Source organism: Alosa sapidissima, chromosome 7, assembly GCF_018492685.1.
Source record: "Alosa sapidissima isolate fAloSap1 chromosome 7, fAloSap1.pri, whole genome shotgun sequence".
NCBI lineage: Eukaryota > Metazoa > Chordata > Actinopteri > Clupeiformes > Clupeidae > Alosa > Alosa sapidissima.
Genome location: NC_055963.1, coordinates 5,811,158 through 5,883,246, shown reverse-complemented (window position 1 = coordinate 5,883,246; position 72,089 = coordinate 5,811,158). Strand labels below are relative to the sequence as shown.

Below are 72,089 nucleotides of genomic sequence, written 5' to 3'. Positions count from 1 at the left end.
GACAGGGAGGAGCTGATTGACCTTTTGGACCGTTTGGACGTTTGGAAGAGAAAGCAAAAGCATCCTGCTAAAAGTTGCGCACAAACAGTTAATCCAAAAGCCAAGATATGCATCTGAAAAGATATCCTCAATTGCTGGTTCCTCTCTAAAAGAAGCTTTCGCAAGCCCACAAGATGTCTTGCACATGTATGAGGACAAAAAGCCTTTAAAAAAGCTTTTAAAGTTACTCGATGCCTCTCCTTCAACTCAAGCAGAGAACCAGAGCTTTCGTTTCCTGCAACAGTATATTAGAGGATTGGATGATGCAGGTCTCAGAAGGATGTTAAGATTTGTCACAGGGTCAGATATTATCTGTGTTAACAAGATTGAGATCATGTTCACCGCAGTAGATGGACTGGCACGACGACCTGTAGCGCATACAGTACATGTGGTGCAGTTTTGGAACTATCATGGACATATGCTTCCTATCCTGAACTACGCATAATTTGACAGTATTACTGATCGAGCACCTATACATTCACCATAGCATAGGTTTATTATGGTATGTATCTCATCTGAATGTAACAGAAGCAGAGGCTAACTTCAATATAGATGGTTAAGTATAAGCATGGTTCGAATTACGGGGGGATTGGGGGGGTCCGACCCCCCTAGATGAGAATTGGACCCTCCCAAAGAAGATGAAAATAATAGTTTTGGGGGTACTGAAAAAAAAATAATGAAATATATAATGTGAGACTTTCCAAAATTGTATTTAAATGCAGTGTTACCATCACATCAATTCAGGAAATAATCTAATGAAATACGATTTTCAAATCCTCACCCCCATTGGGATGTACCATTTCTCAGGCTGCGTGTGCGTGCACAGTGACTGCTGCACTAGCTAGGTTAGTCTATCTGTATTTAGGTGCGAGATAGGTCTTCATCCCGTCTCAAACAACATAGCCTACAGTGGCGCGCGATTTCTCACGAACATTCACCACTACAGCAAGTGAAACAATCATTTAAAAAATCGTTATGGATTTTAATGTTCACGTCACATTACGTCCCGTCACGTTAACACACGAATCAACGCAATTCATTTCAAAACATTGGTGTGAGGGAAGTCACTTACAGTCAACCTACTAAAACTTGAAATTAATGTAATTTACAGAGCAACTAGTAGGCCTAAGAGAAAAGGGACAGTGGCAGACATCAAGGTTTTTTTTGGTGGTAAAAGAACAGTAAGTAGGAAATATCATTTGATAATAATTAAGAGACAGGTCATTAAGGTATGAGTGCTGATGTATTTAACAAAATGTGAATCTGTATGAAGAAAACAGGTCCTCTGTAGGAGCAGGACAATGAACAGGCAGCAGGAAGAAGCAGGACAATGAGCAGGCAGCAGGAAGAAGCAGGCAGGAGCAGGACAATGAGCAGGCAGCAGGAAGAAGCAGGCAGGAGCAAGACAATGAGCAGGCAGGAGCAGGCAAGAGCAGGATAATGAACAGGCAGGAGGAAATAGTGGACAAACACAAGCATCAGGAAGTAGTGAACATGAGCAGGCAAGAGGAGGACAGGAGCAAAGCGATGAGCAGGCAGGACATGACCAAGAGGTAAGTTTGTTAGACATAGAGATCTGCACAGTATGCCACCAAACCACATCCTAATAGCCTTTTTTTCTTTAGTTTATTAGAGGGATTGACCATGAGGAGAGAGGGATAACGCCATTCTGCTGGACACAAGAACAGTGGCAGGGGTGGAAAGATAGAAACCCGTGGTTATATTCAAGACAAAACGGAATGCTAGGTTGTGCCACTTGCAGAGACGCAAAGACATTGCTCTTGTCTGACAAATATATCGGGATGCACTTTTCACAGCAATGGACGAATGGACTAGTTGGCAGCTGTTCTAAAAAAAACTCTGGCAAAGAAAATCTACAAGCACCGTGACAGTGCAGCACACCAGAGAGCTATAGAGATTGAACATCAGAGGGAAAAAGATGTATTACCCAGAAACATCTTGGAAATTAGTGCTAATTTAATTCGTGAAACCACCAGCTCCTTCAGAACAGCTTATACTGTTGCTAAAGAGAGATTGGCATTCAGAAAGATGCCATCCCTTATGACACGCTAAAAACTTAATGGTGCTGTAGTGGGGGAGGTGCACCGATCAGACCACTCTTGCGCAGAAATCATAGACCACATTGCACATGAAATTAAAAAAAGCTAGTCAGAACAATAGAAAAGTACTCTCGCATCGCTGTTACAATAGATGAGAGCACTGTGTTTGGGCGAGCATACCTGATTATTTTTATCCGATGTGATGTTAATGGAGATGGCGATATTGACAATGTCTTCCTAGATCTAGTTGAGTTGAAGGAGGGCAAACTTCTATTTATAATTCGTTGAGAGGAAGTCTGAGGGAAGCTGGCTTTGATGATGTTTTTTTACAACATAATCTTATCAGTGTTGCTTCAGATGAGGCCTCAGTTTTAACTGGTAGTAAATCTGGTGTAATTACTAAACTTAAAGGAATTATCCGGAGTAAAATGCACTTTAGATGATTGGGAGTACATACGTTGAGTTGACATCAAAATCATGTCATTCGGATGTGTTTTGAGAAAGTTCGATTTTACCGTTTTTAGTCAAAACTCGTTAGGTGCCAATCTTATGGCCTCCTTACACCAAACAACTTTGACAAGATTTGGGAAAAATTCTTGAAAGATTGGAGTCTTTTGAGTAAAGTTTGAATGGGGGGCATTAGTTGAAAGACTACAATCTTTAAAGAATCTTTCCCAAATCTTGTCAAAGTTGTTTGGTGTAAGGTGGCCATTAGCGGTTTTAAAGGGGTGACTTGCGCTAGCCTAGCACCTGCGAACTCTGCAATTAGAAGGACTGGATGAAACGTGTTGAAAACGGTCTCCACTGATAAATATCACACTTGCTTACTTGGAAATGAGGTCCTATGTCCAAAATCCTGAACCACCCCTTTAAGTCAGTCGGAGTCAGTCCTTTTCTAGTTTTGCCGTTACGACAATATCAAACATGTTTGATATTATCGCAAGTCTTTCTAGTCGTGGCTCATGCAAATAGTGATGTGAACTATAAAAACCAATAGTGACCTCTCTCCAACACCAAACAGGAAGGGGCAAAGTAGGGGACAGCTGTAGCCTATATAATTATTTGTTATTCTTATAATATTTGTCATTTCTTATACATATTTAATCGGCTCTTTCACGTGACAGAACAACTCTATATCGGTTAGGGATGTCACGCATGAAACAATGCTGCAGAAACTCGAAAATACGACTTTGAGTTTAGTATGCTATCATTTCAGTTCCTGTTTATCTATTGCACAATGGGTAATAATTTAAAGGAATCTAGTTGCAGTCTTGTAAATAGTGACCCTGCAAGATCCCTAGTCATTGCAAAATCATAGTCTGTGACTTAAAACTCTACTACTTGTCTTTAGATGTGGGTCTGAGACTGTAGTTTTTCAAAAATCTTTTCCAAATCTTTGCAAATCTTTCCAAAGTCTGTCAGTGTAAGGAGGGCTTTAAGTGCATTTTACTCCGGATAATTTCTTTAAGCAAGACTTCACAAGGATAAAATGTATTCACTGTCTAGCTCACTGATTGGAACTGGCTGTAGCAGACTCCCTGAAATCTGTCTCTGGCTGTAACCATTTTGAGATTTTTATTTCCAAATTGTATAGTTTATACAGTTTTTTCTATGTGCAACAGACTGTCAAAATCCTCTCAGCAATGAAAACAAGGGGTGGGAAGTCCATCTCCAAGGCTGAGCAGTGTGTGTCAGTTGGCCATTTCAAAGGTGTCACCCTTGTTGGTGACCGTGCAGGAAAGATTGATAGACACAGACAGTTTTTTCAGGCAGTTGTGGACAACTTGAATGCTAGAATGCCAACCGATGATCTGGTGCAACTGATCCAGCCCCTCGACAAATCTACCTGGCCAGAAAAGCAGGAAGACCTCATTTTATATGGGGAAGCCGAGGTCAACTTGTTTGCCAAGTTGCTTGGAGAGCGAAGCAGAGAGGCTGTAGAGGATTTCAGAGACTTCAAATATGGCAGGAAGGAAGGAGACACACTTAAACTGCTCCTAATTGCTAGCAAGACCTACCTGGCAACCTCTGCAGAATGTGAGAGAGGGTTTTCTGCTTTAAATGACACTGACAGGAAAGCACATAATAAACTGTGTGTCGACAGTCTCACCTCTCTCCTGTTTTTGGATTTGAATGGGCCACCATTAGCTAGCTTTGACCCCACTCCATTTGTAGAGTCTTGGGTGAAATCTGGCCATCGCCTTTCAACATCATGGGTTCCAGGGCGAAAGGGCAAAGATTGCCAGCCAAGACCAGTGTGGTCAGTTTTTTCAAGATAATTAAATGAATGAGTCTTAGCTTTTCAATGTAACATAATTGATACCCTTAACTTGTAAAGATACATAATTGGTTGATTGACTTAACTTTTCATTGTAGTTTGATTGATAAAAATAACTGCTGAGGTTAACATGTTGGATTGATACGTTCATAATCTTGAACGTATCAACTTGTCAAGGCAACATATTTGATTGAGTCTTTTAAAGCTCTCAAATGTGATGGGGGTTGCTTGACTTTTCATTGTAAAATGATTGACTGATTGATAGATAAATACTCTTAAATGAATATATACATAATTGGTTGATTGTCTTAACTTGACTTTGTTGTTCAATGTAACATGATTGATACCCTTAACTTGTAAAGATACATAATTGGTTGATTGACTTAACTTTTCATTGTAGTTTAATTGATAATAATAATAACTGTTGAGGTTTACATGTATTTATCTATCAATCAGTCAATCATGTTACAATGAAAAGTCATTGTAATGATAAACAAAGTCGTTCTCATATTAAATGCTACACTATCGTGGTTGCACTCTGCATGTTAAATGCGCTATAAAATAGCGACACCGGTCAGGACTTGGAAGAGAGTTTGTATAACTCGTCTGCTGGCTGGCCATAGCATTAGATCGGTATAAATAGCTATATATAACACTTGGGTAAAGTTCAAAAATGTAATGCACTGAAATTCTCATAGACCCCCATTCAAATATTTCCGGGTAGTTTCACCTAAAAATGCCCGGATGTGTCAAAAAAACCGGAAAGTACCCGGATTGTTGGAGCCATCAATGCGCTTGCAGGCACACACGCACCACTCCTCTCTCTCTCCCTCTCCGTTGTGTGCGCGTTAAACTTAGATGCACACGCGATTTGAAGTCCGGTTCTGGCTTGCGTGCTCTTGTTCGCTCTAGGTTCCGGGAGATTTTATGTAATTTGCGGGCGTCAGGATATCAATATGTCGGAGACTCCCAAAACTTCGGGAGACTTGGGATGTCTAGCTAGACAGCACTTTGTTGCCAGCACAGAATGTACAACGTACCTTAATGTTGTCATGTTTAGCTGACACAAACTCAAAATAATGACTGTATAGATAAAACGTGCATCTCTCTCCTCCCTCCATTGTTGTTTACGTTTGTGTCGCTGCGTGATTTTACACGTGAGTTGTCCTCATGCTGAAAAGGTTGGCATAGCCTACATGACGTTAATCCCCGAGACAAGAAAAAAGCAAAGAATATATCTTTTTACTAAGGAAAATGACAAAAATAGTAACGCACAGTGATTTAGATAAGTAACTTTAATCTGATTACTGGTTTGTAAATAGTAGCGCGTTAGATTACTCGTTACCGAAAAAAGTGGTCAAAATGGCATCAATGACTAACATCCATGCAGAACAAAATGCAGTCAGGGGGTATAAACATGCATCAATTTCTGAGATTGAAGCCCTTGTTGGTCTACATTTGGCAATTGGGGCATTGGGTATGCCAAGAGTGCGAATGTACTGGTCTTCCAGTATCAATATCGGCCTTTTCCGGGATACTCTGTCTCGTGACCGATTTTTCCAGCTTCGCTCCAACCTGCATGTGGTGAACAACAATGAGAGGCCTTCTGAAAACACTGATTTGTTCTACAAGGTCAGACCACTCTATGATTCCATAAGGAAACGCTGTCTAGAGCTGTAAATGGAGGAACATCTCGCTATTGATGAGCAGATTGTGCCTTTCAGGGGGAAACTTTCTGTGCTTCAGTATATCAGACCCCGTTTACACGAGCATGTGTATTTTTATAAACGAAGACATTTCCCTGCGTTTGAGCCTTTCATTTAGACGCAAACGGAGAATTCGCCCCATAAAACGGTTATCCAAAAAAACTCCGGCCAAAGTGATTTTTTTTGGAAAACTTTGTTTATGCGTTTGGTTGTAAACTGTGGTAAACAGAGTTTTGGGCAGCCAACGTTACAGTATGCGACAGAAGTACACCAAATGTGCGACCAATGTTTACATTTACATGTTCTCACGTGCGACTTTTCAGGGTTCTGATTGGTTAATGTGAGCTTGAGCTTATCGTTAGACTGCCACTGTGGTTTGGCGTGCTCATGACAGCATGTATGTACACGGTCTCGTGTAAATGCAGTTTTATTCGCAAACGTAGATGGCTAGATATCCGTTTAGGAAAATACCCTGCTTCGTGTAAACGTAGTCTCAGTCAAAATATATTTCCTCTGCGGCAAAAGTGGGGCAGAGAAATGCAGAGACCAAATTTCCCTCACGGGATCAAAAGAGTATATATACTTATATATACTTAATGTACTCCGAGTCTCTGGCCCTCTCTTAGAGCCAGGCATAGTGAGCTGGCCCTCGGAAAGAAAAAGTTTGGGGACCACTGCTGTAGACCTTTAATTAGAATGTGTGCTTTGGCCATTCAATCAGAAGTAAAATCCATAAGGGTGGGGGAGGGGGGCACTAAGATGTTCTGTGGTGATTTGAACTAAGACCTATTAATGAATTTGTAGATAATGTGTCCATGGGGCAAGTGTTCAAGTGTGTGTACCTCAACAAGCTGAAAATACGTAACTGAGGTAGTTCCTATACGTATTTCATTGCCAGTTATTCTCTGTGAACTATATAATTTATGCATTTTAGTCTGGAATCACTCAGTTGCTCCTTTGTATTATGTTTCCTCTTGTGCTGCCTTCTTGCTTGCCACTGCTCAAATAGAAACCCTGTAATGTGTTTTGTCAAGTAACAGAATCATTTCCATTTGCTCTCCAGCTCAGAGTAGATAAACAGAGGTTGTTTTCATTCCATTTGTTTAGACTAAAGGCACGATGATCTTAAGATGCAAACACTATTGTATCCATTGTAATGTAATACAGCTTTTTCCAAATGGACTGTCCACAAACACACACACACACACACACACACACAATATACTGAAGTGTAATACCCTTACAAGGTCCAAATGTCCTCACAAAGCAACACACCAAGACTTCAAAATGCTACTACATTGTCAAGTATTATAATGCCTTATGTGAAATGTAGTGTCTCTAAGCTCCTTCTCATCTGATAATAGCTTAGCCAGCATGCCAGTTTTTGTATTTTGGCAGAGCCCAGACTATCTACTGGGCTTGCTTTCATTTTATCATAATACCTTCACTATTCATCCTCCTTAGTAATGGAGAAGTTAATAGTTATTGCAGGGATGTCGAAAAATAATGGGCAACATTATGGGCCTGAGTAGAGAGAAAGTAGAGATGACAGAAAAAGGGCCAAAAACAGTCGGCCAGAAAGGCCTGTAAGGAATCTCTGGGGGTGAAAGTAAACCAGAGGAACGCAAACACAGAGGTTTTCGCTTTCCTTCTCAACATATTATTTGCGGTCAAACCTCACAAAAATCAGGCCCCCTTAGACCTCTGGCTCCAATGGGATGGGTGAAGAGCCTGGCTTGTGGCTGGAATGGAATGATAGTCTTTGGATGGGGGTTTATGCAGAGGGATGAAGGACGGTTGGCATAGTGCAGGAAAGCAGAAGGAAAGCAAACATCCCCAGAAATCCTATTTGTGGCAGAAGTGATCTGACTTTGGATACACTTATATACAGTACATTTATATGTACCTTAGGGATCTTGGTCAGATTAAACAGAATTTGGGTACCACCAGACACTATCTTTTCATTGTTACTTTTCATAGGGGGCCAACCTCTCCTTCAACTTGCCAACAAGCATAGAGTCGAATTATGCTTTCTTTTGCATTCCATAGGCTCACCCATAACGGCTTTTCTTTATCGTTAAATGACCAGTTCCATAAACAAACTCAATCAGCAAACCAACGTAATTTATACAAGGACACAATTACTGTTTGTATGTCTAGTAAATACATACATTCCTCTCTTTCTTGCAATCATGTGCTCTCCTGTGCTCTGTTTTACAATTATAGGCTTCAATGACATGTTTTGTCTGGTGTCTGCGGGACCTTGTAAAGTGGTCAATCTTATTATGTTATTATGTTAATATTTGAAATCCTAAACCACCTCTTGGGTCACTTTTAGTTTGTGCTTTTAGTTTGCACCGGTATTAAATAGTCTTTGTTGTCCCCGATCATTGAGCACCTGAGATGAAATTTGAATATGTTGTCTGGTACTGTAAGGAGTAAGGAAATAAGACAACGTGCACAGGACCAAAACTAAGAGTGCTGAAATCTTGACTTCTTCCTTCCCCTGTTCCTTTCATTACATTACATTACATTACATTACAGTTTTAAAGCAATTCACTTAAGCTTGTGCCAATTTGCTGCCACTACACAGTGAGCCCTTCACTGACATGCGCAGTGGTATCCGTAGCTGTGAGTAGGCCAGCTTGCCTGTGGAGCAACACACACTGCTGTCCTAGTTCAACCAGCCATTGCCTGCCAACCCACCCCACCATTTGGCCCGTCTCTATAATGTACTCAGCATCTCTAATGAACTGCGCTCTTTTCATAGCCTTTGGCACAAGACTCTTTACAACTACTGAAATTAACTGTAGCACATTAGAGAACCATTTTTACTTGTTCCCTATTGGCTGGTACCACACTATGTTTATTAGACATTCAAGTAGATGTGGTTTAAATTGAATTTATTACGTTTACAGAAACAGATGGAACCAGTAATGATAGATCTGTTTACTATGTTCCAGCACAAGAGCCCTCATTAGTATTTTTGGTTTAAGTAAACTACATACCTGCAGTAACACAAAGAGGTAACTCACACATTAGTGAGCCATCCAGCAGAGAAGCATACAAGTGACCAAATGAAACCAAAGACATTCATCATTCATGTATCACTTCTATTTCAGTGTGCACTTCAGTATAGTTTCTACAGAAATGATCATATTTATGTCATATCACTCAGTCAGTGGGAGATACCACTGGGGGTGACATGCTAGGTTTCAAGACTAGTATGTGGTGGAAGTATTCCCTTTTTCTTGTTACATCATGTCTTTCTTTCATATTGCTGTAGAGGTAGACACTATAGTATTGCCTTTTGTAGTTAATTATCTTATACCAGAGGTAGACTTTTTCTTACACTTTAGTCAGAACTCGACACCAGGACCAAGCTCATGTACTACAACACTAAATCTCAGGATTTACCCTGGTCAAATCATATTTGTAACTGCTTTTCCACCCCATTTTATCACATGAGGCCTGTAGTATGTCATATGGTGCAATTGGGTTTGATTGGATTAAGATTTGAGTAGAGGAACTCAAGAAACCCATGTAATGTTCATGTATTTCTTTAATGTCAATTATGCGTTCTATGAGAATTCAAATATATTCAAAGTTCATAGACTAAATTATCCAGTTTCATTTCTTAAAATGTTTTATTATTAGAGTTATGAATCTTTGATGTCTTCCAAACAATGTTATATACAGTATCTTAAGTAATCAAGTATTCCACACCTACAGTACTAGATCGGCTGAAACTCATTCATTCCCACTATAGTTACTGCTGCAATTTCTCAGCAGTTTTTTTCCATCTGGATACAAAGAGCTTTGTTCTGTTATCACACAAACAGGTGAATGAGATGTGACTTGATCAGTGCCAAGTGTTATGTAACAGTGGTTTGCAATGAAGTTCTTTTGCCAGATAAACACTGTACCATGACAGAGTGAGACTTGAAAGTACAACCATGTGCTTACTGCTACAACCATGCAACCGACTGGACAGAGACCTGCAATCATGAGACTCAAACAGGAAAACCATCCATGAAAACATGAAACCCGTCCATGTATGAACAAATAACACCAATGAATTACACATGATGCTTTACTTATGTCTTTCCTCGATGTGGCCTCTTTACCAATGCAATAGTTCACTAACCCTCTGCTATATGTCAAGTTATTGATGTGATCAAGTAATCGCCTCTGAAAAGAACTCGCATTCTTATTACTCATGGTTCTCTGATGTCGTTACTTCATACGTACTGTATGTCTCCTTAAGACTGACTGACAGCACTCCTTAATTAACAGTAAGATAGTAGATGACTTGCCCAATGTATTTGTTTTATAGATGTGGATGTGAAATCATTCATTAGAATTTATTTCAATTCATTTCTGTTTAAATTTTTTTTTGTGTGCTGCTATCAAGGGCAGTATTCCACTGTTTAATTTAGTTCTGGAAGACTGTGTTTGGTCTGGAAAGCATTTTATAAGCAAAATAACCAAATCATAGATTTAAATCACCAAGTGAAAACAGGGGCTCTTTCAGCTAACGTCCATATTTTGCTTTCGTCACTCCGCTTAAGGCTGACTACAGTAAATGCTGCTCTATGACATCAGTATCAGTTAATCAGTCTCACCGGTCCTGGGTGTTGGCTATGCTACAGATGGACACTGGCATGGCTTCCAGTTGTGAGACCCTGCTGAATGGCTGGCCCCTGTGAACATAGAGAGGGCCCGTGAGGCTGCAAGGATTGAAATGCTACCACATGTGAAACACAGGGCCCTGATAGAGCGCAGATGTGTGAAAGAGAACCCACACCAGTTCCCTTTGGACTTAAGCTTTACCAGAGTGCAATTTTGCTGTCCACCACAGAGTGGAAGGCTATTACTGACTGATTTAAATAGGCAAGATTGCTCAGCAGTTAGTTAGATCCTATGGATTCTGGCTTCATTTCCAAGGTATCCATAGAGCCAAACAGTATAGCAATTTTAAGTGATGCACATGCATAAATATTTCTTTTCATCTGGTCAGATATTTGCATGCAGAAACTCTTCAGAATCACACAATTGGAAGACAAGAGTGAGAGCACGCTCATGGGGACATAATTACAGCTAATCCCAGGCTCTCCAAAGAGCAAGATAATAATCGTTAATCAGGACCGAGGAACATGAAACAGTTTTGTGTACAGATTCTCAGTGAAAGCTGCCAGTAAACGTACAGGCAGCTGGTCTGCATGGTCCAGACTAACACAGACAACACAAAGAACAATGGCTCCCAGAGTGGCTTATGTAATAAGCAGCAGAGAGAGCCAGAAATGTGTGCTGCAAAGCCTGTCATCAGCTTCCACGTCGTGGTTTACGTTTCCTCTCGGAGCTCTGAGTGCTCCCTCCTGTCTTCTCTTCTGTTTGGTGGACGTCAGAGCAATACAGTCTATGCTCTCCGTGGCAGTAACTGACACCACAGCCTGCCTAAATGCCACAGTGAGTCGAGAAAATCAAAAACAGGAACAATCCAGAGGGACAAATAGTCATCTGAAGCTAGCCATGACTCTATGGGGCCTGTTGGAGAGCGTGTTTATTTGATACAGTATTTTGTGTCATTCTCCAGTGTGTCTCACCTGACAGCAACCCATTTGCTCAGTAACATTACTTTCCTCTTGGATTGGTTTGGTTTCTCACAAAATTAGCATGAAGCTTAGTATATAATAATTGCTATAGTAAACATTTATATATTATCAACAACTATCTGTCCTCTGGTATGAGAGTGAGGGGAAATGTCTATGATGGGGCAACATGTAGAAGCAGTCACTTTCAACACTAATATTTCTTTCAAATTGTATTTATTTATCTTCTTCCTCTCACAAGGCAACACATAATACGCAAGTCCTGAAGGGCTAAACATAGATGTTACTCATCAGATGTTGCTCATCAGTTTGATGGCAATGATGAAGGCAGTAATGGAAACCCAATAGGCCCCTCCAGTCTCAGTGCTTGAAATTAAAGCACTTTTAGTTTGATTTAAATTGGTCTGTGTGAGTAATTTAGTTGGTGTGTCTGAATTATTTATCAGCAGAACAAGGCTCTAACATCTGATCCAGTCATTCAGTTTTGGCCCAAATCCTTGTGTCAATTAGTGTGGGAAAAAAGGAGACTTGTATTGCATTGTTTGGTTTAATCTCTCTCTCTCTCTAATCTTGCTTGTAATCTGTGACCCTGTTGTAACAGCTAGATGGGATATTATAGCCTAAGGGTTTTGGCTAGCAAGCTTCGGCATCGCCTGAAAATGAGAAACAGCTCTGCGCTGCTCTCTGCTCATCCCAGCAGATCAAGTCAAGCAAGTATACTTTTCATTTGCCATTGTGAATGAAATCCAGTTTAGTGTGTACATCATGTTTTTTGTCAAACAAACAGATTTTCCAGGGAACAAAGCAATAAAATGGTTCTGGAAGTAATAATGGCTTTCTTACAAATACACACGCTAACTCTTGGATGAAAAGACTCATGGGGTAGCAAAAAAACATGGACTAGTGCCTTGTTGGAACCTTAAACATACATCCTTCAAAACATCAGTGATTACTGTGTCTTAATAACACAAGAAAAGAAAAACTGAAGGACAAGCATGAAAATACAGTTGTATTTGTTAGTTGTATGAAAACCATGCATTGAGGTGAATATCGGACTAGGTTCTATCCAACAGAATAAGGGAATCACAGCACTGCACACTGCAAGAGATATCCTTCAACAATGCAATTCTGAATAAAATTTCAGTAACCAAAAAATATACTTTTTCCTACTGTTTACTGTTTAGTACTTCACTTAAGTTTGCCTTCTTTACCATGCTGTTAGCAATAAACTGTACACAAGTGTGCACTGTACACTGTTTCGATGTTCAGTTCTGTGGAAGTTCGTGCAACATGCCCAGTGCATGTATTATTCATGATACATTTTGTATGTCTATGTGTTTTGCAGGCTTGCCTGTGTGTGCTCACGCCCCTGACAAATGTGTTTGGGTGTGTACACAAATATGCCTAAGGGGACACTATGTAGGCTAAATGTTGCACACATCAGTAGTGGATTCATAGGCACATATAAACAAACAAGAACCTTGGCTGTTCCAGCTATCTATCTCCTTAATCTCCCAGGTCTCTGGAGCCCGAGGCTGGAGCACACGTACTTCCCAAAGGTCTGCTTGTTCCAGGCATGATAATGTTGTTCGTTTTCAGTTTGAGGTTGCAAAGTGCCTGTAAAACATCCATGTCACTCCGTATTCCATGTGCAGTTCATTTGTTTAACTTGTCTTCTTAATCCTCTCCATCATGCACAATTATGCACACAATCAGAGAGCTTCTCAGACACATCACTGAGCCTTACAGTAAGCAGGTCTGCTGCTGATGGACAAAGGAACATGGCTAATGTTTTTCATTTTCCTGATTTGAAATGCCTCAAGAACAGGAACCAATCCATCAGATTTCAGTGGCCATTGCGTGTTCAGTATTTTTTATACCTCAGAGCCGTAAGCATATGAAGCCAAACATGCACATTTAAATATGAGCTTTAAAATGCCTGATATTGTTCCCATATCTCATATGTCACAAAGACCTAAATCAGAGTTTGAATGTCTCTTTCTTTGGACCATTACATTCAGAGAAATGAAAGACAAGGGAAACAAAGAGCGGCTTCATTAGTAATGGAGCAATCCACTTTTTACATCAGGTATCTGTGTGTCTACTAGTCTATGCAGTCCTCATGTGGGTGTGCCACTCTGTGCCTGCGCACCAGTGTTGTGCACAATTCGAATTGCAATTCTGCTTCCTGCTTGATACCTCAAGTGAAATTCAAGAATTGAATTGGAATTTAAGTGCCAGTTTCCAATTCAATTCTGGAATTTTGCACAAGCCTGCTGTGCACATTGCCTCTGGATCAGCAGCGTTCGTTGTGATGGGCAAATACCCTCTCCACTATCTCATCTTAATTTTCTAAATGAGTGTGTAAAGGTGATAGTGCAATGAGACCATTATGCTCTTTCAAGACATTTTAAATTTGTCTCTCAAAATGTGCATGTACAATTTAGTGCCACAATTGGCCCTGCCATCAGAAACAGTACAATGGTCGTTTTTTGGGTTGTCCATACGTAAGTATGTATGTACGTACATGCGTCAATCTCTCTGTCCTCTCTGATCTCACAAATGCCAAAAGTCATGTACTTCAAATTTGGTATTCATCTTCGATTGGACTAATAGATCAACCGGTTAGATTTTGGAGGTCAAAAGTCAAAGTTCAAGGTGAACGTCCCATTTTTGTGAACGCTATATCACACGAATGCCTTGAGGCAAATGCTTCATGCCTGAAATATCCGATTTTGTTTACCACGCTCTGAGTTTAGTGCTGGACTGGTGGGTGCCTATTTCCGCCCTTTCACACGGCACATCAACAGTTAGACCGAGAATTCTTGTTGCAAATCAAAATTCCATTAGAGCTCCAAGCGGATTTGTACACGCAGCCTTACAACACTGTTTACAGCTCTTCGAGTCATGGTAAAATGTCATTTTTGGTACATAGCTAATTTAGATATGGTGCAGATGCTTGTGTTTCTTTAGGAATCCGTGACACATACACAAAATAGGGGACAGGCAGTGATAGGTGATGTTCCGATAGTTATGTGAGGACTAAAACAGATTTTCATCCAGAAAAAATCCAAGTATTACTATGAAACTTTCTATTTCTTTTCCCTGTGAGGTAATAATTTGAGGCAACGATTTTACATTGGAATGAGAATGACTGAACAGCATATCTTTTTTTAACTTCAATAAATGTTCTTGTAAAGCTGTGAATGCCTCTAGTTGCAAATAGAATTTATCTAAATGGTAAATAGCAGTGGTCCTAGAATGGAGCCTTGTGGAACTCCAATGTTAATTTCAGCCTTCCTTGATGTAACATTGAAATCTATTTGTGAGATAGTGCTTGAACCACCCAATAGCATTAGTGGACACCCCAAATTTACACAGATCACTGTAATAAAATATTGAAATCCATCAAAAGCCTTGGCGAGGTCAATAAACAATGCTGCACATGAGTTTTTAAAATAACTCTGACAATGTCATGAATTACTTGGCTGCTGTGATGGTGCTATGCCTCTTCCTGAAACCTGACTGCAAAGGGGGGTGAGAATACAGTTCTAAGTTAAAAACACTTTTAATTTATTGCTAGTGACTAGTGACTCAAATATCTTCACCTTTGAGTTTAGAAAGAAGGTGATGATTGTCCAATAACGTCGGAGGGATGCATGTCTACTGGTTGATTTGGCATTGACTTGAAAAGGAGCCCGGCAGAAGCACGGTGCTGATTAAGAGTCCACTATCTCTTTTCTGTCTGTGATTTATACAGTATCAACACTAATTTGCTTAGGTAGAACAGAAAATGAGGAATTAGATTTCAAACACTTAACAGTTTTCCCAAATTTAGCTGAATTATGCAAATTTTGCTTGTCTCATCTAAGTAAAATTGTGATTTGCTTTACATGTACAGTACATTTGTTTCTTAAGCATCGGGAAATAGACCAATCACTTTCTAAGCCAGATTTCCTTGCCTTTGCCCAGGCTAGATCCCCTCTCATGTATCAGAGAGGATAATGCATCAGGGGCTATCACTTCCTCTAACCTCAAAAAGCCTTAGAGGTGCATGTTTATTTAAAACTCCCATGAATATATCCTTAAAGTAAGTTCATGCCAAATAAACATCAGGAATTAATAATACTTTATTCCAGTCGTAATGATAAAGATCATGAATAAATGCTTGTTGGTCAAAGGTTTCGAATCATCCCAACACCACAGTATTCACTCACATCATTAGAGAAAATACCAATCTGTGTGCCATTTGTCAGGTTTGTTTATAGGATTATATAAATTAAAGTGGACTTATTCGGATTTTTGTGTTTGGGCTGGTTGGAGCATTTATGACGTGTTAAATTTACAGAATCACAGTAAGCCTTTAAGAATAATTTAAATCACCAAGCAGAATAATTTCTTTCTGATTTACAATATCTGTGAGCACAGTTGAGAGTGACGATAAAGCTTCTTTAAGAGCTGACGGAGGCCTATAACAACAAGGAACAATTAGACTGGAATTTCCCAATTTAAGATCAATAGTCAACATTTCAAAACATTTTGTGACATTCATGGCTATCAACAGAGTGGCATGATACTTAGATTTCACATAAAGAACCACACCTCCTCCCTAGCTCTTCCTATCTGCAGGGAACACATTGTATCCTCTAATGGAATGGTATAAATGTTTCCTTGGACTAAACGATCAACAGGTTACATTTCTGAGGTCAGTGGTCAAAGTTCATGATCACTGTGACCATGAAAGTCTCATTCTTGTGAATGCTATATCTTAAAAATGCCTTGAGGGTTTACTATGACTGTTTACTTGAACTCTAAGATGAACTGATTTGATTTTAGAGGTCAAAGGTCACTGTGACCTAGGGAACTATGTATGAACATTCAGTTGGACTAAAATATCAGCTGGTTAGATTCCTTTGAACTCTATGTATTACATGCCTCGCCACACAGTATGTCAATCAGAAATTCACAGCTACGCGGAAACAAACCACTGCAACATGGTAATTTTAGTTGGTTATTTTTCCCAAAATGAGTTCATATTCACCCCTTTCCACCGGGTACTAAAATAGATATTGTGATATTAGGTTTCCTCTTTTTGTCTGGAAGAGGACTAAAACTGAGTATTTCTGCTGTGTAGGGAGAGACTTGGCACAGACAGACAGTAAACTGCGGCGGTCATCAATCAACCACTGTAAAGTTATGTAATATCACTCTCACAGAAAGGGTGGGAGTCATAGTACAATAACAGCTGTTCTATCTCACTTGCAAACTGTAGTTTAAGAAGGCTGGAAAAATCACCCTTTCACATAATATAACAGTTTTAGCTTTACTTTGCAAAACCCTTTTCCTTAGCATTCACAAATTATGCAAAGTTCACATGAGTTATCAGAACATGCATTAACAAATCATGTATTAGCTCATCACATTCAAATAAAGGTCACAGCTCTACATTTACTTTGAGCTGTGACCTTTATTTGAATGAGTTAATTAATGGATGTTGGATGGATGGATGGATGTACACAACTTACAGACTCCTGTGCACTGTTTCTCTTGAAAACAAATAATTTAATAAACAATGTTTCGATCCTTCCACCTTCCTCAGGTTATAGATAGATAGATAGATACTTTATTGATCCCCAGGGGAAATTCAAGAATTCAAGAGGTTATATTACAAAACACAATAAACCACAGTCTTAAATAGGTTAGTTGACCAAGCGGGACCAATCCTACTCCAGTCCAGACAGATGCCATTCATTGAGTAAAAAACTACATTCTCATTGCAGCCATTACACTGTAAAAAAAACAAAACATTATAACAAACATTCATGACAGTACAAAATGAGTGGTATCTCATTAAAATAACAGAAACAACTGACAGTTTATACATTTGGATCATCAGATGTTGGAAAACACTGTGCCGTTTCCAGAACGAGCCTACATATCAGTCAATACCAATACAATATTTATAGTTTCACTGTTGTGATTCATGATATCACTGAGAGAGTATTGTAAGAGCCAGTGGGGCTGGCAGTGGTTGAGGACATTTGAGGGAGTATGGAAACACTGGTAAAAGTGAAAGTAACTGGAGGTTGGAAAAGCTGTTGATAGGCCCACAACAGGTGTTAGCAGTTAGTCAAAGCAAGAGGACTTTTATTTATAGCCTATGTACATTTTCACCCCAGCAACCAGGAATTCCACACTGCTAATGTCAGTGCTTACATAGGAAGAAAGGGAGAAAGTTTTGTATGGATTAATGCATCTCCTCAACAAGTCCTACATTTCTCCATGTGTGCCCTAGTCCAACACAGAAGGTAGTATAGAGTTAAAGTCACTCTTAAGGACAATTTTCTTTCTTTCTTTCTTTATTTCTAACCAGGAATTGGGCCTCTTGGTGGGCGGGTACAGCTACATCATACTCTTCATTCATTTTCAAGTTTGCAAGTAGGCCTAATGTCTTGCCTACAGCACTACTGAGTTTGCCAAACAAATGTTCTTAACCTTCAATGTTCCGATTTAAATTCATAAGTTGCTAAGTAATGCCGTTTACGTCATATCCATGTATTCTTCTGAGTGAAGGTCAAGTGATGTGCAAGACCATCCGAGCTGAGAGAGTGGAAAAACGAGCTCAAACTTGCAGAATAAGCCAAGTCCTCGGTTTCCAAGGCTCGTTATGTTGTAGGCTTTGACGCAATACGAGGGTTCCACCTTGTGGTAAAAATAATAATGTGCTCTGCATCGACAGGCAACTTTCAGAAGACATCCTAATGTAATGCCTACATCAACATGGGTTGGACATCTGTTTAATATGCAACATTATGCCATTTACCATCATGCTACTGCAGTCTAAAAATGTAGGCCTAAGTGCAAAGGCTAGCCTACTACATTAAGTTAAGTAAGTTACTTTGGCTCACATTGGGGTGAAATATAAAGCTTGTGAGATGACCAGATAGATAGATAGATAGATAGATCACAACATGCACTTACAGCAGAAAAAGTAATATAAGTATATACATATAAAATACTCCACTGCTAAATAGAGACAATAGAAGATAAAAAAAATACTAAATATACTAAAAAGGATGATCAAGCATGAGGCGCTTGCAGTGATAGGGCAGGGACTGAGCCTGTAGTTCCTTATGCATGGTAAGGAGCTCTATGACCAGATTAACAAAATAGGCTTCACTACACTTACAGTGATGGCCAAAAGTGTTGGCACCCATGCTAAAGTTGACTGAAAAGAGGTATATAAAACCATCTTTTGGAAATTGATCTTAATGCCTTAAGTGAAAGATTAGAAAATATCTAACCTTTAAGGACACCAATTTTCTTAGTGAATGAATAATGTATCATAAATAAATAAATGTTCTTCCTTAAAATACAGGGGTCATAAGTATTGACACCCCTATGTTAAATTCCCATAGAGACAGGCAGATTTTTATTTTTAAAGGCCAGTTATTTCATGGATCCAGAATACTGTGCATCCTGATAAAGTTACTTTGGCCTTTGGAATTAAAATAGCCCCACATCATCACATACCCTTCACCATACCTAGAGATTGGCATGAGCATCAAACCAGCTAATAGGCTATCTGAAATAACACCCATGCCAATCTCTAGGTATGGTGAAGGGTATGTGATGATGTGGGGCTATTTTATGACCCCTGTATTTTAAGGAAGAATATTTATTTATTTATGATACATTATTCATTCACTAAGAAAATTGGTGTCCTTAAAGGTTAGATATTTCCTCATTTTTCACTTAAGGCATTAAGATCAATTTCCAAAAGATGATTTTATATTCCTCTTTTCAGTCAACTTTAGCATGGGTGCCAACACTTTTGGCCATCACTGTATAGTGGGAATGACAATCAGTTGGTGTGGAAGCACTGCAGTTTCAAAAAATGCATAGGCCTCTTGCCTTTGAGAGACCAGTGAGCTGGTGCGTGTTTGTTGCTGCTGGCAGATGCCGTCAAATACGCTCGTGCCAATCTGCCAACTGAGGTGAAATTTAAGATGACACTTTCTGCCCTACACACTGTCGGGGAGGAGTCCATCTACTTCATACAGCATTTAGACTATTTTTAGGCTAGTTTCAAAAGTTTCCTCCATGTGACGACCTCATTCATAACTGAAACAACATTTAGGGTAAGTATAGGCTAGGTTAAGGCATTTTGGCATAGAGCGTATTAGTAATTTGTCATGTGCATGTGTAGCAATGTCCAACAACCTACAGTATTCTAGGCCTATCGTCTATCCTCCATACATTTTATAGGATAGATAGACTACTACTTCAAAATCTGTTGGAATACAATCTGCAAACTCTTATACATATTTGACAGCCTGACGCTTTATCTTTCTCCAAATTCGCGCTTTAATCCGGCGATTAAACATCCATTAGAATTCAGCATTCTGTTGAGATACAGTGACCAAACGAGTGGGACTCTCGATTTTTTCTCACGGCTCCAACTTTTAAGTTGAAATGGGAAACCTTTTCACGTGTAACGTCATCGGTTGGAATTATGAACATGGCGTCTTGCTCAACGTCGTGACAGTGTAGGTTACACGTTAGAGACCATAGAGATTTATGCTCTGTTATCTTTTGGTCAACATGATCTTCATAGACAAAAATCTCGAATATTGCTTAAGAACGCACTTGGATACATTTTTTAACTCGTCATCCTTTAACAGTCTATCTGGCTGGTGTAGCCTATTTGGAATAACGTTAGACTACTACTTGAACTTTCAAGGGTTTGAATCGCTTCACCCAATTTCATCGATCTGGGCCTCCAGTAATGACACTTTTTGGAAACTGGGTACCTATTTAATGAACCAAAATGTAAAGGTTGGCTCAACTTATCGTTTTGTCGTACCTTGTCCACACGAGATTGTCGTACACTGTAGTCTACTGTAACGTACGCCATCGGTTGATGAATATGTTACGTCCTGTTTATGTATTTATTAATTCCTCTTTTCTGAACTTTACCTGAGACCGCTACATCATTCTCGTTATTCTGGCAATCAGAGTGAAAATGTTGTAATTGATTAGAAGTCCACATCATTGCCAACGAAGCAAAAAACTTGTGCCAAAACAATCACTGATAGGATTTCCTGTCTTCCTAAATCACTTGCCCTTCTGCTGATAATGAGGCTCGATCCTGGTCCACCACCATTATTAGCCTATACACTGCAGCCCAGTATTAAGCATACTATAGGCTATCCTAATTTCTACTGAATTCAGGTGGAAACCTATGATGTGTGCCAGGCTTACTTCAAACTGAAATTTGCTTAAAGGCTACTCAGGATATAGTCAGTCAGTATCACTATTCACATAGCTGTGGGTATAAGACTACAGTGGGCATTAGTGGAATATATCCTAAGTCTCAGCCTTCCTATTTTGTTGTGGTAGACATGTTAACGTAATTGATAATTTGATGATAATCTATGCTGTACTTTTTCTATAGTGGCAGAGGAACTGAGACGCCATCATGCCTGGAGATGAAGTCCGTCAGAGGAAAGGGCGGTCCAAAAAGGCTAAAAAGGGAAGGGGCAAAGGTCAGGGTAGTGCCACCAATGAGAAGTTGGCAGGTTTTGATGCCCAAGATGATACCCAGCTGCTGCCTCCTCCAATACCACCACCCAAAAAGCCTGTGGAAGAGAAGGTCAAGCCAGCACAGGCCAAAGCTGAGGAGGAGTCATCCATATCCATCTGTCTACAGGTGCTCTTCCCCTACCTGCTTGCAGGGATGGGGATGGTGATGGCTGGCATGGTGCTTGACTCTGTACAGGTGAGTAATGATTTATTTCCTTTTCTTTGGTAATGATTTAAGCATTGGCATTCAATAAGTACCAATACGGTTATGAACGACTACATTCTATGAAAACCAGGGGCACTTGTTTGGAATGGGCAGTGGTGATGAGCTCACATTGTTGAGCTCACATGTGAATGATAATGCACACACAGTCCCAGCCATTGCCTTCATTGTACTGTACAACCTGTGCCCTCTCTTTGGTCGAAAAGTGTCATTTGTTGTTTCAGACTTTGTTGTAACAAGAAATGCAGCACACTTAAAACCTCTGATGGTGGTTGTCTGGTGATGTTGATCATTAGTTGATGAATGTGGCTGTTCCTTCTCTCTGTAGAATGCGCCTTCCTAGGCCGGCCACTAATGCCTTCCCTGAAACCTCTTAACATAATATTCCTGTTAATTCTGGCACTCATGTGTGTGGACATGTAGTCCAGAATCTCCACTTAGAACCTCTGATGGTGGTTGTCTGGTGATAATGATCAACATATGGTCTTACTCATGGTGCCCAAAGGGTTGTGCAAGCTCTCAGCGCAACAGCACATCAGTGTCACTGTCAACCCAAAACCAGAATGGGTAGGGGTGGACTGACAGATAAACTCTATGGCAGAGACAAGCAAATGTTTTGAAAGTCAGTATGCTTAATTTAGGCTTTATATTTCACAAACATTGTGTGACTATTCAGCTTTACGCTGAATGTATTGATTGAGCAAAATACTACAGGATTCCAGAGATGTTATGATCTTCCAGAGATGTTACGATCTACTACGAATTTGTTAAACGATCAGTCAAATGCATTATAAACAGCAACTGTATGAATCCTCCAAAGTGATAGGTAGTATGATTGAGCTTATTGTCAGTCATTATCATCATGGCTTTTGATATCATATAATAGTAATATCCATCCCCAGCAGTGGTGAAAATTAATTAGAGCAATGAAATGACCCTGCTTTACATGTTTTTTAGTTCTTCACCCCATTTGTAGAGCAATGAAATGACCCTGCTTTACATGTTTTTAGTTCTTCACACTAATTGTAATTAGAGCAATGAAATGACCCTGCTTTACATGTTTTTTAGTTCTCCACCCAATTTGTAATGAGAGCAATGAAATGACCCTGCTTTACATGTTTTTTAGTTCTCCACCCCATTTGTAATGAGAGCAATGAAATGACCCTGCTTTACATGTTTTTTAGTTCTTCACCCCATTTGTAGAGCAATGAAATGACCCTGCTTTACATGTTTTTAGTTCTTCACACCATTTGTAATTAGAGCAATGAAATTACCCTGCTTTACATGTTTTTTAGTTCTTCACACCATTTGTAATTAGAGCAATGAAATTACCCTGCTTTACATGTTTTTTAGTTCTTCACACCATTTGTGCAGTCTGATTTGACTGTTGAGTAAAGGCATCATGAACAGGGGCTTGTTGGCAGCTAGTCCTATTACACTTATTCATTTATTTAATATACCTCTATTAGTCTTCTTAGTGGTAAAGAACTAAAAGATGCTGTCCTGGTTCTCAAATCAATCCCACCTGTACTGATGATGTGCAGCGAGTGATTTGCTCACCTCAGCTGCTCTCATAATGACATGAGTACAAGTAGTCAATTTCACATCTTTTTAGTATCATGATGAAAATGTTAATGCAGTAAATACTACCACAGAAATGTTATTACATGTTTTGTAAGCCTTGCCCAGTAATCATATTAAAGTCCCAATCAGAACATTTTTCATTAATCAGTGTATAAAGCCTCTTAAGATTAATCTTTCATTCTCATCATAATTCTGATGATTTTTTGGGGGACCTGGAATTATATGTGTACCGGTCCAAGAGGAACTATGTGCAGTGTGCCGTGTAGCTGTAGGGAAGATTGGGGAGGTGAACACTTTAGCTGAATCATCGCTCCGGTGGGGGTGTCCCCTGCCTCTGCTCCTGCTTCCTCACAGCCAGCGTACGCAGCTTTAAAGCCTGCTGTGTGGGTACTGTCTGCTTAAAGCCTGCTGTGTGGGTACTGTCTGCTTAAAGCCTGCTGTGTGGGTACTGTCTGCTTAAAGCCTGCTGTGTGGGTACTGTCTGCTTAAAGCCTGCTGTGTGGGTACTGTCTGCTTAAAGCCTGCTGTGTGGGTACTGTCTGCTTAAAGCCTGCTGTGTGGGTACTGTCTGCTTAAAGCCTGCTGTGTGGGTACTGTCTGCTTAAAGCCTGCTGTGTGGGTACTGTCTGCTTAAAGCCTGCTGTGTGGGTACTGTCTGCTTAAAGCCTGCTGTGTGGGTACTGTCTGCTTAAAGCCTGCTGTGTGGGTACTGTCTGCTTAAAGCCTGCTGTGTGGGTACTGTCTGCTTAAAGCCTGCTGTGTGGGTACTGTCTGCTTAAAGCCTGCTGTGTGGGTACTGTCTGCTTAAAGCCTGCTGTGTGGGTACTGTCTGCTTAAAGCCTGCTGTGTGGGTACTGTCTGCTTAAAGCCTGCTGTGTGGGTACTGTCTGCCTCCTCTCTCTTCTCTTTCATTTCTCTCCCTTTCTTGCACATTCTCTGCAGTATATTTTCAGTCTTTCTTGCTCTCTCTCTTTCTCTCTCTCTCTCTCTCTCTCTCTCTCTCTCTCTCTCTGTCTCTCCTTCCTTCTCTCTGTCCATGACGGTTTCAGGGGAAACACTGGCATGAAGTCTGAAGTCTGCAGCAGGACCTCAGAGAGCTGGGTGGTGGTGGTGGTGGGGAGGGGGGCGGTGTGTGAATGAGGTTCAGAGAATGAGTCAGGACGGAGGGGAAGCAGTGAGAGGGAGAAGCCGGCAGTAGAGGGCTTGCCATTTTGCCATTCACTGGACAAGGGAGGGGCTATAACAGACCACCAGAAAAAAGCGCAGACCTCTGACATGTGTTTCTGTCAGGTTTTACACCTGTTAACCCAGTGAGACCAAAGCAACATGTCTGAGTGGTCATTTTACGCTAGAGAAAGTGGGTGAGACCTTAACAGTGAGAGAGAAAACAGTGCGAGTGAGAGATCAAGCTAATCATGATGCGGTGTTTGTGTGTGTGCTTGTAAGCACAAAAGAGCTCGAGTGAGGTTATCTGTCCCAGAGCACGAGGCTGTGCATGGAAACACTGAGTCACGACGACAGTGACGAAGACACTGGGCTCCTGCTCTCTTCCGGACTGATCAGCCCTCCCCACGTGGAGACCACTTCTCATTTTCAGCCCTCCTGGAGGACAGCCTGGAGCAGGGCATCTTTCTCTCCAAGGGCATCAGGGGCACCTGCACTGGAAGGTGCTCCCCTCTTCTCACCAGTTAGCCTGGACTGACAAGAAACCAATGGGCTTATTTAGAAGAGAAACACAGTTACCTTCATAAAAGAGATACAATACGGAGGAGATTGAGTTGCACACCTGCTGCGGGGGGGGTTCATCTGTGGAGCTCTAAGGATATTTGTACTGTCAGAAGTGACTGAAGGATTTGACTGTTCTGTCAGTCAAGTAGAGATATTTTGGCACCGATTTGATGTCTTCTCAGATTGAATATAAGAACCCATCATTTTTGAAACGTCCACGTTTTTTTTTTAGGACATTTCATTGGGACACAATCACATTTCCATGAATACTTGGCGTGAACCATAAAAAGTAGTTTGGAGACGCTGGCTAGTCACAGGATCAGCAGTGGTCCTCTCCACCCACTCTATTGTGCCCCACTGCTGTTGGGGATGGGGTAACTGGCCATGGTGGTCACACAGCTGGAACTTGAGCTGTGCTATCAGGGCCAGAAGCTGAGGGGCTTCACCTGTAAGCTGACGCGGTCTGCCCATGGAGTCCTGCCCGAGAGCTCCTGCCTCATTGCTCTCCAGGTGGTCGTGCCCTTCCTGGTGGCTGGATTGGGCATGGTGGCAGCTGGTATTGTCATGGACATTGTGCAAGTATGGTTCTCACATAAGATATTTTTTTTACCCATTCTTAATGTTCACAGAAGAGTTAAATGCTGTACAATGATGCAAGGTTCACAAAGACAATTTGTCCAGCAGTAAAAATACTGTCCATATGGTACAATATTTTCACATTGCATGTTGTAAAATTACAGTAAAGTTTGGTTCTGGATTCCATATTGTGATAATAATATAGTGGTCCTTTAAGATAATCCTACTTTAAACTGTATGCCATTTGGTATTTCATAATCATACCCTGTTACCATATTGTGTCTTACCATAGTTTTTAACACTTTGGTTTAGCTCTTCTAACATTGGATAAACAAAGAAAATAATTGCTTAGACATGTTGGCATGTTGGAGTTTTTTTCTGGTGAACTGGTAAACCAATGAGCTAGCAGGCAACACACCTGGTTGAAGTGATATAAACATCACAGTTGGCACTGATAGAAAGGATGCAGGGACTGATTAATTTCAGCAATATATTTGGCTATGGCCTCCTTTTCTCATGTGATCATAGGGTTTCCAACTCAGAGTGCAAAACTCTTGAATTACCATGTTTCATTATCTATCTGCTGTGCATTGGGAAGCCCTCATCTACTTTCATATCAGGAGTGAGCTCCTCATGAATTGGGTTTGTCTTTTGTCATTGAGATTGTTAGTCATTTAATTCCTGAAACCATGAACCACATTTTCATATCCTCTTTATCTGGAAATTACAACAAAAGGGTTTAGCACATTTGTGGTGCAATAAGAGTTTTGGAGCTCTGTGTCTCCGTGGTAAAGGAATGTCTGTAGATCAGTGTTCTGTAGCATAATAGAAGTCTGTGGTGTTGGAAGGGACCTCGCCATGAAGCAGTGCTCTCAGATGTGATCCAGAGGACAGCTGGTGGTGGAGGACCTGACAGAGTGGCTGATGGGTGGAGAGGCAGAGAGGGCTGTTGTCTCCGACACCCAGCAGCAGGAGAACTGGGCCAGCTCCCAGGATAGCGGCGTAACGTGACAGATAGCCCAGCGCTCAAGAGCGCCTAAAAATACTCTGGCAGTATGACACTGTAGACAGGCTTCCTTATCTAATCATTTTTTTGCGTGTCTATTTTTGGAATGCTTTTAGACAGATGAGTTGGAGTTGAGACTCTACACAGGAAGGATTTTGTCCATGCTGTTTTTATTGCTCATACCAATTAATGGATTTGATGTGGATTACATGATCACAATGATAGTCACAGCTCTAAATAAGTGCCATTTGTAGCATGGCTACAAAACGACGACCTTGCCACAATCACCCACGCAGCCTATCCTTTCATCTTTACTAATGTTGCCCTATCTTTTGACAGGAATACTCCTGGCATGTTTATTAGAAGTAGTGTGTGATGTAGATGCTCCATTGCAAGATGTCTGAGCTAACTGCACTCTTATTTACTTTTCCTCTTAGCACTGGGAGGTGTTTAAAGTCATCACTGAAATATTTATCCTGGTTCCAGCTTTGGTTGGATTGAAGGGCAACTTGGAGATGACCCTAGCGTCTAGGCTGTCCACTGCTGTAAGTCCACCAGAATACATAAATTTTACTTTTACTAAAAACTATTTTATTGTAACCATTGTATCGCAAACCATGTTATATTCCTTCTTCAGAACAGAAAATTATCAACTTATGGATAGTTTATATTTTGATATCAGAAGGTATGGATTTATGGTAACATGTCTCTGTTAAACCATATTGGACATACTGCCACGTTGCTTTATACAATTTATGTGAACATGTAAAGGCTAGACAAGCTCTATTTGTGCTGCATGACCGAAGAGAACATCAGTATTCAGTGTGTTATGTTACCACTTTCAAATGCATTTTCAACTTGTATTGATTCTGCATGTAGCTCTCAGATGACCTGATCTCTTCCCATTGACTAGGCAAACACTGGACAAATGGATGACCCAAACCAGCAGTGGATAATGGTGTGCAGTAATCTGGCTCTAATACAGGTGCTCATAGTTTTGTACTTCATTTATCTCGTACTCGTGTCCTCACCCACTGTTTATAAATGAATAATATACAGTAAGTAGACACATTCGAGTGATGTAATGTAGATATAGCTACAGTAAATAATGTACTGTTATAATTCAGCTGTATAGTAATAATTCAAAAGGTACGACTGAGTGGACATTGCCTCTTTGGATTATCTGTTATCTCTGTACGTTGAAAGTGAAAATAAGATTAGATAATAGAGCAGCATTCTTGCGCATGCCTGCATCAAGAAGATGTCAGAATAAGATAGATAGATAGATAGATAGATAGATACATACATACATACATTCTTTCTTTCTTTCTTTCTTTCTTTCTTTCTTTCTTTTGTTTGTTTCTTTCTTTATTCCCAAGGAGGAATTCAAGAATAGCATCTGGTGGTAGAGTAGAGATACTGAAGCCATACAGCTTCACTAAAGAAGTTCACAGATGTCAAAGTGATGTGTGGTTAACCTCACTCTCCTCACCCTCCTCTCTCGTCCTCTCTGCTCTAGGTTCAGGCCACAGTGGTGGGCTTCCTGGCTGCCCTGGCTGCAGTGGTGCTGGGGGCATTCTCTCGAGGTGGAGTGGAACTGGACCAGGCGGCCGTGCTGTGTGCTAGTAGTGTGACCACTGCTTTTGTGGCAGCATTGTCCTTAGGTACAACCCTGAACAACAATACCAAGACTATTAAAGTCAGAGAATAGGATTGGGCTATCAAAACTGTTCGTCATCGTTTTATTCTAATACTCAAAAAATACAGCATCCGTGGAACTAACTGTCGTGGAACTAACTCTCTGCTGATGGCTGTCTCCTCTTTGTTAGTTATGCCCTCTGTCATCTTTCCCATCTGTGTCTGCTCTCAGGTCTGGTGATGATTGGAGTGATCATCGGCTCCAGGAAGGTGGGAATCAACCCAGACAATGTGGCCACCCCAATAGCGGCCAGCTTAGGAGACCTCATCACCTTGTCCCTGCTAGCTGGAGTCAGCAGCACTCTGTTTGAACACAGAGGTATTGTAGTGGCACCTTGTTGGTTCTAATTGTTCTGTACCACCTTTTGAAGTCAGTCTACAACCAGTATTTGAAACGCGAGCAAACCAAAAAGTCTTCTTTTGAAATGTTTACTTATAAAACACAAGTTATACATAAGCATGGCAAGCACGGTCAAAAAACTGTATTGCTTCCAACATCTCTGACTTCAAACTAAGCTAATTACGTCCAATCAATTACGCTATGACGTAATTGGAAGCTCAAAATACTGCAATGTTATCAGACCTAAACATTACTAAATTATGCATTTTAAACCATTACATTCTTATACATTTTCATGAAATAATTTTTACCATTTTAACTGTTTTTAAACTAAATTATAATTCCAAATGAACTAGTCCCTATTTGGCTCTTACAGGTATGCTCTAATTGACTACTGTATATCTGGGTGTCCACACACACATATTTTCCGAGAGTGCTGCTAACATTGTGTGAGCAGCCACGCTAATTTGGAACTGCATACTTCAGAATTTGCTCATTGATACTTTTTATGGACACTAATGTTGGTGCATGTTATATTATACTTACCTTTAGAGTAAGAACTAGGTTTGAGATTAGGGCTAGTATTATGTAATAGTGTCTAATTGAGAAGTGGATAGTATCATTCATCATTGGCACTGTGTGAAAAAACAATGTTATATATGCTCGCAAATAAAGTCTTGCTGAGGCATCCATTTACCAGAAGAGGTCAGTATAGGTGTGTAAAAAGCAACTCCATGCCGTTTTCCCTGTCTGTCCTAAATGGGCCAGTGTTTGCCTCCGAGTGCGCTGTGTGATGCTGCTCTGGCTTGTGCTCTGCCTGTCTGTGTGCAGGCGTGTGGTACCTGGCCCCACTTGTGTGTGTCTTCTTCCTCGTCCTGATTCCTGTGTGGGTGGTGATCGCTCGGCGGAGCCCACAGATCCGTGAGGTCCTCAAGTCCGGCTGGCAGCCTGTCATCGTGGCCATGTCCATCAGCAGGTTTGTGGCACTGGAGTCACAGGGGACACAGCAGTCTTACACAACACACCTTTCAGTTCACACATCTGTCAGTATAATCATGTGTGTAAATGAAACACATGCAGGTGATGCAGGAAAACTCTTAACTAGTTCTACTACAAATGTACTTTTCTTTTTCAGTTTTGGAGGTCTTATTCTTGACAAGACAGTCAGTGACCCTAAGTTTGAGGGGATGGCTGTTTTTACTCCTGTCATCAATGGTAAGGTGTTTTGTAGCCTTCACAGCTGTTTAGAGCTGTCCTCTATGAGTTTGTTATTTCCATCTTTGGAATTTCAACATGTGATAATATGTGTGTATCCTTCGGCATACTGTAGTTAAGTCATCAAAGTCAAAGTCTGCCTTATTGTCAATTTCTTCACATGTCAAGACATACAAAGAGATCGAAATTATGTTTCCCACTATCCCACGGTGGAGACAAGACATATTTTACCAATTAGGTTCACAGACAAACATAACATTCAAGTAAACAATATAAAAAGTAAATAAGAAGGCATACAATGAAGAAATAAGAGCAGCAAAATTTGGGTTGAAATTGTGCAATTGTGCATACAGTAGACAGTCAATATAATAGTGCAAAAGTCAGGCCAATAAATGGCTGAGGTAGTTCTGTTTGACCTACGTATGCAAGTGGCATAGTGGTGCAAGTTATGTAAGAGCAGCAGAAGTGTGTTCAGAAGTGTTTTCAGGACAACAGGACAACAACAACAAGTTGCAAAGTGTGCAAGTGTACAAGTGGAGTAGTGCAAGGCAGCCATTGTGGGTCCAAAGTCCAGGATGTTATGTAGCTGAGGGTGGAGGGGGGAGAGAGTTCAGCATCCTAACAGCCTGGTGTATGAAGCTGTTGGTGAGTCTGGTGGTGCGGGAGCGCAGGCTTCTGTACCTCTTCCCAGAGGGCAGTAGATCAAACAAATTGTGAGCGGGGTGACTTGCATCACTCACAATTGTGGTCGCCTTGCGGGTGAGGTGAGAGGTGTAAATGTCCTTCAGGGAGGGGAGTGAAGCACCAATAATCCTTCCAACAATCCTTCCTTCCAAGTTATCTGTGCCTCTGCAGCTGGTTTGAGAGGAAAATGGTTCTCTGGTACTTCGGCCAAGCTAAAGAATTAGCCCAATCTGCGAGGATTTTGATTACAGTCATTGCTCTCCTCTGTTCTAGCCTCTCTGGTGTCTCAGGTAATATTACAATTCTTGAATATCCCCTTGGGGATCAATAAAGTATCTATCTATCCATCTACAAAGGAATAAGCCGGCAAATCTTACAAAACCTCACAGATGCGTCTGTTTAAGACTGTCTGCCCAGATGTTTTTGCCCATAAACTGCATAGTCATGGCCCAGTATTGGCAGGGTGAAGGAACACGCAGAATAGCAAAAGAGCCTGCAGTGGAATGACCGCTGGCCACCACGGGTCTGCTCTTCATTTCCCTTTCCTCTCTTTGGAGCGACACTGTTTGTGCGTTGCGATTGTCCCTTCAGACATCTTCTTGTCATAATAGCCAGGCTTGTTGTATAATCATCTTCATTGGCTCTCCTTGTTGCAATAATCCTCATTTTGTTCTGGTTCAGAATATTCTCTTGGAGTGTGTAAAAGACTACAGCCACAACGAGTGATCACACTTGTCTGGGAACTCTCTAGGAGATATTCCAGACTGCCAGCTTAGACTTGGCAAGTGCGCAGTGATGCAATTAAATCATTTATTGTTAAATATTTCAGACTGAGAGAGCAAGGTAGCGGTTGAAACCATAAATTGGCATACTGTTGAAAGCTGGAAAATCCATAAATCAGAAGGAAATTTGATTTTCTGTCAGGACAGTATGGAAAAATATATGCTGTGCATATGTAATCCTGAACACCCACCCAAATGTGTATGCTAAAAACATATGCCATCCATTCACATCATTTGTGGTTTGAATCGAGAGTTTATGAATGGCTGGTCCTTTTTCCTAACCTCTGTTCATGGTCATCTCCCTTCCTTGCAGGTGTGGGGGGTAACTTGGTTGCCATTCAGGCGAGCCGCATCTCTACCTATCTCCACTTCTGGAGTGTGCCAGGGGTGCTGCCCTACAAGATGAGGCAGCACTGGCCCAACCCCTGTGTCACCTTTTTCTCCTCAGGTAATACTCAATCATAATGAAGTATGTTAGTAAAGAAAGAAATACATTTCAACTCACATTAGGACATCATGGTCAAAGTAGCTCAGCAGTTTAATATTATGGATACTTGGTTAATGGTTATTTATGTAATATAAAAGCCTCTCGCACAACTTGCACAATTCATTTAAATGGAAGATATCCACAATTCACACTATTCATAATTCTATGTTGTGTATTATGAGAGGCATTTCTACTGTTTTAAACTTTACTGGTTTATTGTTGCGATAGGTGTGAACTCCAAATCGGCAAGAGTGCTGTTTCTGCTGGTGGTGCCTGGTCATTTAGTTTTCCTGTCAGCAATAAGTCTTCTTCAGGGAGGACACACTGCCATCACGGTTGCCTTTACCTGCTGTTACCTCTTTGCTGCTCTTCTTCAGGTGAGTACTTTTGTGGAGTACTTTGTGGAGTGAAATGCATCCAAACCACTCCTTAGAAATGAGCTTGACAGGCCTGTGAGTTAATGATTCACCTTGGCTGGGAATGTGCTGAGGCACTGTTGGAGCAAAAGCTTTTAGATTACATACTTTGTTCATTGAGCAACAAAGTAACCGTGCACAGAGATCGGCCTTGTTAGCTTTATTGAAGGTATCATATGGATGTTGTTTACCTATAACAGCTTTGAAGTCATTCTGATGGTAAACCACTATAATAGGGAGAATGGCGCACCTTCCTATCCCTACCCTACCTTTCTGCATATGGAAAACCAGCCAGCCTGGCCCTTTCGCTCTTACCCGACCAGATGAGTCACACATTGTTTATGCCAATTGTCCAATAACCTACTATTTGTTTGAAATCGTGTAATATTACGTTGTCAGTCGACATGGTTCTTTGGAGATCATTTTTGCCGGTTTGTAAACAAACCCACATGTACAGTGTCCAGGGGGATGGTGCAAGCCATGACTGGTATTTACTACAGTTGTGTTAAACACAAACACTCCAGCACTGTAATGCTTACCACACAAATGCTTACTTCTAGGTGGGGATCCTTCTCTATGTGTCTGACGTGATTGTGAGATTCATGTGGAGAAGGGGGCTGGATCCAGACAACTTTTCCATCCCGTACCTGACTGCCCTGGGGGACTTGCTGGGGACGGGCTTCTTAGCCCTGTGCTTCCACCTGGTCTCGCTGGTGGAGGGCCTTGGCTTGTGAACATTAGGCCCCTTCCCTGGGTCTCCCCATGTGACCTGTCTCTGGGACTCTCCAGATGCCAGGCATTTGATCTCTCCCACCTGAGGCACAGTTTAGCAGGCGGTCAGCCCACTGGGGTGGCACGAGGACGTAGGACTCCGCTTGGCTCATCAAGAGGGTATTACTTGCCTGGAAAAACCCGTCGACCTGCACTGGTGACAACTCATTTACCAGGAAGCATCATCTGAATTATTTAATTATAATAAATGCTTACACACACCCACACACACAACTGGATTACACTGGATTAGACGTGACTGGACTATTAATTGACTTAATTGTCATTGCCAAAACTATTACTTTTGTGCCACGTATGATATGAATTAGATAATGTTTACAGTATTCATGGATGCAGGAAGCATTGGCTATTTGCACAGTGTAGTAGGGTATAAGAAAAAAAAACATTCTTGTCAGTTTTTCGGTACCCAATTGTGAAATGACATTGGGTGAAGTTAGATTGTTAAATATAAGCATTGCATAACATAGCAGTACAGCTTTAACTATGTCTGTAACCCTGGCTTGTGGTTACCATCTCTATGAGGTGAACATACGATTAAAACGACATGACTTGTGCTTTGCTTGCACATTAGGAATATAGCGTTTCATACACTTGACTTTATATTTCCTTAAAAAGTATGCTAAATTTGATACCACATTCAGTAGGCCTACCACTTCTTGTTGTAAATCCCTAATTAACTTCTACATTTGAAAATGTTATTTTATTTTTAATATCATTATGAAATAGTTTCATGTTTGTTTCCATATATTTAAACATTATTTAAAAATGCGCATTTTTGTGAAATTTTCTTGTAAATATGGCAGCAGTATTACAGTCAAATAAATACAATCTACACATATTTTGTTTTCAAAGTGTTCACAAGCGTTCCCTCCATAGAGAAGCTTCCGTGCGTTCACGTTCTTTAACACATGGGAAATGTGTGTGTTTGATGGTCTTGAATGTTCACTGTATCATTGCTGAGAAGACAATAAAGACATCCTACCATAAGCAGAGTGTGTCCTGTTAGAACTTCCTTCAGCTCATCTGATTATGGGCAAGGAATCTAAAGTAGGATTATCACAAAAATATAATGGAAACTATATTCTGCTATTTTAATTTTGGTTGGTTTCCACAGTATGTGTCAACATATGACCAGGATATCACATAGGCTTCAATGAGTTTGGGTGAACACTGGACCTCCTCTTTTCTTTCCATGAGTCCACATTACTAGTCATACCTGGTGCACAGGGAGCTACACAATCAATAATACTTTGCACATCTCATCAAAAACCAGTCAGCTTTGGATTTCAGATATGATATCTGTAACCTCTGTCCAGACATTGATTTCTTTTAAGTAAAACAAATCCTCAATCATGTATAATGGGCTTCAAAAAGAACAGGTGTGGGTGGAGAGGTTATGCAACAGCATGACAACCAATACACGTTTATTCAGCAACTTGACAACTTTTCATGTGGGCCATATCTAGATGGAGATGGGTGTTTCTCACAGAATCTTCTCCTCTGAATCTAGTGACCCACAGGTAGTCTAGCCCTCCTACTGCCCTGCATAGTTCAACAAGGAAGGCTCTGATGAGGGTCTGCGTTTCACCAAACCACAGCTATGCACTGTTGACACAGGCTGATCATACTAAATAAAGAGAGACTCGGTGAAAAGGAACCTTTGCCACTTCCTTCATTAGCGCCGAAACTGTCCAGATACAGCAGGACTGCCACAGGTCACCATCATTTCAATGTTTTAATTCAAATTGGAATGAAATTGGAAATTCATCTTTTTCATTATTGTCATTATTGAATCAAGTAATATTTCACCTTAGCCTAAATTCATCCTAAACTCTGAGGGGGTTTTATTATGTTCAAGTAGTCAACAGGGAAAGTAGTTGGCCCACATTTTGTTTTTCATTGAAACCTGACATACATAGAACACTAAGAAATGTAATTTATTGGGATGGTTTGGTTTAATCTTCATCCACAATAATCCACAATAAATATTTTTGACAATACCATAAATAGTCAAGAAACATGCATGGAATGAAATTCAAAAGAAAGCTGTGACTTCATGTAACTGCCTTAAAACCCTTAGAAAACTGACACATAAGGCACTAATTCCAGTCCGTAAAAGAGGCAGCCATTTTGTTAAATTCTCCTGTCACAGACAGTGTCAATGTCTTCACACTAGAGAGATATGCCCCATGACAATTGTCCTGACATTTTCCCTTCTTAAGTTTCATTTTGGGGCATCACAATCAGTAAAAAAGCACAAAACATTCACAAAGAAGTAAACATACTGACATTGGTTGGAAAATGTACCTATCCTCATCTTAACTTCAAGTAAGTTGGTGTGGTGTAGTTGAAAAGCAAGAAGTCCATCCTATAGAGGTTGAAGAGCTTCTTCTGATAGAAAGGACTAATATTCCGAAAGAACTGGGCAGCCATGTCACCTGTGGTGCGGGTAGTCTTCCCCGAGGTGGGGAAGCGGACCTCAGAGTCCACGCCAGCCAGTTTGAGCACATAGCGGGAGTCCTGAGCTAGGGTCTCATATTTTCCCACTACGTCGTAGTGGATGAGGCAAGGGTGGCAGAGCGAGTGCACCCGCTCCCAGTGTTCATTAAAGGGCTCCTCTCTCTGTGTTTGTGGGTCCACCAGGTAGTAGACAAACTCCTCGAAGGAGACGTCGTCCCCGCGCTCCAAAGACCTGGGCTTCGGGTCGGGCCTGTGACGGCGAATGATCTTCGTGCCGTAGCGTTTGTGGAAGGCCGTGTTGTAGCTACGCGTGAACTTGTTGCGGTAGGCCGACACCAATCGCTCGAAGGGCTCGCGCACAAAGATGAACTTCAGGTAGCTGCGCAGGCGGCGGTTGATCTCGGCTGCGGAGTACTCCGACAGCGTGCGCAGGTTGCCTGGCACGTGCGCCTCGTTGGCCGGGATGGCCAGCGGCTCGTGGTAGCGCCCCTTCCCTGTCAGGACCATGAGCACGCGTTTCCAGTTGGTGCAGGCCACCTTGGGCACGTAGCAGTAGAGCAGGCCGTGCTCGTCGTCCACCACCAGGTGACGCAGGTCCTCGGGGGTCAGCACGCGCCTCTTGTGGGTGTGCGAGCGGCAGACCTCCTCCAGGAGCTCTCGGCGGCCCAGAAGGGACGCCTGCACAGCAGACTGCTCCAGCTGCGGACAGCATGGGCAGGACAGGGGAAAGGACACACAGGAGTCAGACAATACACCATGCCATTGTTCCTTATCACCCGGAGAGAAGAAATACTCTTTTCTGATTGGCTGGCGGGGTGGCTTTTAATTCTGAATAATGGGACACCTATGAAGTAGATCTGGTAAAAAAAAGTTTAATCGCCGTTCCATATCAATGCTTATGAATGGAAACTATAACAACGATATTAGGACGACGGTTGAGCCTGGAGGCAGGCTTCGCAACAATGGAATCAACTGTAAACAAGCTAACTGTCCATTCTATCACTGTTATAGGGCCAACGAAAGTTGTACAACAAGCTGAACTAGTGAGCGTCTTTTTAAACGGAACCGCGTGTTTCCTTTGCTTTACAGTGGCTACCAGGTGATAAGCGGGATAACGGCCTTCGAGGTGTGTCCAGTTATACGGAATTAATGGGCTCGGGCGGAGGCAACTCCTCTTCGCTGCGTGTTGGGAGTTCTTTGCCCCTCGCCCATTAATTCCGTATAACAGGACACCTCGGCGGCCGCTATCCCTTACATAATTAACCCCTATCAGCCCTTCCAATTATAAAGGACAATGAGCATTAAAATCCTCAAAATAGGTTTTTACACTAGATCTACAAACTAAGGCTGATATGACTAATGTGCCTGGACCCTTTTCGTGGTATTTGTGTATTTGTCTTTTTTCATGCCACCATTTTTTAAGGGTTAATGAATGTTACCAGCATTATTCCAGAAATATTATGTTGTGTATTTCTGTATGTATTTATCCAAACTGTATCTCGTACCTTTAAAATGATAATGCTTTATCAAATGTATGAGATATATTATACTGTCTTAATTATATTATTCATTAATATAATGCTGTTTAATATTAGAGAATAACTGATCTCATCATGGCAGTTTGCAATGTTCTGTAAGGTCATAAGCTTTTCATGAGATGACATACGGTGAAAAATGCATAAAATACATCACATTTTCACTGATCGATTTCATGAAAATTCTACAGGAACTTTCATATGAGAACTATTTGGTGGGCTCTACTTTTGACAAGCTCAGTCACATGATGCTTGGCTTTTGCTTTTTCCCCCCTCAACATTAGATCACTCAATAGCCCGAATTCCTGGGGCATACCAGGTGGTGTTGGAAGGGGGGGGGGGGGGGGGGGGGGGGGTGTTTTCTTAGTAATTTCAGTTTTCCCCTCTGCTGCCCCCCGCCACAACCATGGCATACCCCACGGACCAGTCTGTGAACCAGACCGAACCCAGACATACTTTGAAAATGCTACATTTCACGGGGCACTCTCCGTATTTCATTAATATTTATAAGCGGGTGGTTCTAATAATGGCCAAATGTGCACCTCTAAGACGTTTGGTTTAAGGCATGTAAAATTCTGTGCTGTAATGAGTCACTGTTGTGAATGACTGTTAGTTATGTTACCTGATCATTGTCGTATAATGTATGCAGCGGATTTCTCCGGGACTTCCCTGTGGCGTTTCTCCTCGCCCCACCAAGTGCAATCACTGTGAGCAGACAAATGCATCCACACCAAATAAGAAACATACACAGGAATGATTGATCAGAAGCATGCATAAGTAAACAAAGCATGCAGCACTGTTCACACCAATTCTCTCTTTCCTTCATGTGTGTCAGTATTTCAGTGGCAGCATTATCTGCTCTTATTTAAGATAAACAATCCATCTCTAAGCTCAGTGCACAATGCATTTTTAGCTGAACTACAATTCTTCATGTTTTTATTGTAGAGGAAAATACATCCTCCCTCTATGGGAGCCTATACCCTTTCTATATAGGCTTGCAACTCGGATGACATAGCTATTAACTCATTAAAGACTAGTGTATTTCGCATTACCGTTTAATGTGAAACATATGGAGGTGAGAACGGTCCGTAATATTCCACCAATTACTGACTTTCTTGACTCTGTCACCTTAGTGATGAGCCATAAAATCCCTCCCTCAGATTTACATTCTCTATAGGAACACTTTGTTCCTTTCAGCAGTCCAAGTACTCTCCCCTCCACTCCCCTCCCGCCCTCAACCCCTCCAGGCCAGATGCATGCCTGCGCTGGGGCCCTGCTGAGGAGCACATGAGTGGCCTGGCACTTGTACCAACAGTGGGAGAGAAGGCACTTCACCAAAAATAGACAACAGACAGTGACAGAGATGGTGACAAAGGTGACAAGGTGGCTGGTGGAGACGCCTCGCAGAGCAGAGGGTCCATGACGTGGTCAGCGAGGCAAGCAGAGAGAGACACGACAGAAAAAAGGGGGTGGGAGGAGGAATGCACTCACTGCCCCCATGTAGATATATGAGGGGGAGGACCTGGAGCTGTATAGCTAAGACTTGCAGCTGTTTATATTTCACCACATCATACAGAGTTCACTAACACGGAGATGCAAGTTGACTTTATAGCTAACCTGGCAACTGACAAATACAACCTGTCAACTGACAAATACTCATCTCCCCAGTCAGAGGAACCTGGCAACTGACAAATACAACCTGGCAACTGACAAACACACATCTCCCCAGTCAGAGGAACCTGGCAACTGACAAATACAACCTGGCAACTGACAAACACACATCTCCCCAGTCAGAGGAACCTGGCAACTGACAAATACAACCTGGCAACTGACAAACACACATCTCCCCAGTCAGAGGAACCTGGGAACTGACAAATACAACCTGGCAACTGACAAACACACATCTCCCCAGTCAGAGGAACCTGGCAACTGACAAATACAACCTGGCAACTGACAAACACACATCTCCCCAGTCAGAGGAACATGGCAACTAACAAATACAACCTGGCAACTGACAAATACACATACTGGCCCTGACAGCCTTTGGGAACACAATTCATGTTTTGGTGAAGTCTTCCATTTTTCTTCAGTGGGTAGTTTGCTTATATGCTAATTGTGAGCTGCTTCTATGTTGACACAAATTTTAAAAATCCTGTTCACATATCCAGCAAGAGAGAGGAACAGAACATAGATTATAGAATACTACTTCTTGACAGCTAACCATAATTCCTTCTGTTGTACGAGACACTGTTTCTCTAGACTGTGAAACTTTTTTCTTAATCTTAAATGTTCATATTATAACCTACTGTCAGTGCTTTCAGATTAATAATCTAGGGTACAGGATTCATGCTGCAGAAAAAGCAAGTTTTGCAAAGGTCTATGGGACCCGAAATGCTTTGCTGGAGACTACAGGAATTCCCACACTCAGAATCCATGCAGTGATGATCTGATGTGAGACGACTGAATGTAAGCCATGTTTCATGGGCAGGAAAACGGTGTGTAAATAATGCATTGGAAGTAACTATAAGAGGTTCAGTAGAATTCTTTAATAAACAACCTTAACATCCACTTGGCATACCATTGTGGGTTTAAATTCCAGTTATCTGTCATACACAAATGCTATCCATAACTATACAGTATCTCCATGTGAATACTAAATAAAAGCTGGTGCAGATTTGATTATGTAATCAATATGATATAATAACTTTATGGCAGATCCGTGCTGACAGTAGACAGCAGTGAGACTGGCATTTTAACTTGTGTGGTGCCTGGTAGACAATGTCTAAATTATAACTTAGATAGATAGATAGATAGATAGATAGATAGATAGATAGATAGATAGATACTTTATTGATCCCCAAGGGGAAATTCAAAAAAAGCAAAACTTAAGTCTAGCATGTAAACTGAACTGTGACTGGGGGTATGTAAGCCTTTCAGACTCTCAGGGATTGCAGACAAGCATGCAGTTTACATGTCTTAACATGAATAGCATTAGGTTGGTGGAAAATGATTAACATCAGCATTATTTGCAGGGAATCGCCCTGCCCTGCCCTCATTAACACAGTGCCAAAAGGGCCAAATGGTCAGCTTTGTCCAGAGATTGACAAAAACACAGTTCAAAAGTATACTTTAGACCTCTGATCTTGACAAAAGTTTACAGAACCATCATGTGTGTTTATCTATTCTTGAATTTCCCCTGGGGATCAATAAAGTATCTATCTATCTATCTATCTATCTATCTATCTATCTACAACTGAATGCTGAGGAAGGTCAGGCCCAATGCCAAAAGGGCTATCAGTTGTGGATTTGAGCGAGCAATGCTATGGTTATCAACATTCATGAACCAGATGATTCACAAGGACCATGTTGACCTATAGTTTCCTCTAGAATCAAGAATACCTGTACTTTTGTGAACAGCAAAAAAAAAAAAAAACGCCAACAACTAATAACAGTTATGCATGTTTGAGTGCAACACAGTATGCATAGTCATAGGGTTGCAAAATTTCGGGAATTTTCAAAGTTGGAAACTTTCCATGGGAATTACGGAAATTAACGGGAAAAAACTGGGAATTTTTAATATGGCTAGTTAGTCTATAACAAGGAACTTAAATGTAGTGGACAAAACCCCATCTTGCAGCATAATATTAGTTAAAATAACCTGATTTAATGCAATTTCAGTCAAATTTCTATCCTCCACATACGTCAATCCCATGCACACAGCAATTAGCATAGGCTACTATAAAGGAAACCTATGATGCGTTCATGTACATGGGGAAAATAAATTCCCAGTGAAAACGTCATCTCATGTGGGAATAACTGGTGTGAAACTGGGAGAAGTTTGCAAACAGAGTTGCCCAGTTAAGGGCTTGTCGTCACTTTTGTCTTCATTCAAATGGGTGTACGTCATTTTGCATCAACTGTAATTGGACTGTAATTGTAACTGTAATTGTAACTGGACGATTAATCTGTCTGATTAAGCTTGACAATTTATACTTAATTTACATAATCTATAAGTTGTGTCATTATATTTTTATTTGTTTTACCATTTTCTGGGATTCTAACTGAACAAACTGATTGTCAGTCAATGTTCCAACCAATTAGATTTTGTTGTTGAGTGGCGTGGTGTATCTTGGGCAGTTCAGTGGTTTCAGTGATGCTAGCTTATGTTTCACCATGTTTTCAGTTTTCAAACCTGCCTCTGTCTGCTTGCACTCAATTTTTCTTACAACAGTTACTCGGAAAATCACATGTGCTCAGTACATGCTAAAAGAGGAAACAATAGTTTATCTTTCAATCTGATGACATTACAAGGAAGTGAAGACAAGACACCAAGAGCTTACAGTACTCAAATATAAAACAGTAAAATTCAAAATAGTTTCAATACTTAAGAGAGTTGGTTCCTACATTCTTTTTAGGATTATGAACATTGCATTTTGTTTCCCTGGTGCTTTGTTTATAACTTTTACTACTAGAGCAATATCATCCATAATATTTAGCATTTTGCAATGTCCTTACCAACTCAAAGAGAGTACTTTTCTTACTTTCTTAAAGTCATAGCACCTTTAACACCTGTAAAGACATTGAGACCTTTTGTGATCACAAGATCTGAAGTATTACCAAGAGATTTGAAGTTGGCCACTGTACATACAATGGAAGGCTGGAAGTATCGAGCTCAGTTCATCTAGTTGTTTGGCAGTGTTGTAATGTAACGGAGTACAAATACTTCGTTATTGTACTTAAGTAGAAATTTCACGTATCTGTACTTTACTTCGCTATTTAAATGTATGTCAACTTTCACTTTTACTCCACTACATTTCCTAGATAAAATGTATACTTTTACTCTGTTATATTTCCACTAAGCATCTTCGTCACTCGTTACTAAAACATAAAATTAGAAGAAATGTGTGCGACTGCAATAAGGGAGGTTTGGCGAATCACTGCTCCTAGATTGCACTACGCACACTGCGCGCTCTATTTCAGCGCTTGTTTGTTGCTAAAGGATGAGGACGCACAACTGAAACCGCCATGGAAGCACGAGCACCTACTGGAGGACCTCCGTTATCATAGACGACCACCCCGACGATAGTGGTGAACTCGGTGAACAGGGTAGCGGTGAAGATAACGTCATACACCCGTGGCCATATTTGCAAGAAATGTTTCTATACATTGGCAGCTTTCTGTGAAGCTAAACACTCCGCTACCTGCCTCAGCGGCCTGTTAAAAGCTATTTAGCATCGCAGGTGGGTAATCGGGAGAATTCCCGGTGGGCCGCTTCACTTTTGGGCCGGTCGAGGAAAAAAATATTGACATTTGTCACGTTAGTCTATCTTTCAAAGTAGGACACGTTCCGCATTCTGTGCATGGCACAAATGCAATGTCTGCATGTGTTGTAGCCTACGTGAGGGAGTTCTCCCCTCCCAAAAAGAGTTGGTTGGGTCCATATAGCCCGTCTTTTCCAAAAAGTTTTCTCAGATACGGATAGCCGAGCCGGCCCTACAGTAGACATACTGTAAGCGTCAGGAAGGATGGATGGTAGAAAGAGGCCAGGAGAGACTGAGCAGCAGATCAACAAGTCAACAACTGAAAATGATGAGCCCGAAATTAGTGATTAGGAGGCCATGACTACAGGGACAAGTAGAGAGGATAAATTAAAGTTATTTAATGTAAGAAAGAGCAATTACCCTACATGATAAACCTAGGCCTTGTTTGCTCAGAAGAGGGTGTAGTAAAGGAGTAGGCTAAATCACCAAACAACAATATAGCCTACCCATGCAAAAAACATGTAGCCTATACATTAGTTCAATATGCCTCTTTGTGGAAGTGTGGGATAGGCTACATTTCAAAGGCTTTCTTTCTTTCTTTCTTTCTTTCTTTCTTTGTTAACTTGTGGAATAGTGGAATATTTTTTGTTAACTTCTCAGTTGAAGTGAATTATTATATTATTATATAACCTTTACACATTTGTTGAACCATGGTACTAATAAAGGTGGAAAAAGTACGGAAATATTGTACTCAAGTAAAAGTACCAATACCTTGATGAAATATTACTCAAGTACAAGTTAAAATACCGATCTGAAAATGTTCTCAAGTAAAAGTAAAACGTAGTTCATTTAAAATGTACTTTAAGTAAAAGTTACTTAGTTACTTTTCTTTTTTTGGCGGGCGGGGGGAGGGGGGGGGGGGGGGGGGGGTACCAGAACAACCAGTTTTACCAGAGACTTTCTAATGAGGAGATACAGCACTCAAAAAATCCTCCATAGTAATGCATGGGGTTAGTCAGTTGTCTACAAATATCACAACCCTTCCGCGGCAAAACGTTGACATGTGAATACATTGAGCCAATCATGTGGTGTGTTGTAAAATACATTGAGCCAATCATGTGGTGTGCTGTGAAGACATCGTGCCAATCATCTGTTGTGATCTCGCTGCTGGAGCAAGATTGGTGTAGTGAAGCCTTACGCACATGCATTTCTGCCGAAATAGATGCACGATAAGTGCCCAAAAAGTGTTGCAATATGGCCGCCGAGTGGAGGTACTTGCCTGAAAAGGACTTTGGTCCTAGCTCGAGTTGCTGCAGCCAGCAGCTAAGGCAGCCATGTTCATGCTCCCAGTGTGTAGCGCTGTAGCTGCAGCAACTCGAGCTAGGTAAAACCGATTGTTTCAGTTTTGTTCATACCGTCAGTACTCGGTGACGTTAAGAAATGGAGATATGTGAAAAATCACCGGAGTTCTCCTTTAAGTTTGAGCAGTAGTTGATTTTTAAAGTTAGTTGCACTCATCCTTGCGTCGCTTTGCAGTGAACAGTAATCCAGCACAACTGAAAAGCCCCTCACAGGCAGCTGAGGCAGGCAGGCAAATGTTGAGTTGCAGAGAGTTTTTTTTTTTATATTTGGAAACGAGCAGAAGGTTCAGCAGATTAAAGGGTGTCGAACTGGGGGGGAGAGTGGGAAGTATAGGGCCCCAATGGAGGAGAGGGCCCTTGAAAAGTGGAATACGGGGGGTACAACATTTTCACTAGGCATTAGTAATAACTCAGGTAATCCACACATAAAAAATCCAAACAACTCCATAAGTAGAGTCATGTGTAATAAAGTGGAATAACACAGGGAAAAAGTATTAAACAAGCTAAGAAAAAGCACTAGGCAAGGAAAGGGAAGGAACGAGCTGGAATCTGTAAGTAGTTAGAGTAGTTATCCTTTCTATCTGTGCAAATTAATATAAGCTTGGTTAGTATATTGATGGGCTATAAAAAGGTTTTTCATTACCAAGGTGTCACACAAGAAACATTTCATGATGGATAAAAGCAAACAGCTCTCCCAAGATCTTTGCAACCTTATTGTTGCAAAACATATCAATGAAACTGGTTACAGATGCATTTCAAAACTTCAGAATCTTCAGTAAGCAGCATGGGAGCCATTATCTGCAAGTGGAAGAAACATGCCATGCAGGATCTCCTCACAATATTTCTGACCAGGGAGTCAGAAGGATAGTCAATTCCAAGAGCCAAGGACCACTCGGACAAAAAGCTCCAGAAAGACTTGAAGGCAGCCAATTCAATTAAATTCAATTAAACAGTTCTGGAAGTAACTAAAGATCAGGATTCACAAGAGGGACCCCTGGAATCTGTTTAGAACAATGGGCCAAAATCACACCTGATACTGTGACTAATACGTTTTGTCATACAAGAAATGTCTTGAAGCTGTCTTTACAAAGGCTTTTTCCACAAAGTATTGAAGAAATTTCAGTAGGCACGTTCAATACTTTTTTCCTGTGTCATTCCACTTTAATACACATAACTCTTATGTTTGGATTTTTTATATGTGTGTTAATATAATGTGTGGTGAAAATTTCGAATAGACTCACTGGAAGTTTAAGCTAATTACTGAATATATATATATATATATATATTCACTTATATATAATACTTACAACAAGTCTTACTGATCCTAGCACTCACCAGCTGTCTTAAACTGACAAGTAACTGTTAAAAACAGCACTCACTGATGCACTTATTCTTACTGTACTCTAATGTTTTTAAATTATCCTAAAATTGTTGAGAATTGCTCTAAAACTTAAACTGTTTACCATGTTGTTAGTCGCTTTGGCAAAAAAAGCGTCAGCCAAATGTAATGTAATAATGTAATATATATATATATATATGTCCACCATATATTTATTTTACCTGAATATTGTAACTTCCAAATTAAATGTCAAAATGAATGTCAGACGAAATTTAAAGTTTGACTGACTGGATTTTGTAGCCTATACAAAACATAGTGAAAACTGTCTAAGGTCGCTCTCACTCTCCCTTGCTAAAGAGCTAAATGGTTTAGTCTGCCTGCACGATTCATAAGGTAGGCTAGTCTATCTTTTGTTTATTTAGTTGAGCATCGCTAGTAGTGGAGCGTAATTGTTGTGCTGCTGGTGCAATGTCTTTCTCCAAGAAAGCCAAGTCAGGTTACTAAAAAGAGAGACATCAAAATGAGGGGAAACAACTGCTAATAAACTTCTTTCCAAAGAAAGGTGAGCACAAACGTCAAAACACGAAATCCCATGGTGTTTGCTTGAATATCTCCGCTATCATTACAGTAGTGCTAAAACGAACTGAGACAACCCATTGAAATAGCGGAAAATACACTTTCATAGGTTAGGCTATGTAATCTGATGCATCTCGTGATCCAGCTCCATCTCCATCACTTTCAGAAAGACTGCATGGCGCCAGCTTGATTCCTGCTGTAGGCTACATGCTGATCATTATCACTAGGCTAGTGGTTTAGGGCGGGATTTCTTTTCTCTCCTTTCTGTTTTTGTTAGTCTTAACTTTTTTTTTTTTACTCAAGTAAAGGATGGGATTTTTTATGTAGCGAAGTACAATACTTCACTCAAAATGTAATCAAGTAAAATTTTAAATACCGATTTTATAAACTACTTAAAAAATACAAAATACACAGAAAAACTACTCAATACAGTAACGTGAGTAGGCTTAAATGTATTTCGTTACTTTCCACCTCTGATAAAAACTACAGGATAGTAAGAGCTGAAATGTTGCTTCATTTATCCAATTTCCACCACTATGGAAAACGTGGGCCGGTCTTGGGCCTGAAACTCCCGGGCACTGAATTCTGGCAACTTTGAAAACCAGCTTCTTTTGAAGATGAACAGACACCTTTTCAGTTTCAACTAATGACTGGCATATTAGTAGCTGCTGGACATAGGTGGCCTGTGTGTGAGAGTAAGATGGTGACCTGGGGAGTAAGCCCTAGAAATGCTCATACCACATGACCAAAATGCTCTCCCTACCAGCAGGTCAGGTTCTTTTTTAAAGAAATAAGTTATTTATTTTTCATTTTTACCTGAAGTTCATACAAAAGTGAAATTTCTGTTTCTGTTTTTTTCTTTGAAAGAAGATATGGGAACCCTGAATATGCTTTATGCTTTACTATAAGAAAGCCAAAATAAAGTTCTCAATAAAAGTTCAAAATAAAACCGCTTGCTTTTTACTTTTACTTCAAATACTTAAGTACATTAAATATCAGAAAATTACTTTTGATACTTAAGTACAGTATATATCAGATACTTTAAGACTTTTACTTAAGTAATATTCTAAAAGGGAACTTTCACTTCTACCAAAGTCTTTTTCTAGTACGATACTTTTACTCAAGTATTGCTTTCTAGTACTTTATACAACACTGTTGTTTGGTATGTTATAACTGTTTTCTGAATGATCTACAGTACGAGTTGAGATGTACTATAAGATAAGACAAGATAAGTATCATCCGTACAAATGACCAACATCAGTTCGCCTAGCTCACTGAACTTAAGCAAAGTGTTTTGGAGGCCTATATATAAGAACACCTGATTCAATGAGGGTAGTAACATTGCTTGTTTGATGTTTCAAACCATGTTTCAGTTAAAACAAGAAAAACAATCAAGCAATCAAGCAAAAAACAATCATATTCATACCAGCTTGTTTCCAGAACAGATATCAGTACCATCCTCTATACATACTGTAGCAATCAATGTCTGGTATCTTACTGCTGCTATAGCACTCACTGACCAGTGTGGTCTGAGCTAAAAGACTAGGCTGCTGCTGGTAGCGTTGAGGCGTTGAAGGCAAAGGGACAGGAGGGTACAGGTAACCTGTGCTTTTTGTATGAGGGCTTTTTGGGTAGGTAGCTCTCAGCAGCAGAGCCAGGAGCAGGTGGTTTGGGTGCTAGAGCCTTGGGTTTGGGTCTCGGGCTAAACAAAGACAGCCTGCCCATTGAGAGTATAGCCTCTCAATACTTATAGGGAACTTCAGATGATGGGGTGGGAATGGTGACAAAGAGGGGGTGGGGCATACCTCAGCATAGATATTTGAGCATTCCCTCTCAGTTTCAGCTTTTTGGGGTATTTGATTTGGTTCTACAGAGTTCTTGTTGTTTTCAGCTTGCTCACTCTGTAGCACTGTTCCGTGCTTATCAGAGGGAAAGGTTGTTGGGCGATTGAGGGGAAAAAGACAGCTGTTGCTTAAAACATTTTTCCTACCCAGATTCTGTCCTATTTGGTCTGAAATACGGGCTGTGATTTCAAAATAGGTTGAAATCGTCAATTAAATGCATCCCCGTTGAAAGAGGAAATAATACATAGCCTACCCTTAGGTGACTTCACAAACTGGGAACTTTCCAAGGGTTAGGAAGAAATGTCTCTAAACATTCAGCCCACGTATGTGAGTAGCAATGAGTGGCCCAGAGAGTTCAATTAGTATTCACAATGAGCACAGCCTTTCGGAGTCAACTGAGGCAAAGCGGCCGGAACAAAGGAAGCCTGCTGGAACCCTGCACAGGCTTCCTGCCACTGACGACAGCTTCAGAGATGTCAGAGAGACCCCAAATCAACAGCTCAATGCCACTCAAAATCATCAACATATGCATGGAACCTGTCTCCACCATACTGCTTTTATGATGCACAAGGTCATAATTACGGCTATGATTTTTTAGCACATACATTTTTTAGTCATACAACGATTTTTGTACAACCCAGAAGAAAGGAAAATATTCAAAATAATATCTCTTCTTTGTGTAGCCCATAGCTCCTGGACAGAAATTAGCTAAATTTAAGGTCAATATAAGATTTTGAGCATTGTTATGAATTTCTCCATCTCAACTCCTAAGATATAGCTTTCCTCTTGTCTCAGTCAAGGCCAATTGAAGTCCAACTTCTCTCATGGCACTGATCTTTACTTGTCAAAACATGCCCTTACTTATCTTTGCATCTCTTGAGATCAGGCTTGTGCAAAATGTCAGAATTGAATTGAAACTGGCTCTTAAATTCCAATTCAATTCTTGAATTTCACTTGCATTTCAAATGCGGTAGCAAACAGGAAGCAGAATTGCAATTCGAATTGTGCACAACCCTGCTTGAGATAACGGCAAGATGCAAGAAAATGAGAAAAAGGGGAAATAACAGAGCAGAGAGTGCTTTGACTCAAAGGGTGACTCAAAAAATATCTGCGTCAATAGACATGTTTTGGTGTTTTTGAATTCTCAATTTCATCGCAAGGCAGGGGCCTGGATGTTAGAGGGTTCTGAGAGTGCAGTATCCTGGCTGACCCTAAGAAAGCTCTTTTGTGAAGGCAGATCTCATTGCTCCTGAGATCTGTTGTAACCATGCACCCAGCCAGTGGGTTATGGTCCTAATCACTACAATTATGCCTTTATAATTATATACTAAGAATATTATGGCTACATTGTGTTCACTCTTCCTGGGGAAAGTAAATGGTGGAAGAGACACAATAGCACTAGGTGGCTGCTTCCTAATGGGTACGCAAAGACCATCAACATGAGTGTGATTACCGGTATATTCGTTGAAGTCATTTCTGCACATGTGCTCAAATTGCAAATGAGGGGGAAACAGTTGAGGAAGTTTTGTGGTTTCATGGGTAAGCAGCAGAAGTCATGTGAAAGAAAGGGGAAGAGAAAGAAAGAAAGCTATAGCAAGGACATTGACATTACGTTGGTTAAACCATGCAACTGTAAATCTTTCTGATATTCCATTGTGGTTCAAAATGTAGTGCCCCTTTCAAGGAGTCCGTCAAGAATGTACCGTCCCATATGGAATCAGTTTTTAAGGGCAGGGGTTGAAGCAGTGAAGGGCCCATCAGGGTGAGTTGCTTACACCAGTGACTTTTCATAAACCAAAATGATTAAACCTTAATAAACACTATTTAATCATAGCACATGTAATGCAGAGTATAAGAGTATACTTTTAAAATACATTCTTAGTAGTTTTGTTTGTGTTTTATTGTCCTAAACCCACTATGCGTTCCATAAAAAACATCTCTCCAACATGCCCACACAGGAAAGTTTACACCTTGTGATATGATCTCAGCAGAAAGTACACCAATGCTATTAATTATTGAAACTGCACAATGACAAACATGACAGTATGCAAATGTAGACTGTAACACTGTGTGTCACTTCTCACTATCATTTCTCATTAGCACAAAGACAATCGCATTTTTTAAACCTATGTTGTCTTGGTCTGGCCTCAGTATAGTAGCCTACATTTAGGCCTACCCCACATGTTTCACTGATCCTAGTCTACTATGAATTAGGACTGTTTTTTATAAAAGCTGTTCATGGCAGCTGGACTAGTTGGATCCTATCCTGACAAATGTGCAAACTGTATTCCTAACATAGGCCTAAGCCTACTGGGGGAAAAAATCATAAATGAAGCTGACTGAAATAGCCTAGGCTACTAAACTAGGCTTAAGTGGTTCACACACTATGCTTGCTCTCAATGAGGAGTTTGCATTTTCATGGGGGTTTCAACATCTCCCAAGCTCAGTGTGGCCACTTAAAGCTCAGCAGTGCCAGAGTTCAACTTTCAGACAGCTGATCACACTAGCTATGAGTTCCTATTTGATGTTCATGGGCTTATTGCGATATTCAGATTAAACTATCAAAGACAAAGACTTACCCGATCTAGAACTGTTCTGGAAATACAATATAATAAAGAAAAAGGAACCAAGGCACATTGCCAGAATAAGTCGTCCCACTTTGGTTTTTCTCATCCTTATTCTCCGAACGGAATGAGCCCCGCCGTCGTCCGACAGTGGCTCATGCGAGGCAATCAGTCCGATGCTGACTCACGGACGACGCAATCTCCATGTAAAAAAGTAGCTTCTTGGTGATTCCAACTAAACTTTTCATCAATAAAGCAAGCCTATTCAAGGCTATAAGTCATAATTGCACAAAAGTTAAGATGTATCCAATGCATTCTCGATGAATAGGCTATTACCCCCACTGAGAAGGAGGAATTGTTACTACAGCAGACTAACTGAAATGAATGTTGACAGTTAAATATTGCTAAAGGTTGCCGTCTCTCGAGTATAGCCTATCGTTCTCGTTGATAATGGTCTTCCGCTGTCAAAATGTGTTACTTCCCCAAAACATGGAGGGCACAGTTTCAAAGTTTCAACCATGACGTAAGTCCCCGCTAGTCACAGCCACTGCACTATCATGCAACGCGTAACCCGAGCCATGGGCTTTCCCTAGAGTAGGCTAGGTTGTCATGACGCCATCAACACTCAAATTTCCAATGACAGTTTCCTACATAATTCATACCAAAGATTCTAGAGCCTAGCCTAATCATGTTCAAGAACACATATAACCAAAAGCAATTAAATGCTGCTATTCCCTGAAAATAGCGGAAACATAATTGTTTATCTACACTTGTAGCGACATCTGGCGGCATTATTTCCTACAACACAAAATATTATAATTAACTATTTTTTAACACAAAAATGTGTTGAACATGATTCCATCATATAAAAAGCATCTTTATTGTACTATAGGATACATACAATATTAAATAATACACATAAAATCATGCAGATTGAGTAGGCCTATGCCCCAACAGGAGGATAACCTACACTGTGAGTAGGCTAGTCTGCAGTGCTTCTTTTCCCCAAAAAGTGGCAGCTCAGCTCATCCAAGTTCATCCAAGGACTGAGAATATGTAAAGGAGAGACTAGGTGTGATTTTTTTCAGGTGACGGGTGACAAGTTCGGAACTCTGTCCATATCTACATCTTTTTCATTCATGATAATAAAGCTTAGATTGGTTGATAACACAATACAAACAAATAATCCAAAACCGAAGCAAGTTTACGCTCAGAAATGATGAGAGTGGAGATAACAATGACATTCGTGGATGAGCACAGAGTAGTTGCACTATTCAATTGTGCAATCAGATTATCTAAGTTAGGCTAGTGAGTAGTCAGGTCTCTGAGTGAATCCACATAGCAATCTAAACATATATAAAACCCCAAATGTATTTGTAGGCTACTTTTACTCATTTGTTGTGGTAAACAATCTCTGGTTGTATGCTCCTAGTGCATGGTGTGAAGGGGGCTGGGGATTATTCCCTTGGCTGACAGTGCTCTGTGATGCTTGGGGAAGCGAGTTCTCAGCAGTCTCTCCTTTAGCTGTGAAGGTGGGTGACTGACTGGGACATGGAGGGAGTGAGTCAACATAAAATGCCTAAAAAAAATAAAATACCCATAAAACAAGAAGCTTTCCTGAAAGTTAAACAACAAATGCTGATGATATAGCTTTAATTCATTACTCGTGTTATGTATAAAAGTACTGTTGTTAAAGACAGTTTGGTCTGTGCCCATGTATCATTTTAATATAGTGATATTCAGAGTAAATGTTTGACACCACCACACCCCCACAAACTACTGTATATTTTCTTTATTCAGTTTTGTGATCATTTTGTAATGCTTGTCTGTGAAATATGCTTTACAAATACAGTTACAAACTTGCTTACTTACTTCCATTAAAAAGTCATTCTACACATATGACAAACTCACCCTTTACTGGGAATGGATGCACTAGAGTGAGGCCTGAGAGGTAGAACTCTGTTCTGATTTTTTGTGCTCTGTCTAGTGGAATCATCACAGGTTTGAGAGACACTGGGCATCTGGAGTCTGATCAGACACACACACACACACACACACACACCCACACACACACACACACACAGACAAACAGACAGAGACAGAGAGAGTCTGTCAAAATCATTACAATAAGTCAATAACAAAACATGCCCTTTTAAGGCAAATATTGAACCGATCTAAACAGACTCGACTGGAAAGGACAATAGTGTGTATCACTACTTTAACCACCACTGCCCATGATTTATTCCACTCCAAATCTAACCTGTATGGCTGATCTGTCTCTAATCCCTGAGTGTGAGTGTGAGCTCTCTGGTGAAGTGCAGCTCCACTGCTGCCTGGAAGGCCCTGGCCTAAGCCTTGACCACAAGGCTGCTGGCCGATTGAGCAGACCCCCTGCTGACCACTAAAGCCATGCCGTGCGGGTCCTAGGTATGTAATAGATCATAAATCACACAATGAATCATCACAATGAACACTATGATATCAATTTAACATTCAAGATTCACTTTATTTTCCCACAAAGTAGGAAATCTTCATCTTTTGGAGCATCTCTCATTCAAATAACTAGTGCAGTGCCCGTTCAAACATGCTATTCCTGTAGAAAACCTGAAGCCCAATTACATGTCCACAGGCAGCCCTGCTTTAAAAAATAGGATGATAGGGAAAAACATAATTCCAGCTATAAGCATTCAATAATGAATACTGAATATTATATTATGATATCAAAAATGTGCAGTGAGCAGAATTTAAGCATGGCAGCATGTGACATTTTTTACAGATCAAAATGACAAGCCTAACAGCTGTTTTGAGTCAAGGCTGTTTATATGTTTAGCCTATTGAATAACTTGATGATAGAGAAGACAAACCATTTTTTGGAATGATGAATCATCATATGAAATTTGCAAAGATGTGACTCTAAAACAGTCTCTGGTAACATCACACTCTGTCTGCCACTCGTTGTCTGTAGCTGATCATGCTTGCATGTGTAGCATTCTGAAACGTTCTTAAATTCGGGACCATTGTCATTCGTTTCAATTTGGGACCTTTAAGTCGGAATTGTCGTTTGTTTAGTCTAAGGGCCCTATCATGACATTCTAAAGTGCATCGTCACTCGTCAAAAGTCTATTCAAATTGAGTAGGATGTCCAGTTCACATTGGGAGGGGTTTTGTTATCAAAAGCGCATGGCGTAACAAGGTGTTCCTAGGTATTTTAATCAGTCATATGGGTGTGTTTGGGGCGTAACATCATTTTAAACCAATGAGAATGACATCTGTCATTCCCTTTAACGGCGCAACGCGCGATATGTCAAATAAATGCATCGGTATTTTGGCATTCAACGGCGCATTTGAAGGAGGCTGCTTGCGAGACCGTATGAAATAGTCATTCTTAAACCATGCATTACTAAAACCTAGCATAGCCTTCACGCATTTGCACTTGTCTATTATTTGAACTCATTGGCAAAGTGAAACTAACTTCACCAAGGTGTCAGTCAACTAAGACAGTTATATGAAGTTACTTTCACTATTGACTGACAATGGGTTACCATCGAAAACATAGGCTGGAAAAAGCAAACACTTACCCTAATATTGTTCAAATGACTGAATAAAACAACATTTATCCTGCAGAGGAGTTGCTTATATCTCGTGACAGTGCGTCTTCAGCTGTGCTCCATACGTGTCTCTCGCCTCTCCCCTAATCACTTTTAACCGTCATTACCAATTTGCAAATGATGGTGAATAACTACTCATCATGAGATGTACGAGCTTTACGCCATGCGCTGGAGCCCAAAATACAGCCCTACGTCAGTCCAAAGTAGCCTGGGCTATTTGAAGTGTCAGTTTATTGCACATCATTGCACAGAGGGGGAGTGGCTACAGTAGAGCGGTGTGTGCTTCTTTTACCGATATATTTAACAATACATTTTGCATTTCTTAATCTAACGTCAAACTTGGCACTGCACATACTCGTGCCCGTAGCAAGACACCTGCCACGTTTGAAACATACACACAGACAGACATTCCTGAAATTTAGAGTTAGATGCTTATCTGATTTATCTTATTGACGGTTGAGTATTATTTTAAGAATGTTATAACATGTTTTATTGATGGTTGAGTATTATTTCAAGAATGTCAGAACATGTTTTACTATGTGCCTAAGTGTATATTACAATTGCATGAAATTTGCTAATCTTTACCATCAGGACCTGTATTGCTATTCCCACAGAAAGCATGGTATGGCTGCTTAACCAACCGCTGAAGTCTTTTTTTCTCAAGGTCAGCCCTCTTCTCCTGGACTTGACACTGCCTCTCTCTCCGCACCCTCTGTAGATACAATTGTCTAGAGAAGAACAAGGAAAAAAGCACGTTTGTGTGATGCAAATAGACCATCATGTATTTATACATCATTACGATACTTATTATTCAGTTTATTGTTAAATCAGTTCAGAATTTATCTTTCTCTCTATCTCACTCTCATACCGGAGAAGCTCTTGGTTGATCCAGTTCTCAGCACTCTCATTGAGTCGTTTTTTCCTGCGCAACCTCTTCTGGTCGTCAGTGGAAATTTGTTGTACAGGTTCATTTGAAGCCTGTTTTGAGGAGCTAAAAACAACTGACTTTAAAACTGTGAGGACATTTCACTTTCAAATGTTGCCTTTCTCATTTTCTATAAATCTTATACATTTTAAAAGAAATACAAAATGCGTACTTCACATCCGCTGCAACATCGTTATCAAGATCCTATGGGGGAGAAAGAAAAATTCTTACTGTACCAAAGAATATGTTAGCTTTTGATTGGAGACTATTAACATTCCATGCTGTAGTCACTGTCCTACCCTGATATCCGTATGTGATACCCAACTGCCTGCAAATGATGTGTGAAGACATTCATGTTATTAGATACATGAGATTATAACACCAATTTGTAGAAAATGGATGTTAATTTACCAACCAAATTTAGTAGAGCTTCTCCTAGAAAACTGCCCATTTTCATGATTTCCTGACATGGAGCTCTTGCTGAATATTTTAGCCAAAATCTCTGCAACAAAGACACCTCTCTTATACAACAAACTACACTCATAATAGTTTTTGCTTTTTTTGTACTTACTGTAACATCGCTATTGAACGTAACAGTTATTTGTGCTCTGTTGCATAATATTTTAAATGTAAGACTGATGTAATGGGTGACTGATCATCCTCGCCAACATCATCAAAGAGTAAACTAACTATAAAGTAAATAATATATTATTTATTTGCCAACTTTTTCCTTTTTGCATTCTTAGATGTACTGTACACTTTAGATTTCTATGTTGTTTCAGCATGTATAGTGGGACTTACCTTTTCTTACACTGGAAAGGTCATGAGGGGTTCTGGAAAACTCTGACACTGGGCGAACCAGTGAAGACTGTAAGACAGGCAAATCAATTATAATCTTATTCACATAATACAACATACACATCTACAGTGCCACTACCTGTAGCCCACTTTTCTTTTTGATTGCCCAAATAAAATAACCATGTTCTCTTCATAAAGTCATAAGTCATAAAATAAATGTTACATTTTTAATAGAATTAAGTATGGTAGGTGGTTCTGTGCTTGCAATCTATTTGGGTTACACACTCTCACCAATACAATAACAGGGTGGATTTGTGGGAATGATGATTTCCTACCACATAGCCTTTACACAAAATACTACATCACTGAACACTCAATCTATAACAGTTGCATATCCAATGACATGTGCTGTTGATATAATTAGGTTTAATAACTATAATATAATTGGGCACACAAAAGAAAAATAGGCTACATTAAGGACATTAGGACTATTAAGTTCCCATTCACGTCTTATGCATACTGCATATGTTGTTAATGAACATGTAAATATTGTTCTAACAATGGTTTGTATATGGGTCAATGACGTGACGCTCATTTTTTTGTGTACATATGGGTTACATACATTTAAAATTGTTAAAATTTGAAAATAATTTGACAAATTATTTTCAAATATCATTTTCATCAAACCCTAATCTTAAAGTTTTGGATTTATTTAATTTTGAAAGAGTATTAACTGAATTTGGGTAAAATTGTCAACACGGTGTAACCACAAAAACATGAACCAAATAATTACACTTGCTGAAAAAAATGTAAAATACTCTCCAAAATCCCTTCTAAAATAATCTGGCATGATCTTGCACAAGAACTTTTCAATATTTAATACAAGTAATGAAACCCCATTGTTCTGAATGTTTGAATTAATATGGGGAATCGTGTCTGTCACATCAACCACTTAAAATGTCAAGTGGTGTAACCACCATTTAAGGAGCAATTTTGTATGTATTATGTCAGAGAATCATGTGACAGGAAATTATGTCATAGAGAAGGACCCTTCAAGACCCCAACTACTATGAGTCAAGGTTAGCAACTCTCTTAAAGTAACATAATAGTGTTTTTAGGCCATGGCCAGGCAAGCTTAGGTTACACGTCAAATGGTATGACCTATTAAAAATGTTGATAAATCATAATAATCATAAAATATTCAATTTAATGTAAAAACTGTGTTTGAATATTCACATAAAGGTGAAGTGTGTACATAATTGTCCATAATAATGCCTGCAAATGTTGCTTTTAAATAGAAATGTCAAATGGTGTAACCGGTTACACCATTTGACTCTTTTCTGTTTGAGACCAGTTTGATCAGATTCAGGGCCAAGAGTATGTAATTTTAGGTGCCAATTATGTTATTTTTATAATTTAAATAGTGACTAACTGTTTAGCATGAACAATAGCTTTAAAAAGGTTTAATTAGATTGCAATTTAAGCGATTTTTGAAATGTCAAAGCTTTTCGTTTTAAATTTAAACTTCCATAATTATTTTTTTATATTTTATTATGATGTATGTAAACAGTATGTTCAAATTATAAATAAATAATATAAATACATTTATTATATATAAAATGTACCTCTTGTCCCCCAATGGATGCCACTTACAAGCAAGAAAAACTTGTCTCGCCACAGAGTGCATGTGAACGCAGATCCTGCTGTTGGTTGGTTGGTTAAGAAATTATCATACCCACTCTTTCACTCACTCTTATTCTCTCTCACACACACTTTGGGCCCTAATTTAGCAATATAAAATGCATGGTCACTAGCAAATAGCGTAAATACATTTAGGAATTTGTCCAGTCCACATTCGGGGTGGTTTTGTTATCAAACGTCAGGTGCCTGGCGAAAAGGTGGCTCTTATGTTTCTTAATCAGTCATGGGTGTGTTTTGGGCTTAACATCCTTTAAACCAATGAGGAGGACATATGTCATTCCCTTTAACAGCAAGCAGGGCAACTTCAAACAGCGCATCAGTATTTTGATAGTCAGCAGTGTATTTGAAGGAATCTGCTTGTACGCAAGACCGTATGGAACAGGTATTCCACTAAGCCATTCTTTACTAAAACCGAGTAGAGTATAGGCTACACACATCTGCACTTGTCTATTAATTGAACATATAGGCAAAGTGAAACTATCTTCACTGTGGTGTCATAGTCAATGACAAAACAGTTATACACAGTTAATTACTTTCAATATTGACTGACAATGGGTTACCAGCAAAAACATAGCCTGAAAAAAGCAAAACTTCCTCCTATAATGTTCGAATGACTGAATAAATAACCTAAGGACATTTATTTTGCAGAGGAATTGCTGCTTACATCTCGTGACAGTGCGTCTTCAGCTGTGTTTCATATGCGCCTTTCGCTATAGACCAGGCTTTTCTTGGTCAGTGGCGTAATGCTTTTAGTCAGTATAAGATAGCGATTTTTAGATCATGTACCAGATCACACCTTATATCGGTAATTGCCTCACCCCTGGGCGCATTATTTAATAAAAGTGAAGTGTATGATAGGAAAAAACTTTGCGTTGCGTCAGGTTTTGCATCGCGAAAATAGGGCCCTTTATCTCACTCTCTTTGAAAATAATGGGTATAGACTGAAATTGTATGAGAACTGAATTGAAATAAAATAGAACACAAGTTTCTTCATTGATGTTATGAAATTATATTTGATATGGAATATGATGAATGACATGAATACATATCAAAATATCCAATTCAGTTTACCTTGATGCCTATTTTCTGTGTCAATTTCTTGTTCTATTGCTATAAATGTTTCATGGTCAATTGGTGTAACCGATTTATGTCAATTGGTGTAACCAGTATTTTGTCTAAAATACTAATAATGTACAAAAAAATGTATATGGATAATGATTTAATACTCTACTTTACTGTAATAATGGTTGTTTAAACAATTTTTACTCAAATGGTCAAAGAATAGACAGAAAACAAGATGTTTACAGCATATGGCCTTGCTCAGTACAATGAAAAACCCATATAATTTAAATTTAGAAATAAATATAATAAAACATATTCTCATAGGATATTACAAAATAAACTAATCATTTCATGAGAGCAATTGCATGAACTTTAGGAGGTGTGAAATATTAGATATTTGTCATTTTTGTGGTTACACCATTTGACAATTTAACAGGCTGTTAGTTCTATTTTTTGTTAAAAAATAGCATACACGTCATATTAAATAATATGAATACAACAGAAATACAAAGTATACACTTTAGCAAACCTCAGGCATGTTTTGTTTTAAAGGTTTAAACATATTTTTAATTTTCTCATCTTACCAACCCTTATCTGTCACTGACCCATATACTGAGATACTGTTTTGCATATACCAGTTTTTATTTATATACCAGTATCTACCAAAAAACAATATCACTTTTAAAGTAACTGTGTGCCATAAGATCCGATCATGTTTTTTGTTGGCAGACTCTCTATGATCTACCTAGATCAATGTTTGAATCATGGTGAATCATGGGTTCAAGTACCTTATCATAACATCTTTGCTCTGCTTTGATTCTGCTGCCTCAGCATCTCAGTATGTACCACCATTCTCTGTCATCAGCTTTTACATTTCTAGTACTTACATCACACTTTGGCTGCACAGATTTGGCCTCCCCCTCGTCAGCCTCCTCGCTCCTCACACCATCATCATCATCATCATCATCATCATCATCATCATCTCCTCCACCCCTAAGTACTGAGCTGCTCCTGCTGCTGCTGCTGCTGCTGCTGCTGCTGCTCTCCTCGTCAGAGTCATCTTCCTGCTGCGCCTTCTCCCCTCTATAGAGCCTCGCTTTTGCGCTACCTCTCCACCCCAGAGTTACATCAACCTGGCTGATCTTTTCCCGCTCCTTTGTGCACTCCTCTGGGCCTGGCTTTCTGACCGTGGGCTCTGCATATAAGTCACTAAAGCGGTCACTAGACTCCTGTCCCGTCATTCCTATCGGTTCACAAGAGTCTTCACCACCTCCTCTCTTCTCCTCGTCTTTGCCTTGGTACTCGGTGTGTTGCTTTGGTGTGGCATCAGTCAGGGTCACATTGGAACACTGACTCCGTTTCCTCTTCACCATCAAAAGAGAAGCTCCAGCTGCATCAGCCTGCTCCTCTGGCGCCCTCACCTCCCCCCGGCTGTAATCAGCTACAGCACACACACCTATCCAGCAATAAGACAAAAGCTATTGCTAACATTGCAACGACGTCTCATCCTATCCACATGAACAAGACATGTTTAACCACACTCTGATTACATGGCATGTCTTCCATTCTCTCAAGTGAAAGTGCATCAAAATGCATCAAAAATATGGAGAAATAAGTGTTTTTTTTTTACTTAGCAGAAAAGTAAACAAGTAAATAAGTAAACGAGTAAAAAGACGAAACATGCATCTCCACTGTTAAAACATATGTGCACATAGACACACAGAGACACATACTGTATACATACAGTATTTATATCCACATACAAACATAGACAGCGAAGCCCACCTACTGTGATCCAAAGGGAAGAAAAGCACATTGATCTGACAGTGCACTGAAATCTGATGGACAAGGAGGCATGGAACTCACCTAGAGCAGAGTTGCTCTCCTGCTGTGCTTGAGCATCAGGGCAGGGTCTGGGCGGAGGGCTGGCGCTATCCACCACCTTCTTCTGCATCCGTGAAATGGGAGCCGCCTTTCTCACCTCACCATCTACCCTGTCCCTCTAAAACACATGAAACTACTCTTTCATTTACAGTACAACTGTTTAATCTAGCAGGGAAGCCATCATTTAGCTTTGCTTGCGATGAGTATTCCTACTATGGTAACAACAATAACTGTGGTGTTTGCTCTGTTTTACTTTACGGCTGGCCTCACTCTGTGGAACTCTGAAAGTAGTACAGTCTCTGATTCATAATGATAACTGCAGTTCTACCATCTGAACACCTTTATTTAGTGTCACTATACTGTATGTTTTAGTTTGTTTGATGATTTACTGAAAGGCTTCCTTTACCAAAATGTCTTTCTGCTTAGAAGACCTGTCCACGGGCCCATTGCCTGGTCTCTGAGGCTCCTGAGTTTGCTTGGGCGCTTTAGCTGGTCTCTGTGCTGCCGTTGTCTTGATATGAAATGCCTTCCTCACCGCTTTAGTTGTTGAGGGGGTAGGTTTGGATACTGAGCGCTTGTAATTTGAAACCTGTGGAGGAATAATCAAGGGGTCCCACTAAATCATCAAACAATGACTGAAAAATGGTAAACAAAACACACACTATACACTGTATGAGAGATGCTCAGTCAGGAGTACTCCTAACGGACAGGCACCAGACTGTGAGATCGTGCACCTGTTTTTTAGCAGAGGGAGCAATGCTGATGGCGCCAGATTTTTCAGTCGGCAAACAAGTGACCTGCTTTTCCAGCTCTATGGCTTTAGGCGGAGTTGACATAGGAGGAGGAGGAGAAGGAGGAGGAGAAGATGGAGGAGGAGGAGGAGAGGGAGGAGGAGGAGGAGGAGCAGGACAAGAAGGAGAAGATGGAGGAGGAGGAGAGGGAGGAGGATCTGGAACAGTTATAAACACAAGCAAACTCATTTTCACGTGAACTCTTCTGCCACGATCATAACAGACACAGGTTATATTTTCATAATGTAAGGTAAGTAACACAATAAATAAAAAATAAAAAAAAGTCACCCAAGCAGACCCACCCTTTTCACTTTTATTCACTTGGGGTTCCGCTTGCGCTTTCATGGCAGAAATACTGATGCGGATATTGGCAAAGCGAGACACTGGAAGTCCCTGATCTCCAGGGGGGTTGTCCATGTCAGGGGGTGGAGATGTCTTCTGTAGAAAACATCACAGCAACATGAAAAAATATCATCTAACCTACAACTTAACAAATACAAATGAGTGCTACAATGTAAAATCTATATTAATCATGTGTGTGATGACAAAGCTTGCATAGCAAATGCCAGTTAAAGTGTTAAATGCAGCTGCCACCCTGTCGTAAGTGGCGGAGACAAATTAATTCAAGGGATATAACATTATTGTGTTACTGTTTGACTTGTTCCAAGTGAGGTTTGTTGAGTCAGGTCCATCACATCAGGTGACCCAGTGGGCCAAGCTCCCAGAATTGTGGACATGTCCCACAGGCCTACACTCTTAGTCTGGCTCCTGGAGGAGGCATCGATCGGGGAGAGGCAAGAGGAAGGTCCTTCCAGTTCTTCTGGGGGAAATACCAAATTGAATCTCTTCACACATTACAAAAATGAAGTATGAATAAAACAATCACTTCCAAACTTTACTGACCGATTTGTATGCATTCTTTGCCCAACAGCTTGTCAATGTCTGTGAGGGACTGCCCGGGCGTAAGGAACAGGCTTTGGGATGAGGCTGCTGAGTAGATCGAGACACAACTCTCCAGGGACTGGTAAGTTAGGGATGGGGCATGAGGAACTTCCCACTCTGACTCCAGATCCTGCAGAAAGAACACACTAACTAACTTATGTATATACGCGTTCATAAAGGGCTATGTTCGTATGTACACTGTCACTATAAATAAATGCATGCACACTATAAATTAGTTGACATCACCAAACAGAAGTGGAATACTTCTTAAATGAGACAAAGGCATTGTGAGTACATAAATGAGTGTACGTATAAATGCCTTCTCCTATAGCCAACCCTCCAGCACATGTAGGAGTGTGTGGTGAATACCGTGTTTTTCAGAGAATGCTTCTCACCTCTTCATCAGCCTTACATGAGGCCTCATCTGGTGGAGGGACACTGAAGTCAAACCCTTTATATGGCTCCTGTGAATAGAAACTTATTACAGCTTGGAGAGAAGGGAAACAACTTCACATCTTATTTGAATGCCAAACACATTTTCCCACTAAACCTTACAGGTTCAATCTATAGATTAGGAGCATATGCATGTACAGTGTCCAGATGCAGATCTTATTCAAATGTTTGTCCATACAATGTAACTCTCCATGTTGATTGGGTCGTCATGCCTTCCATCAAATGTTAATTCTGGTCTCTCATAGACAAAGGAATCTGTGAAAGATTTAGTAAAAAGGACCGAAAAATAAATGAATAAATAAATACAAAACACCCACCGAAAGCAATGCCACTGTTAACTGACAAGTAAAAAGTACTTTGGTGCCACACAAGAAGAATAGAGCTAAAAGATCCCCATAGATAGTACTTAGACCGCTACGTCCTGACTTTTCTTCATTACAATTCTTCTACAATTACTTTCACTTTCAAATGTCAGCAGATATTAATGTGGGTGAACCCAGATGAACGTGTTTGCAAATCTGGACCTGAGCTGCAAATTCAAATTCACTACCAGGTGTCTTCAAGGTTCCCCCTTATCCACAACAATGTCCTACATGTACAGATATACTGAGCTTACACTTTCATCCACATGTACAGTATGTGTTCACTGGGTAAGTTTAACCTATAACCACTGAATTACTAGTGACACAATTCACCAAATGAGCCCATTTACAGTAGCCTGGGTGCCATTCCGAACTTAGTCCCGCCCACAACATTTGAGGTCGGGAAGTTCGGTCTGGCATTGCTCCATTGTAGAGCAAGTATGCTCGCCCTAGATCGGGCGGACCAATCAAATCGGGCTTTACGATGATGGACAGGTGAGCAACAGTGCCTGGTCTATCACGTCATCTGAGCACACTTAGATTAGGCTTATGGTTGAAACAGAAATGCTGTGGCTAGAAGGATACATGGCTTTTAAGACCCCATATGGAAAATGCATATTATTTAATGAGGTTTTATCACTGAAAACGATTATTTCTGAAAACTTTGGCCAAAGTTGAGATGGGAAAACTTGTGGTTTTACTTTCATCAAGGGAAAACAGCGCTGTTGCATTGCGACATGTTCCCTCGTTCGTTTGAAATCTCTGATTGACCACCTGTTCGATGGATTTGCGACAGCCTTTCCCAGCTGTTTAACATGTTTGTAGCATATCAGTGTTGAACAGAATTATTTTTAAAAAACGAAGGGGATATAGGCTATCAGTTTTTTCCTAATAGCCTACCCTAGGCCTACTACGTATCTCTTAGATTTCGCTAATGAGTGTATAGGCTAGGAGTTATTGACGGCACTAACTTTTACAAAAGACCAGAAAACAATGTTAAGGCATTTGTGGAGAAGAAGGATGGTTCGTGTGTTTTCTTCCTACACCTCACGGTAAGCTATTTCGTTGCTCTGATTGGTTAGGTCTATCCAATTGAGTGCAGAGGCATTCCCCCCCTGTATCGGTTGAAACACGCCCCATAATTACGTCCCAATGGAGCAGTATCAGACTCATATTCTGACTACAATATTATGACTACCATTATTACGTCCCAATGGAGCAATATTAGACTTCATATTCTGACTGAGTATGACTGCGTCAGGCTACATTTACAGTGAAGTATACTGAATTACTAGTGACACAATTCACCAAATGAGCCCATTTACAGTGAAGTATACTAAATTACTAGTGACACAATTCACCAAATTAGCCCATTTACAGTGAAGTATACTGGCCTAATGTAGCTGTTGACCTGCTCACCGGTCAAGGAGGCCTGGGAGACTGAGCTCTGCATGTGGCCACTGGTAGAGGAGAAGAGGTGGCGGTGAGGCAGCTTGTAGAGGTGCAGGCGGAAGCCCACCAGCAGGTCACCACTGGGGTTGAGGAAACACGCACAGCTCAGCGAGGAGTCCAGCTGCACCTCGGCCAGCAGGGTGCGCCGTCTGTCCCACAGCTTAATCAGCGTGTCGGACCTACAGTACAAGAAGGGCGGCTGTCAATCACTCATGAACCAAAGACTTACAGCAGAAACACAACAGTCTGAACGTAAGGTATCATATCTGATATGAAAGCGATTTTGTTTTAATTAGCAGTATTATAAACAGTATCAGTATTATTATAATCACATGTGTATATCTTCAAATAATTCCAAATTGAAAGGGACTGTGGGATTGTTGCCATACTTCTTATGACTTACCCACAACTTAGGAAGAGCTGTAGAGAGGAGGAGGAGTCCACAGAGAGCACCGCCCCTTTATGGTCTTGTGTCAAGTAGGGGTTGAACTCCGTCCCACCATCTTAAAAAAGGATGGCAGTGTCCTCAGAAAGAAAGCTGACATTCTTTTCCCAAGAACAAGCTTACATACAAAAGGAGTGAACTACCGGTGTATATACTTCAAGAGTAAACACTTTCATACAAGCCCATGTTAAACAGCAAATGCCTTATACTCTTGGTTATATAGCCTAAGGACATTCTGTAGCTAAATATCAAGGCCTCCTAAAGGCTTTGGTTTAATTGTGCTTTCATTCTTTCTTTACCACTCTACACTGTTTCCAGAAGCAGCCATGACATTAGCACCCATGATGGGACCTGTTTCCAGAAGGAGCCATGACATTAGCACCCATGATGGGACCTGTTTCCAGAAGGAGCCATGACATTAGCACCCATGATGGGACCTGTTTCCAGAAGGAGCTATGACATTAGCACCCATGGGACCTACCTGCAGTGTGTGATCCAGGGAGCTGGTCCCACCTCCTCGGATTCCCTTTCCCATCTCCTGAATCTGCCATGCTGACCAGTCTCACTGCTCCTGTGCGAAAGCCCACAAAGAACAGGTCTTCCTGCAGGCAGCCACATCCAGGTGTGATTAGTTTCAGAGCAACTCTCTCCTTGGCATGTCTGGACATTTCTGATGGTGTTCCTTACCATCCAGGTGAATGCTGTGATACTGCTGGGAACACATATCTGGTATAGAGTCTCCAGTTGCGGCAAACTCCAGGCCTGGAACAGTCTGTCCACCTCCTCACACATGATCATCAGGCAGTTCTGCTCTGTGTCATGACACAGCCACACTACCTGTGCAGAACACATGTTGACATACTGTCATATTGAAAAAAATGTCTAGCACTAGAACAGGGCATATGAGGCTTGACTTTGGACAATATAAATACTTAAAAGTTGTTTTACATGATGATAAATGGTAGTGTTCAATGTAGACAACACAATACATGTATTGAAACTTACAGGATCTTTGTGGACTTTTAGCTCATAGTACATCAAATTACGTATGGCTATATCCATGAAGAGTATGCGTCCATCCTGTACAGAGAAAATTAATTGATACAATAATGCACATGTTTATTTTAGGACTACAGGTGATATGTAGAGTATTTAGTTTAGTATAAAAATATTGGCTGGGTTTACACTAGCTTGTCAGACTGTAAAATCAGCTCCACATTACCGCCATGCCGCACAGCAGGAAGCTAGTAGCGTTTGCACAGACAGGCCCCTCTATTGTCTGGTAGTAGATGACAGAGTTAAGGAAGCTCAGGCTCGTGCAGCTTTCCACCACAGCATTGGTTTTAGGCAGATGAATAATTTCATCTCTAAACAGCAGAGGTGCACACCATTTTAAGGAAACTTTCAATGTGACTTTATATAATTTAAGGTGTCTTCAGTTCCTTTAAATCTACTGAAAATCAGACCACCAACAGGCCTCCGAGAGAGCCCACATATAAATTGTGCATTGAAGATCCAGTCATGCACAATGTATATTAATACATTACAGTACACATACAATACAATGTAGAAAAGTAAATTAATATTGTACAATGCTACTGAAAAATACTATACCTAAAAATCAAAGTATACTTTACACCAAGCTAGTTTGTGCCAAGCAAAACCATGTTCCTAAAAGACTTTAGTAGGATATTAGTATGACCAGTACACTACAGAATCAGTAATCTACGAGACAATCCTGTTCAGAAACTGAAGACAACATAGAACTGAAGAATACAATAAGCAAAGGCTCTTTTTTTCTCACTGCATAAGCATAGGGACACGACACACTCACAGGCGCTGTAGACTCCGCCCAGCTCTGTTTGGTGTTTGGAATTCTCTCCCATCCAACTCAGCTACTCTGCATGCAGGGTCTGTTCTGTGGACATCAAGGGCAGAACATACGGACTAAAGCAAGGGTGCTGACAAGATTTACATGAAAAGTTCCTCAACTGTCTGAATGACAAAGAATTTTGTAAAACAATAAATAACTAACATGTCCTAAATGATCACAATGGCACTACATTTAACACTAACCCCTGACCTGGCTGTATACATCCAGATCTCCCAGGAACTTAGCAGCAAAGCAATGAGGCCATTCTGACGGTCATAGGCAAAGCTAGGCAACTCTTTCAGGGGTGAGAGGAATGGGTGAGGGGGCATCAGGCAAAGCTTCTTCCCAGTGGAACAGGAGAAGATGTGCAGACTGTTGACCAAAAAAGCAGTCTTTCAATTTTGTTCTGAAGTCAGCTTGACATGCCTATACTAATGAATCTTTTCCCCAACCTGTTGCCATCTCCTAATGTGAGAAGTTGGTTGGTCTTGCCCGGAGCCTTGCATAGCTTAAAGGACAGGGCTGGATAGCGGAGGTAGCCCCAGAAGTCAAGGAAGTGGTTGAGGTGGTAGAGCTGCACAGTCCTGAGAGACCATGAGAACATCAGGTTCTCTTCAGTCAGTCCAAGTCCTACCACTCCCTCTAAACATGGAATGCTGTAGTTTTCAGATGAAGAGAGTGAAAAAGACTATCATAAACAGGTTCACAATTGAATTGGCCTACATCATTTTTGACCATAATTATCCTTCAACAACTTTTCTTTAGCATCTATGGCCTACTTAATCCATACTGTACAACACGCATTAAATATGTTTTCATTCATTCTGCATTGTCCTTGCAAAACATTTCACCTTCAGATGTTTTAGTCAGTGGAGGTGGTCTGGCCAACCCACCTTATGATCTGGGAGAGAGAGTTGAGGCACCAGAGACGAATACTGCAATCAAAAGAGGCTGAGATGAAGATTGCTGGTGTGGTAGGATGCAGGATGAGACTGGTGATTGGCCGGTTATGTCCATGGAACACGTGCAGGAGATGACCTGTCTCACTCCAGGCTTTGACTGAGAGCACAGCAGTAAGTTATTCAATCTTCATTTGTATAGCTCAAAGGTTACAGAAAGCAGTATAATATGCAACCGATTTACTGACAACATGGATCATTTCAAGCCTTTAAACTACAGCTAAATGTTACACTGGTGCTTAGCTACCAGTGGAGCTCACTCTCTATGTCGGCCGTCAGCAGCATCCTGGCATAAGGAGAGAACACTGAGGCCAGCACCATGCCACTGTGGGTGTTCCTGAGCCGCGCCATTATGGTGCCCGTCATATCATAGCACAGGATGTTCACGTGGGAGAAAAAGTAGAGGCGCTGCTGTGGCACATCCAGCTCCATATGGGTGCACCGTCGTGCCTCCTCCAGACGAAACTCGTGCCTACGCATGCAGTCAACACATCAATGAGCACAAACACAGCGCGGCAGAGTGAGGAGGCAGAGTGAGGATGCCACTGTTTACACACTCCATGTAAATGCAATAAACTAGCCCAGAACTAGTGAAAACATGAAACAGATTTCTGATTTCTGTAAGTCATGTGAGTACCTGAGAACGAGGCGATAATTGGACATGGGGAGGAAATTTAATTTGTTAGTCTCCACACGTCTGTAGCTCCAGAACTTTGAGGCAGAGGAAAAAGAGAGTGTTACGTTCGGTTAGAATGCGTTATATGACATCAGTTGATTCTAGAAAATGAGTGTCCGCCTCATTGTAACTCGAGGTGTTTTTGGAGTTACATACTGTCAAATGGTAATAAACTAATAATGGTCACGTCATGCCTTGCCAATAAGTAATGTAGTTTTGGTCTGATCAATCTGATCATTTGCCAGAAGAAATTAAAAAAGTCCTATTACATTCTTAATTGTTACAGCCAACAGAGTGTTTTATAACAGTTAACCATGAATAATACAGCTAATCATTACAGAATATGTAGTGCTGGAGTACCCGCACACAGTCGCCACCAGTGATTACTTCATTCAGCACAGGATTGAACAGAAGGTGAGAGACCACATAGCTATCATCTGTGCAAGCTCTTTGTGTCTCCTCAAAATTCCAGTTATATACCTGTAATGTGTAAACCAAATTAAAAGACATCTTGTTATCGAGACAACTAGGCTTAGGCCTACTGCGTTTAGCTGCTGACTCTGAGGAAATGGGCATAAACTGAACTTTCATACCCTCAGTGAGCGGTCCTTTCCCAAGCCAAAATACACATTGAATTCCTTGCAGAAGAGGATTTTGATGAGGATGTTGAACTGGAACTTTGGGAATGTCAACTCCCTGCGTACTATAAAGAGAAAATGATCAAATACACTGTGATTATCATGAGGATGTCTTTGAGTAGGACAGCTGGGGCAAGTAGGTTTCCCCTCTTATTTGAACACTTTCAACATCTTTGATAATTTCCAGTCTGGAATGAGACACCATTAATCACATCATCCTTTTAAAAAGATTGGAGGATGAAGTTGGTTTGCAGGGCCCAGTGTTAAAATGGTTCACGTCCTATTCCTCCCAACAGCTCCTTTCTGTTCACCCTTCCCGCCTAAAAACCAAAGGTGACCGGGCTTTCTCTGTTGCCGCTCCCTGGCTCTGAAATAGTCTTCCTCCTCATATTAAGTCCAGCCATACCTTAGATAATTACATCTAATTTAAACACCCATTTTTTCTCCCTAGCTTTTAGTACACTTTAATCTCCCCCATGGTTTCATTTCATATGTCCATTCTTATTTTCATTTAAATAGGCTTTGCTTATTTTATTTCATTATTAACACTATTAACACAACTAGGCTACTTATTATTCCCCCCATCACTTTGAGTTCATTTAACTGTTTATCTTCCAACATAATCTTAATTTTTTTTTTATTACTATTACCACTGCTTTATTATAATTGTAGCCTACTCTTTATTTTATTTTATTTTTTATGTAGCCATTTTGTATTGTGTATTGTAAGCCTATCATTATTTGTTATTTTGCTATTATTCATATTTAATAATTTGTAAAGCACTAAAGGGTTGCGTAATTTTACGCAACGCTGTTGCGTAAAATGTGCTAGAGCCTACAGCAGGCTACGTAAATAAATTGACTTGACTTGACTTACTCACATGAATTAATATGGCGAGCCAGTGACCAGCTTGAGCAACCCCTTGAGTCCAGGAGGATAAGCCTCTGCCCTCTGCTGTTGTAGGTCACTGGGGAAAGAGTCAGGCACATCGACCTAGTTAACGAGACATGAAGACTTATCCAGCACCTGTTTTCTGAACCACATTCACTATAGAAGTTCTATCCCCTAGCATTTAGGCCTACGTCAATTCAGCGTGGAGAAAGTAGGCTAACGTTAAGCGCCATCTTTTAACGTTTGGTTTCAACATAGGCCTACCGGCTCTGATGTTCGTTCGTTGTTTTGGTTGGCTGAAGTTTTTTAATACACGAGGACCGAAAATAAGTGAATGAAGAGGCTTATTGGCCTCCTGAGACGTGGGCGTCCCAGTTGCTTCGTTATAATGTGGTCCATCACCTGCATTCATCCTTGCAGCCTAGCCAGTCTACAATATGATGGTGAAAATAATTTTGTTAGATTTCAATTCACGAACTTTTGAAATGCTATGATGACTTAATTCTAACCTAGCCTACACGAAAAGTTACTTGTTATTATTAGACAGTAGGCCTAACTGTTAACAAAAGTAGGCTACAGCAGATTCGCTCAGTGGTTGCTTAGCAACTTACATCTCACGTAGCATCCTCGCGACCTGTAGACGCTCCTCGCCAAAGAAGGCAGGCACATACCACAAAGAGTGATGTAGCCTAGCCACAGAGATGTAGGCTAACAGATTTCTCAGCACTTTCCTTAATGTACATTGATTTACGTGTAACGTGCGTTCTTGTTTTAAAATGCTCTTTAATTGTTGGTCTATCCTGATACAGTAATATTTTGGTCAATGTAGTATACTCTGTAGTAATAGACGCTAAATCCACAAGATGGCGATCCTGTATAATGCGAGAGCAGTAGGCTAGGCTACTCCACTGTGACCCACTTCATCCGAAATGTGGGGGAGATTCAGAAACCAAGGTTACGCCTAGGCCTAGGATACTCAAGCGAAATGCCTATCACCGAGAGAAATTAAATACAACCTAAGAAACATTTTCCTTAAGAAAATATTAGGACAGCAGAATCAGTGTTAAACAAAAAAAGGAGATAAAACAGCATGTGGTCAACTCTTTCTGTTATTTCCCTGAGGAAGGCAAACTAAAAACTGTAGGCCTATGTGCAGGTGGCACTTTTCATCCTAGGCAATCATAATTTGCATAGTTGTACTTTGGACAACAAAAACTGGCCAAAACATGATAGCCTACCATCACATGATCTCATCACAAGAGCAAGAGGCTAGGCTGATATGTGAATTGGCCATATGTTTGAAGTTCACAGAGAAGACAGCAACTCTTTTCGTTATGTCTCAATCTGATCACTTTATATACTGTATAGTATAGTACAGTGTATATATATTTGCATGTTTAATAATGCCATGAAACAACCCTGAAGTGCAAACATAAAGATATGTTTTAGTCTTGCTTTTTTAGATCTTTAATAATTAACATAAGTAGATTACTCTTAGATAGAAATGCAGTAGTCCCTCACATCTCACCTCACAACACTGTCACAGGTATACTGTGAAGGCTTGACCTCTTTTTTTCCTGCACAATTTTTACTGTACAGAATTAATTTGCCTCTCTCTCTCTCTCTCACACACACACACACACACACACAGTGAGAGAGACAGACATAGAGAAAAACAGAAAGAGGGCCTTTCTTACTGTTCTGAGACACACTTGATCTCTGATAGAGCAGCTGAGCCCTGCATTTGTCTGTATTTCCAGTGTAGAGCAATTATTTTTGTAACAGAAAATATTGACGAAATAATTATCTGTTATCTGCAATTATTTGTTAGACCCATGTTGGTGAGGGGCTAACTTGGAGTGAGTGCCTAGACACATCAGCCAATAAGTAACTCTCAGAACTGAAGAGTTCTTAAATAGGATGTTAATCCCCCTTATATGATATTAACATGCTTGTGTGCATGTGTCTGACCGGGAAGGGAACTGTGTCCCACCTTAAATTGGTAGATGTCCAATTACACTACATATTCTGTAAAATGTTCTGTGCTTTTGTTCATTTCAGTCTCACCACGTTGAAGGAGCCAACCACTGTTTTTCCCATATTCCAACTTAGATTGTCAATTAACAACGTGAATGGGTCATTTTGTTTTATTTCTGGGTGTTGGTTACATTAAAGGGGAGATCTGAGTGGTAGGGTATCTATCTTGCACGTGTGTCATGTTGCATTACTGTAAATAGGTAGGTCACTATTTCAATATAGCATCTTGATATTTTGAGATAACTTCTCATTAATTTGACATAATTATCTCGTTATTTGAAGATAGTATCTCATTATTTCGAGATCTTGATCACACTTCACACTGTAGAACTATACTAATACTATTACTTATGTTGGACCGCCATCTACTGGGCGACTCCTAAATCATTATAGCACAATTAATATACAACTCATGTAGGTTAACATCCAACTCATGTTCTTAATACCTATAGCCTATGCTGAAGATATGATACATATATGATCAGAGATGATACAAGGATACAAGGAAGTTTATTGTCACATGCATATAGTTACTGGAAGTAAGAAATGCAGTGAAATTATGTCTGGTGTCTATAATTCAGCCTATTTGTGCAAAGTGGGGGGGTAAAAAGTGCAGTAGAAGAGGGGTTTAGTAGATTAAGTGGCAAGGGCTGCATAAGAAAGATGGGGGAGGATTGGAATTGGGGGGAGGGGGCACCAACAAGGAGCACCCAAGAGCAACAGGGGCAAGGAAAAACTCCCTTACCAAGGAAGAAACCTTGGGCAGATCCACGGCTCAAGGGGCTAACCCAACTGCCAGGGGTCTTGCTGTGTGTGTTGTGGGGATGACAGGGGAGATGGG

General features: G+C 40.5%; 3 protein-coding genes across 14 annotated transcripts; 1 reads left to right on the top strand and 2 right to left on the bottom strand.

The window, feature by feature from the left end:
• The first annotated feature begins 19,668 nt into the window (after positions 1-19,668).
• LOC121713951 (solute carrier family 41 member 1) lies at positions 19,669-33,798 on the top strand. Of its 6 annotated transcripts, none has more exons than XM_042099056.1 (11): positions 19,669-19,836; positions 21,153-21,476; positions 26,835-26,942; positions 27,311-27,382; positions 27,917-28,061; positions 28,268-28,414; positions 29,267-29,411; positions 29,571-29,650; positions 31,430-31,564; positions 31,832-31,980; positions 32,580-33,798. In XM_042099056.1, the coding sequence occupies exons 2-11, from the start codon at positions 21,177-21,179 to the stop codon at positions 32,751-32,753; spliced, it is 1,455 nt and encodes a 484-aa protein (XP_041954990.1). In that variant the 5' UTR covers positions 19,669-19,836; positions 21,153-21,176; the 3' UTR covers positions 32,754-33,798. The 6 variants fall into 6 exon arrangements, with proteins under 6 accessions (XP_041954990.1, XP_041954992.1, XP_041954994.1 ...); XM_042099058.1 differs by lacking the exon at positions 19,669-19,836 and adding an exon at positions 20,187-20,244; XM_042099060.1 differs by lacking the exon at positions 19,669-19,836 and adding an exon at positions 20,251-20,504.
• Positions 33,799-34,218: 420 nt separating this feature from the next.
• Positions 34,219-50,357, bottom strand: si:ch211-236h17.3 (carbohydrate sulfotransferase 11). Its single transcript, XM_042099082.1, has 3 exons — positions 49,767-50,357; positions 37,429-37,511; positions 34,219-35,970 (listed from the first exon to the last, which is right to left on the bottom strand). Exons 1-3 carry the CDS (start codon positions 49,858-49,860, stop codon positions 35,125-35,127), a joined length of 1,023 nt encoding a protein of 340 aa, XP_041955016.1. The 5' UTR covers positions 49,861-50,357; the 3' UTR covers positions 34,219-35,124.
• A 250-nt stretch (positions 50,358-50,607) lies between these two features.
• Positions 50,608-69,795, bottom strand: LOC121713928. Of its 7 annotated transcripts, none has more exons than XM_042098986.1 (34): positions 69,476-69,795; positions 69,201-69,287; positions 68,276-68,385; positions 68,043-68,162; positions 67,644-67,717; positions 67,267-67,478; positions 66,941-67,106; positions 66,500-66,703; positions 66,258-66,419; positions 66,009-66,092; positions 65,397-65,541; positions 65,180-65,254; positions 64,862-65,011; positions 64,656-64,776; positions 64,133-64,232; positions 63,697-63,908; positions 62,094-62,170; positions 61,858-61,926; positions 61,424-61,592; positions 61,171-61,340; positions 60,823-60,958; positions 60,464-60,678; positions 60,136-60,318; positions 59,712-59,847; positions 58,733-59,301; positions 55,086-55,152; positions 54,700-54,786; positions 54,584-54,612; positions 54,457-54,488; positions 54,228-54,350; positions 53,945-54,087; positions 52,012-52,174; positions 51,663-51,779; positions 50,608-51,330 (listed from the first exon to the last, which is right to left on the bottom strand). In XM_042098986.1, exons 1-34 carry the CDS (start codon positions 69,621-69,623, stop codon positions 51,180-51,182), a joined length of 4,806 nt encoding a protein of 1,601 aa, XP_041954920.1. In that variant the 5' UTR covers positions 69,624-69,795; the 3' UTR covers positions 50,608-51,179. The 7 variants fall into 7 exon arrangements, with proteins under 7 accessions (XP_041954920.1, XP_041954924.1, XP_041954922.1 ...); XM_042098990.1 differs by having other exon boundaries at positions 60,464-60,546; XM_042098988.1 differs by having other exon boundaries at positions 61,171-61,337.
• Positions 69,796-72,089: the final 2,294 nt, after the last annotated feature.

Coding starts and splice junctions, on each gene's coding strand:
- LOC121713951 (XM_042099056.1), top strand. CDS start 21,177: ATGCCTGGAGATGAAGTCCGTCAGAGGAAAGGGCGGTCCAAAAAGGCT. Junction 29,651..31,429: donor TTTTACTCCTGTCATCAATG/GTAAGGTGTTTT, acceptor CCTTCCTTGCAG/GTGTGGGGGGTAACTTGGTT. Junction 31,565..31,831: donor TGTCACCTTTTTCTCCTCAG/GTAATACTCAAT, acceptor TTGTTGCGATAG/GTGTGAACTCCAAATCGGCA.
- si:ch211-236h17.3 (XM_042099082.1), bottom strand. CDS start 49,860: ATGAGAAAAACCAAAGTGGGACGACTTATTCTGGCAATGTGCCTTGGT. Junction 37,512..49,766: donor CCAGAACAGTTCTAGATCGG/GTAAGTCTTTGT, acceptor GTCTGCTCACAG/TGATTGCACTTGGTGGGGCG. Junction 35,971..37,428: donor CATTATACGACAATGATCAG/GTAACATAACTA, acceptor TGCTGTCCGCAG/CTGGAGCAGTCTGCTGTGCA.
- LOC121713928 (XM_042098986.1), bottom strand. CDS start 69,623: ATGAATGCAGGTGATGGACCACATTATAACGAAGCAACTGGGACGCCC. Junction 63,909..64,132: donor CAGCTCTTCCTAAGTTGTGG/GTAAGTCATAAG, acceptor CTTGTACTGTAG/GTCCGACACGCTGATTAAGC. Junction 54,613..54,699: donor GAGAAGCTCTACTAAATTTG/GTTGGTAAATTA, acceptor CATCATTTGCAG/GCAGTTGGGTATCACATACG.